This window comes from Silene latifolia, chromosome X, assembly GCF_048544455.1.
Source record: "Silene latifolia isolate original U9 population chromosome X, ASM4854445v1, whole genome shotgun sequence".
Taxonomy (NCBI): Eukaryota; Viridiplantae; Streptophyta; class Magnoliopsida; order Caryophyllales; family Caryophyllaceae; genus Silene; species Silene latifolia.
The window spans coordinates 7,470,058-7,542,146 of NC_133537.1; the positions used below are offsets into that span (position 1 = coordinate 7,470,058).

Consider the following 72,089-nt stretch of genomic DNA (forward strand, 5'->3'; position numbering starts at 1 on the left):
AGAGATACTGGAGAGGGGATACATCATATAGATGCTAATGTTGAGTATTGTTCTGTCATTAAAACACAACTTGGCGATCATCATCTGTTAGTGGGTGCTGAAATAGATTGTTGTGATTCAACTGATGATGGAAGGAGGTTTTATGTGGACTTGAAGACATCTCGAAAGGTATGTATTAAGGAATTTTGTAAATCTTCACATTATGTCTTCCAATTTCTTTGGCTGGGTAGGAAGGAATGAAACGGAAGTGGTTGGAAGCTTCATTAGTTAATTCTCATTATTATGAAAAAAACTTATCTTGGGACTGTTGATTGACAGTTGCAATATCACACTGAAAAAAGATATGAGAGGGAGAAGTTACTCAAATTTTGGGTAAGCTTAGTTTATTGTTTTATTATGCCAACAATCTTGAGTTTCTGTCTTTGAGATAAGCTGACAGCCATCTGATATCAAATATTGTTGAAATCACTTTTTCAGATCCAATCATATTTTGCTGGTGTTCCCTATATTGTCGTTGGTTTTCGGTAAATTACTCATCTGTTGCAAAGTATTATCTTTCAGTTTTTCTTTATCGTTTTTTTTTAATCTTCTTTTATGTATGGACCGTTTTTATGTACTTGTTGCTAGGGGTGAGCAAAAATATACGAAACGGTTTTAATATACGGATACGATACGGTATACGGTTTCAATTAAACGAATTTCCGTATATACGATACGGATTTCCGTATACACGATACGGTTTTCAAAAAACCGTATCGTATCCGGGTCGGGCAAAAACAAAACCGGGTATACGGTTTCTGATACGGTTTTTGAAAATAAATAAAAAAAACCAAAAATATCTTACAAAAACTAAATAATTTAACCAAAATCACTTTAACTTGTCCACTTTCTTTTTCCCTAATGCATTTGTATAATGAATATTGAAATTTTGATTATTTTAATATGTATCCTATTATTAAATTTAAGTTAGGGTGTACCGGTTTTATCGCGTATGAAATAAATTGAACAACAAACAAGTGAAATCCGTATCCGGATATACGAAAACCGGATATACGGGAAAACCGGGTATACGAAAACCGGGTATACGGTTAAACCGGGTCGGATCCGTATCGACAAAATTGTGAATTTAAAAACCGTATACCCGATACGGTTTTCAAAACCGTATCGGATATACGGTTTTGCTCAGCCCTACTTGTTGCATCTGCTGAGTGTTGGCTCAGTTGTGTACTTCATGTACTGCTCTTTCCTGTGCTTAGGGGATAGCATGTATAATTACTTTTTTTTTGTCTCGAAAAAAGACATTGCAACATGTAGTTACTTGTTTGTTGAAAAAAGAAAGAATGTACGGTGGCTGTCACCATCAATGTGATCCATGAAGAAAAAATTCTTAACACTAGCTTTGTGATAGAATTTGTTTTACCTATCAGCAATTTGTTTTTATGAACTGTTATCGGTCTGCCAATATCAGTCAAAATCGTTCGTTGTATACTTGTATCATATAAAGTACATTTTGTGTCGGACTCACATCCGTCATTGCCAGAAGACTTCAAATTTACATGTTCTCATACATGTTCTCAAACTAGACAGTCTCACACAATAGTTTTTGTGAGGCCACTCCATTATCCATTAGTACATCAATCCAACTCTATTCATTGTATGTCTTTTATTTGCGAGACAGTGCCATAGGAGATTGACTAGCTTTAGAATGTTGGATGCACATTCAAAGTCTGTTTACTTCTTGCCTTGCGCAGGGATGATTGAGGGCGGATTGTTCGGACAGAAAGAATGAGGACGAAAGACATTAATCACAGGGTGAAGATGGAGAATTCTTGGCAGGTGAAATATTTATGCTAAAAGTAGCAGCCATGATATTTCATGTAGTCTCGGTCCCTTAAGTTGCAGAAAAACGTACAAAGTTGACTATATGACACTTTGACTTATATAGTATAGCCTATCTTTAATGGTTGTAATAAGTATTGGTTTTAGCCTTGATCTTGGAACTGGTCGTCACGAGGTATTCTCGGTCTTGGCAGAGTTGTTCAGGTTTGTAAGTTTACCACAATCGTATTTTGAGTCTATATTGGCTGCATTTCTACAACCCTTATAAATGTCTGAAGTTGTGAAAATTAGTTGCTTGTGAACAGTAGGCCAGTAACTTTCATGCGGCTCACGTGAGAAACAGTCTATGCACTGTTGTTGCTCTTTAATCTTCTTTTATTATTGCTTCTCTCTTGCATCTCTCCATTGATTCTTCGTCTCTCATTCTCCTTTTTTCCTAGATCTGATTAGTTTCTACTCTTTCATTCTCCTTTTCTGCATCTCTAATCATCTCTCATTATTTCTTATTTTCTAATCATCTTATCATTATTTCTCCTTCTACAGGCTCCTAGAAAATGGTTTAGTTTGTTTATACTTTGATTTGTGATTGGCTTGGTTCTTTCTTCCTGATGCAAAAAGTTTTATTTTTGGAGTTTGTACACAATAGGTTGGAAGGGACTTTGCTTATGATGGTGGAGAGAGGTTGACAACATTGGCTTGTTGGTTGTGTAATGGAAGTGGGAAGCAAAGCAAGTTCATTTGCATCATCAATGGTTGTAATCGCCTCAATTTGAACTTGGACCATCACTGATCGATTGATTTGAAGGTTAGTTCACTTTCTTCTGGAAATATTATTGTCTCTATACTTTGAATGTTCGTTTACTAAATCAATTAATGGTTGTACGAAGTGGGGCAACAATTGATAATTCGAGGAGGAATATCGTTTTGCCATATTGGTTAATTTTCATATATTTATTTCTACAGGTTGAGACAAAGAATGATAAACTTTGATGAAGAGAGTGATATGTCCGAAAAATGAAAAAAAGGAGCGACTTAGGTATGTATCAGCTTGATCAGAGTAACTTAGCCTGTTATTACTCTTGCATTTGCTTACTAAATCAAAATTCATGTTGCATATTAAAGTTTTTGACTGGGTAGCTCATATAATATACAGCTACATTGGTATAGACAATTAGTTGGTACCAAATTACGTAGGCATTTCTTAAAATTATCATATGTGGTGCATTTTAAAGATTGTGGAATAAATCAAGTATGCTTGTCTAACTGTGTTTAAGATAGTTCGCTGTGTAGGGGTATAAAATCTAGGTCCTTTTGTCTTTATTTTCAAATGTAAAATTTAATGGATTGAGGATTTCAATTTGTAAGTGCCGGGTTATATACTACTCTACTCATTACTATGGAACACGAGCTGATATGAAATCTCACAAATATATTACAGTAGCTCACCCTTTTTGGTTTTAGTTGGGTCTTTCATTTGGTTCTTATATAGATGGTGTATAATTGAGTCACTATCGAATACTCGGAAATTATAAATAATGGCAGTGAGTACAACATGTCATTTATTCTGAATTGGTCCTCATCAAAAGCTATAAAACTGTTTGATTTTCATGGAACAAAAACTACACTTAGTTAAGGAGAATTGATGAACAATATTGTTTTTAAATCATGCTTAATCAAAGGCTATGTGTGTACTCCTTGTTACTGAAAGCTTTGAAACCCACTTTTATCTTTACGGTTTACATATATCTTTGCTATCTTTGTTCTCCTCTTTCCCTCATCCGCATTCTGTCGTGATAAAGGTCATTAGAGGCGTGGCTATTGGATCTGTCCTTTAACAAATGGTGTGGCAGGAACCATCAGTTTGTGTGAACATTTTCTTGCAATTTTTTTTAACGAATCCAAGCTTCTTGTTATCCTTACAAATGGGACGTCAATCTGTGACTTGGAATTGCTAATTGCATAAACAAGGAGATCCCTTCGCTGCTTAGAGTAATGAAAATGCCTAATATAGTACCCCATATATATGTTTCTTACGCCCACCATAAAATTTCCTTTCAATTATTTAATGCTTTCCACACACATCTAGAATACTTGTGCATATTTGGATGTACTTAATCCCTTTTGGTGTGAGTGTTTACTGTTTGGGACGGGAGTAGAAGAATAATTCATGATACGGAGATCAGAGTTGCGGATCGGAATTGAACTGGCTATGGGAGAGGAACAAATTTGTGTTTGTTAAGATTATCGTTTTTTGAGGTTTCTGAGATATACCTTGGCTGGAGGCGATAGCATCGAGATCACCTGTCCTCAGGAAAAAAACTGCTGAGTGGTAACTGATATCGACCCTTTGAGCCACTATTCTTTCTGGTTCAAAGTTTAAAAGCATAATAAACAACTTGCTTACAGTTTACCCATTGGGATGCAGATCCAATTTGTATTCCACTTGTTCATCACTAACTTTTTGCTTGGAATTAGTTTGACCTAGAGATGTCACTTGTCAGTCGGTTACTCGGGTTAAAGCGAGTCACATCATCTCGGGTTTGAGTTTGGAAATATTATTGTCTCTATACTTTGAATGTTCAGTACTATGCTTTTTCACATACTGATTTCGTCATCTATCTAATTTGAATTTCATTCTAATCATTGAATTTCATCCTCATTATTGTCTTCTTTTACTAAATTGTTCAACTTTTCTTTTTAGTGGAAATCGTTGGTTCTACCTGAGTGGTTCTCTTTTGGCTCCAATTCGGCAAACTCTACGCCTTCTCAGGTATTACCCTTCCTTTGCTTATTGTTTCAGGTGATCCCATCGTATTTCACTCATAGGATGAGGGTGAAATTGTTAGATTATTTAAATTGGGTAAAAAGGATTTTAATTTTGGTTAAAATTCCAATCAAGTTGCCGCAATGAGGAGGTATGAATGGTGGTGGTAAAGAGAAGGAAGGGGTGCTAGCAATGAAGGTTAATAGGACTAACCTGCTTGAGGCGGTTAGGCTTAGAGAGGTAGTATTGACGGCTAAGGGTTTGGAATAGAAGAAGATTGATTCCAAGATGAAAGCTAAGGTTAGTGCAGGCTGGGACTAAGCCTACCAGTTCGCAGAGGAGTTGCTGGTCATTTGTATTTCACTTCAAGCACCAACCAGTCCCCTCCGACTGGCTCTTGCAATTAGTGTCGGACTTACAACAAGGTTCTTCTATGCTTATCTTAACAATGCATTTCAGGGTTTTAACCGTGTGCTTAAAACTTAAAACTTAACATCCAGCAATCTTCGATAAGTTCTGGTCGGAATATAGGCTAGAGGTCTCATTTTTGCTTGTCTTGAAGTAGTCATTTACTTTGTGTGGGCAGATTTGTGCTGGTTTTTCAGTAAGTCTTTCTTAAGACAGTACTATCCGTCTTAAGCTTAAGACGGGTCAATACATACCACTTGGTAAGGCCAAATTTCATTTTTTTACTCAGATACGAGATATAATTAGTCATGTTCAAACAAGTTGACTTCCCATTCATAGGAAAGAAATATCATCAGTTTATCTTGTTAGAATAATTGATTCTGGTTCCAAGGGATTTAAATAAATTCTTCTTTGGCCAGGAAACAAAATTTTGTTCCAGTTTATTATAGGTATGTATTAGTATCTCTCTACAAGTTTCTAATTCTCTGTACTTTTAACATATGAATGTTTACTATAGTGAGACGTACTTTTTCTTTAGATTTTTTTTTCCTTCCTAGATTAATGCAGTACTAATTCATTTTTGGTTTGGTGTATGTATGGTAGGAGAGCCATCGGGTTCATCGAACAATTGGCAAACATGGCTTACAGAGGATAATTATAGGGTACCTAGAGACTACAAGAGTGCAAATAATGAAAGATCCAGAGAAGAACAAAACGCATACGGAATGAAGAGCTAGAGTTTTTTTTTTCTTTTTTAGTTGGGGGTAAAGCATTAGACTATGGGCGCCTTTAACGTGAATTGGTTACTCCAAGATGTCATTTATTTTCCGAAGCCTCTTTTCCTGCCTATATATATTGTAGGAAAGTCGCTCTAGATTTGCACACTTGTGATATTTTAATTATATTGCTCACTAATGTGTAAATCTATTTGATGGGGCATATTCTGCACCGCTGACCAAGTCAACACACTGAGCAAGGTCAAAGATATCCACAGCAAGTCAACGACTTAGATAGCCTAGCCGATGCATCCCATCGGCCTGCCACCGGGTCTCGGCGTGACAACCGCCGGTAGGGACACACATCCGCGTACTCATATCCAAGACCCCTCGGCGGCGAGTCAACATTGTCCGCCGGCCTGCCATAGGTCCCTCGGCCGAGGGGTAGATCAGTCTTTCCACCTGCTAGCCACTTGGCCACTTGGCCACTACGTGACAAAAGATGAAAGTCTATAAATACTCCTCAACCTTCATTGAGGAAAGGACCTCAGAATTATAACCTAAATACACTATTCATCTGGTAATATCTCCCTTATCTCTCTACAATACGCATCTAGCCAAGTAACACAGCTTAATCCTTTAAGTTTTCGACTTGAGCGTCGGAGTGAGTACGCTGGCACACAAGCCAAGCCCTCGGTTCGTTCATTCTTTGCGCAGAGAGGCCGAGTGGGACGATAGGGCAAGAAGGATTCAGCTCAAGGCATTATTCTACAAGCCACGGGTGGTAACTAATCACCGCTCCGGGAATTACACCAGGAACAATTGGCGCCAAATCGTGGGGAAAGACACTAGAAGCTAGTCACATTCATTCCCAAAACAAAACAAAAAAAAACACACAAAAACCCACCCAAAAAGCTAAGAAAATGTCGAAACAAAGAAGAGGTGTTCGTAACCGACGAGCCCCTCCACCCGGATGATACCTTCAACAATTCCTCGAGTCGAGCGACCCTCCACCGGCGGAGTAATCCAACCGGAGTTCGGGATGCCGATAATACAGAGATACGCCGCTGCCGACCCAACCAGTCACCATCATGGGACATGTGGTTGACATAAAGAAAGCGAAAATGGTCCGGACCTAATTAGCAATGCGTCTGCTCACACTTTGTCACACCGACAAGAGCGGCGGAAACCACCCGGAGACCAGGGCCCAAAACGTGACTCGAGAAATCGAACGGAGCACTAGGAGAAGTTGACCCGGTCAAGACGCCGGGGGAGCCCAAAGTGGGCGCGGTAGACCTAAGTCCTTCCCGCACTCGCGGAAGGACAGCGTCCCCGCCACACGAACGAGGCATACCCCAAAGGGGCGGAGGAGTCCGACTCGGCAGAGTTGGAGAAGGAGTCATAGTCGAAGAAGGAGCCCCTCCCGCTACGAGGGGAGAAGCCAGGATAGGGATGCGAGGAGCCGATCGCCACGTGTCATTCAACACGTGGTCAAGCAACCCCTCAACGCCTACGTCCTAGAAGTCCCGGTGCCAAACAAGCTAAAAGCGCCACCCCTATCATACAAGGGGGGATAGCGATCCACCGACCACGCCGAGGCTTTCGAGTCTTACATGTCGGTATGGGGAGCAGCCCGACGAGGTCCAGTGCCGAATTTTCCCAACAACCCCGCGTGGGATGGCTCGGAGCCGGTACAAAGGGCTTCCCGATGGCTCGGTGTACTACTACGCCGACCTGAAGGGCGCTTTCCTAACCCAAGACTCGCAATAAGAGAAGGGCCGTAGAGACCTCCGACCTCCTAACTATCGGACGGGGGGCGAGTCTCTCCGGCTACGTGAAGAGGTTTGATGGAAAGGTCCAGCAGATTCGAGAAATTAATCCCGAGCCGCGGCCTTGCGGCCCGATGAAGGGCCTCCCGAGGGGAGCCTTAAAAACGAGCTCATCAAGAGCGGAGGCTCAGGCGGGACGCCGCCGGGAAGCGGCCGACCAGGCCATCAAGGTAGAAGACTATCACAAGACGGGTAGATCCCAAGCAAGCCGAGCACTCGAAAGAGGAGTCACCGGCAGACGGCCAGGACGAAGAACGCCGCGACAACAACGGTTCGCGGTCCGACGGAAAACGCCGTGAGAATAACAGATCACGGTCGGACAGATCCGACCGGCAAGCAAGACTCGGGGCGCGGGTGGAATTCGGGAACGTACCACCGCAGGCGGTATAGTGAAAAAACCCCCTCGTCGTATCGCCCCCGAGGTCTTCGCCCGAGCAAAACGAGGGCCGAAGTGGGAGAGACCCCCAAGCCAAAAAGTGACGGTGACACGAGCCTGTGAGTACCACGGCCACACCGGCCATTTAACCAACGATCGCCGCCATCCGAAGAATGCCATAGAGGAACCGATCCGGAAGGAAGCCTCGGCAAGTACGTCGCAAAAGGCCAAAAGACCGACGCGGCGATTCAGATAAAAAGTCCGTTTCGAACGGATAGGAGTGATTCACGTTGTCATCGGGGCAACGAGAACGGGGTCCGCTCATGGGCACAAACGACACCTAAACGAGCATGATCGGGCCATCAACTTTGTGCCCAACTCGGGATCCCCTCCGCAAGCATCCCCGACATGACTATTGGTAGAAAGGACTACGAAGGGGTCATCGCCCCACGCGCCGACCGCTCGTAGTCAATTTAGACATATCCAACCACTGGTCAAGAGGTGTCCGATTGACACGGGCGCATACACGAACATCATGTTTAGAGAATGCTTCCTCGGCCTCTACCGAAGATCAAAGACTTAAGCCCCGCACCAACCCGCTATCTGACTTTTCGGGGCGCCTGGTACCACCGGGGTCAATTAGGCTCCGGTGAGATTCGGCGAGAAGACGTCGCCCAAGAACGTCTAGCCGAGTTTGTGGTCATCGACGGCTCGTCCGCATACAACGTCCTCATAGGCCGGGTCACCCTAAGCGAGGCCGACGCAGTGATGTCCATCCGGGCCCTAACACTGATGTACGTCTCGGACCGGGGGGAAGCGCATAAGCTCGTCTCCAAAGACGAGAAGGATGAGGTGATCAACGTCCAGATAGCTGCCCGAGGATGCAACATGCGGTCCTCAAAGAGGCGAGAAAGTCCGAAAAAGGGAAGAGTCCGTCCTTGCAGCGGGAGGGACGACCAAATGGATACAACTAGGGGGCCGACCGAGGAAGTGCGCTGTAATGAGCCGGTAGGGCATCGGTAATCTCGTAAGAATTTATGTAGCCGCGGAGGTGTCCAAAATATCTGTGGACACCCCAACGCATGTTTTCACCTAATGAGAAACCATCAAGCCTTCGATCAAAGCGAAATTTTCCCATCAGTTATCTATCAAGATACCGATGCCGGCTCACACTGTCATACCGACAAGAGCGGCAGTCGTTGCGAAGACATTAGCGCCGTCGCAGTCACCCCAAGTAGTAGACGCCACGGCAGTCACCCCAAGAGGTAGACTCCGTCGCGATCACCCAAGTGGTAGACGCCACGTAACACGCTATCAAGATACCGACGCCGGCTCACACTGTCATACCGACAAGAGCGGTAGTCGTTGCGAAGACATTAGCGCCGTCGCAGTCACCCCAAGTAGTAGACGCCACGGCAGTCACCCCAAGAGGTAGACTCCGTCGCAGTCACTCCAAGTGGTAGACGCCACGTAACACGCTATCAAGATACCGATGCCGGCTCACACTGTCATACCGACAAGAGCGGCAGTCGTGGCGAAGACATTAGCGCCGTCGCAGTCACCCCAAGTAGTAGACGCCACGGCAGTCACCCCAAGAGGTAGACTCCGTCGCAGTCACTCCAAGTGGTAGACGCCACGTAACACGCTATCAAGAAACAGACGCCGGCTCACACTGTCACACCGACAAGAGCGGTAGTCGCTATGAAGAAATACAGCGCCGTCGCAGTCACCCCAAGTAGTAGACGCCACGGCAGTCACCCCAAGAGGTAGACTCCGTCGCAGTCACTCCAAGTGGTAGACGCCACGTAACACGCTATCAAGATACCGATGCCGGCTCACACTGTCATACCGACAAGAGCGGCAGTCGTTGCGAAGACATTAGCGCCGTCGCAGTCACCCCAAGTAGTAGACGCCACGGCAGTCACCCCAAGAGGTAGACTCCGTCGCAGTCACTCCAAGTGGTAGACGCCACGTAACACGCTATCAAGATATCGATGCCGCTCACACCGTCATACCGACAAGAGCGGCAATGTTGCGAAGACATTAGCGCTCGTCGCAGCGCGATCACCCCAAGTAGTAGACGCCACGGCAGTCACCCCAAGAGGTAGACTCCGTCGCAGTCACTCCAAGTGGTAGACGCCACGTAACACGCTATCAAGATACCGATGCCGGCTCACACTGTCATACCGACAAGAGCGGCAGTCGTGGCGAAGACATTAGCGCCGTCGCAGTCACCCCAAGTAGTAGACGCCACTAGAATCACCCCAAGAGGTAGACTCGTCGCAGCTCACCCAAGTGGTAGACGCCACGTAACACGCTATCAAGATACCGATGCCGCTCACACCGTCATACCGACAAGAGCGGTCGTTGCGAAGACATTAGCGCCGCCGCAGTCACCCAAGTAGTAGACGCCACTAATCACCCCAAGAGGTAGACTCCGTCGCAGTCACTCCAAGTGGTAGACGCCACGTAACACGCTATCAAGATACCGATGCCGGCTCACACTGTCATACCGACAAGAGCGGCAGTCGTTGCGAAGAACTACGACGCCGTCGCAGTCACTCCAAGTGGTAGACGCCACGTAACACGCTATTAAGAACCAACGCCGGCTTCCCCGGTCAATCCAACAAGAGCCATCGCACATTACACTCGCAAAAACATTCAAAGTGTCGTGGAAGCGTTGAAACACAGTTGAGATACGTATTAAAACGGCCGCCAAGCCGAGGCGAAAACAAGAAGGGCGCTCAATTAAGAATACAGGAAGACACTTTGATGAGATAAAGACCACGGCCAGGCCGCAGGCGAAAGAAACGAATTATTATTAGAAGTTACAAGATTTACAAGTGAGAAGAATACAGACGACGGTCGTCCCCGCGGGGATAATCCGAGACACAACCTACTAAAAGTTGTACAAAAAGCAAAGGCTACAGTTATACCAAGAGATAGCGGGAAGGAAGAGCTGAGTAGTTGGCCCACGGACAAATTAAATCGATGTTGTAAACTTGTTCTCATCAAGCAAACATGTTAGTGAGGAGTGAAACAGTCTTTGTGAACTTGCTCTCTTTGGCTTTCTCTTCTTCGCCGCCATCGATATCGGCGGCCGCATCTTCCCCGGTAGGCAACCCAGCAGCTTCTCTAGCAGCCTCAGCCTTGGCCTCGGCATCCTCAGCTGCCCTCATCTTTTCGGCCTCCTCCTTAGCCGCTCTAGCCCTCTCAGCAAGAGCCGCTTTCTCCGCGGCCGCCTCCCCCTCCATCTTCGCCTTCGCCGCCTCTTTGGCCGCCTCCACCGCGGCTTCCTCCTTAGCCGCGACTCTGTCATCAAGCAGCACGTCGAACCTGTCCCACGGGAAGGAGCCATCAAGAGGGAAAAGCTCCCTGATAACTTCCCTGGCAGCATCTTCGGCCAAGTCCCGGAACTCGGCGCACAGTTTGGGGAGCATGACGGTTTGGAGCATATCGACGTCCGCCTCCTTTTGCTTGATGATGGCCTCTTTGCCACGAATCAGCTCAGCCTGGGCCTTAAACATGCCCCCGTATTGATCCTTCGCTGGAGACAGAGGTCGGCACGCTTCGAGCAAGGCTACATTCCTCCAAAGAGCCTTCGCAGCTTCGGTTGCCGCAGCCTCGGCCTTAGCTCTCTCAGCAAGGACCTCCTTTTCGGCGTCCTCCCGGAGCTTTCGCTCAGCCAAGAGCGCCTTCTCAGCATCTCCCCTGAGCTTCTGCTCATTATGGAGACTCCGCCCGCCGACGCAGCCACCACGCTTAGTGGCATTACACTCGAAACGGCTCGAGCAATGACCCTCTCCCGCTCCTCGAGGCGAGCCCCGGTGGCCACGTTCCACCCGCTTGACTCCTAATCGCCTTTGTGCCTTCCTCTATAAGCTGGGAGACGGAAGCCTTCTGGGGGGGAGGAACGGCAGTGGTACTTTGGCCACCAGCCTGCGGCTGGGAGAAGGAAACCTTCTGGGATGAAGAAGTGACGGCGGCGCCCTGATCGCGAGCCTGCGCAGAGAAGCCCACCGCCTGCCGCCCAACGTGAGCGATGGCCGACTGCGGCTGATCTGCAAAAATTCAATTAAAGCATCAGCATCAACTGACTTATCAGGAACACCTAATGGCACGGCTAAGTTTAAACCACAGGATAGACAGATACCATGTCTGGCCTTCTTGGCCGGAGAAGGCACTTCCTTGCCAGCAGCAGAAGCCGTCCTTTTCCTCCTACAGATAAGGGGAGATCCTCTCGCATCGAGTCCCCCTCATCAGGAATATCAACAATCTCCACCTTCTTAGGGGAGAGGACGGGAGTTGAAACCGGTTTCGACGCCGTCTTCCGCGTCCGACGCACTACGCCGCTAATCACCCGGGCCTGCGCCTCCTCCTTGCTCAAGCCCTTCGGCCCATTTGTTCCATTAGGTCATTCGGCGACGTCCTGCGATCATGGGCCAGAGCCTTGGGATGCAAGTTAGCAACGGTTTTGTCTTTATGCAGCCCCATTCTCCGAAGAAGATCCTCAGATAGGTCCGGTCCGAAGTGGTCTGCAAAAGAAACAAAGAATCAAGAAGAGGAAATAAATCGAAGTCCGAGAAAACAGGAGCATTGAGAGCGGTGACGGGCCTCACACCGACCCCACTCACCCTGCGCCAGGGCCGGTATGAGGCCGACGTAGCAAAGTGGCTCATCCTGGAGAATGATCTGCGTCGGGGGAATCCATCTTTTCGGCACCCCACTCTTGTCCACCTCGAAGAGCCTCATCGCCAACCTCTCATCCTCCTTCAGATGGACCTGTGGCATCCATTTTTGAGATGTTTCCGGGTGACCCATCGTCATGCTCCGCCCTAGTCTCACACCGCAAATTAACCTGGTCTTTGGAAGGAGCGGGGCAGCGGATAGTCGTCCGGTACCTTAACGTACACCCACCGACCACCGCCGGTCCTTGCAAGAAGAGAGCTTGTCAACAGAGACGTAACCTTGCTCCGTTTGCACGCTGTACCATCCGACACGGCCAGAGATTGATGGTTTCAGATAATGAAGTCGACGGAATAAATTCACCGTCGGAGCCTCTCCCTTGAAGAGACAAAGCCAGACGAAACCGATTATGGTTCTCATGGCCAACGGGTGCAGTTGGGCAACGGCAACGTTCATGGCCTTAATTATGGCCATAACATACCCATTCAGGGGAAACCGGAGACCATACTCCAAATGCCGCATGTACACACGGTGTGGCTCCAGCGGAGGACAACAGACGGACCGACCCTCCCCGGGGATGACAATTTCGTATCCACTACCGAAGAAAAAATGGCCCTCGAAAAGTTTCTCACCGAACAATCGGCAAGCTTATGGGACCAAACACGGTCAAGGCGAACCTTACAGGCATCACCGTGATCCATGACGATCGCCTCTCATTAGGACGAGGCCTTTCCTCCTCCTCACCAAAATCATCACCAAAATCACCACAAGAATCTTCATCCTCCCATTCCTCCGAACCGAGGATCAACCTCCGGAGAAAGAGACCTAGGACCCTCCGACACGGGCCCACTAGGTCCAAAGATCGGCAGAAGACATGTTCACAACAAATTACTAGCAAAGAAAAGAAAAATTCGTTTGTTTACCTTCAAAGGAAAAAGTGCTAGCCGGATCAAAAACTCTGAAGATTGGAAGAAAAAAGAAGCCCTTCACTTGAGCAAGATGAAATTTTGAAGAAAATTTGAGAAAATGAAATTAGTGACCAAAATCATTTTAAAAAGCGCCTATTTATAGGGAAAAAGCCCATAATAAAAGGCCAATCAGAGCACGACCCATGAAGCAACAGCCAATCAACGAGCAAACACGTGTCGAGCATGCAACCACGGAATGTCAATCGTCGCAACAGTTAAACGTCAATCAATGCAACAGTGACCAAGCGTCTTCAACACGCCCGTTCACATCCCTTCAACTATTCATTTTCCTCAACAAATTCCTAGGTATCTGGTCTCCGCCGGCCACCTGATCAACCAAGCTAGGAAGCACGGCGGGGCAATCAAAATCAACCAAGCACTCTCGGCCTTGGTCACGGCCGGCGTCATATTCTTTTCCACATCGAGTGCCCTTTACGCATCCATGTGGAGGGGGGATATGGTATACGGCACGGCCTAGGATATGGTATACGGCACGGCCTAGCAAGAGTCACGCCGATGCACAAGAAGAAGCCGATGCAGAAAATTTCTAGAAATTACTTGTGCAGAATACATGCTCAACGTACATCGGAGCCCATACCACGGCATAGACTACGCTGGGGGCAAATTGATGGGGCATATTCTCGCACCGACCAAGTCAACACACCGAGCAAAGTCAAAGATATCCACAAAGAAGTCAACGACTTAGATAGCCTAGCCGATGCATCCCATCGGCCGCACACCTGGGTCTCGGCGTGACAACCCGCAAACCGGGACACACATCCGCGTACTCATATCCAAGACCCCTCGACGGCGAGTCAACATTGTCCGCCGGCCTGCCATAGGTCCCTCGGCCGAGGGGTAGATCAGTCTTTCCACCTGCTAGCCACTTGGCCACTTGGCCACTACGTGACAAAAGGTGAAAGTCTATAAATACTCCTCAACCTTCATTGAGGAAAGGACCTTAATTATAACCTAAATACACTATTCATCGGTAATATCTCCTTATCTCTCTACAATACGCATCTAGCCAAGTAACACAGCTTAATCCTTTAAGTTTACTGACTTGAGCGTCGGAGTGAGTACGCTTGGCACACAGCCAAGCCCTCAGTTCGTTCATTGCTGCAGGAGAGGCCGAGTGGGACGATAGGGGCAAGAAGGATTCAGCTCAAGGCATTATTCTACAAGCCACGGGTGGTAACTAATCACTGCTCCGGAATTACACCCGGAACACTATTAAGTTTGTAGGTAATGTTTTTTTTTATGTGCAAATGGCAAGTAATTTAAGGTACGGCTCTTAAAGGCTTTGTTTATGCTAGCCAATTTTTTTATATGAATAAACGAAATTTATGAAATAGTTCCTTAAGTATATGAGTTAGAGGTAATAGAACATTGACGTCATTTTTTTTTGGGCGAAATGTGAATTTCTCATTAATATGCAATAGAAACCATTACAACATACATGTTACTTAGCTTACTTTCTCATTAGATCATATCTAGCCTAATCACATCAAATGTTTCAGTCTAAACCACTGCTTATCACATCTGCTCATACTACAAACATCTATGGCTTTTAACCGGCCCCTAATGCTCTCTTGAATCTTCTTAACAGCAACACAAGGGCGAGGAACACACATCTCCACCTTGCATTGATTCCTACTCTCCTAAAGGTAGTACATTAAGCCTGCCACAACAGTCATAGTGACCTGCTTTCATAATAAAGACCTGCATCTCCACCCAACATCCATGGTATAAGTTCTCCATGCCAGTGAAGCCCCAATCATCTAAAATAATGCTAGGTTAAAGAAGTTTTTTTTTTTTTTTTTTTTCAAATGAGCGTATCTTATGCCGCAGGTGAGATTCGAACCCCCAACTTCATGAGTGAAGTAAGAGAGTCCATACCACTTGAGCTAACTTAGGCTAAAGAATGATTGTACGATGGTTATTTTATGCATTTTACGGCGAGTCTTCGATGAAACTAGCAAAACAAATTCATGTTACATGTGGGAGAATTGTGAAGAAATGTTCCCTCGAGCCTCTATTTTTGAGCGACAATTCTCGCTATTAATTTCTCTTTCTTTTATTGCCTATTTATCTTTAAATAAGAAGACAATAATGTTTATTGCTCGAGGGAAAATAGAGACTTAATAAGTTGACTAAAGGATTTTTTCTACTTTTAGATTTTACGAAGGTTTTTCTATGAAGGGATGAGGAGGAGAATAAGGAGAAAGCAGCGACGAATAAGAATGAGAGAAAAGAGGATAACAAGAGATGAAGGTAAGCGTGAAATAGGGGAATAATGATGAGAAGGAGGTGGCAGCACCGAAGAGAGAGAGAGAAAGAGAGAGAGAGAGAGAGAGAGAGAGAGAGATGAGATAATGATTTATATTCAATTTCAACAAAAATGCTTGCTAAGACGTTTAGTATCTCCTCACGCCATTATTGCTTCAAGTAAGACGACTCTTTGCACAACAACGATTGTTGAATTACTTCTATGTATATTTTTAGAAATTGTGCAATCGTATTTGTTACTAAATGATTATGTCTGTAAATTGTAGGAAAATAGAAAATGGATGGGAAGAAGGATAAGGATGCGGAAATGAAGGGGAAAGAAAAGTAGAGGAGGAGAGCTAAAGCAAAGTGGGAGAGGGAGAAAAACGAGGATTAATTAGATGGATAGAACTAGATGAAAATAAGAAGTGGGAAGTCATTAAGGAGTGGGGGCAATGGAAAGAGAATAAGGAGGTTGAGCCAACGACTAAGGGGAAAAGGAAGAAGGAGGAGAACGGGAAAGTGATAACAATATATGGGAATGGAGACGATAATCAACCTGTTGGAAAGTTCGAGAATCCCAAATTCGAATAGTACCATCAGAAGAGTAAGAATGCAAGAGTGAAGAATCATGTGTTAATTTCCAGATTTTGAAGAACCATGGTCAATGTGAAACATCCTCTTAAATTTAAGAATTTGGAGACTAATGGTCAACTTGAAACATCCTACGTTAAATGCACCGAATTCAACACAAACTAATTTTTCAATTGTTTTAATTTCATATCTCTATTCAATGAACCAAGTTAAGTGCATCAAAGTTAACCTCCATGTATTATTAATGTTAATTCTCATACTCATTCGATCGATTATGAGAATTGCACGAGACTTCGTGTATTTTTAATTTTCAAGTAACATACTAACATAGAACAATGAACCGGGAGAAAAAGAGATGTTCTGTTCGACTAAAAATGATTACAAAACTTCACAACGAACATGACAACTATTTAATTACGACATATGCATCTGTTTGTAAAAGGTCATTACGGTGCCTTTGCTATGGATCATACAAAATTAATTCAGTATGTAGTTTCTTAGTGCAACAGATGCTTTGCTTTGGGATACATGTGGGTATGTATTACCAAATATGTCAAGACGAAATAAATAGAGTGTGTTTAAATCGCAAAGACTAAACAACAATACGGTACAATTATAACAACCGACCCACCACGGTCGTAACACAACCCAATAAGATGGGATATGTATCTTTGGGCTCATTACTTGTCCTCACTTAAGCCCAAAAGCACAAGGCCTTGTTACTAAGTGGTGGGTGGAATCCCTTATAAACATATACCCCGATGTGGGACAACCTTACTCTCTATATCTTGGGGTGTTAGAATCTCCCCCACTTAAAGAACACAACGTCCTCGTTGTGCCTCCAACTTGACCGCAGCCAAGCCCTTAATCCTCCCCACTAGATGTGTGACCGGGTACTCCAGGACCATGGGCTCACCACACACGGTCGCTCCGATACCATTTATAACAACCCGACCCACCACGGTCGTAACACAACCTAATAAGATGGGATATGTACCTTTGGGCCCATTACTTGTCCTCACTTAAGCCCAAAAGCACAAGGCCTTGTTACTAAGTGGTGGGTGGAATCCCTTATAAACATATCACAACCTCCTCAATTCCCCGATGTGGGACAACCTTACTCTCAATAACTTGGGGTGTTACAACAATAAGGAGGCCGCAGTTAACATTAGACGTAAACAGAATAGCTTCGACAACTAAACAAAACGCATCTTGGATCTCCGCGCGCAACGCGCGCGGAGAGACAACTAGTGAATTGAAAAAATAATGTTAGGGAGTTATATAAGGAAGATTGTAGCACAAATTAAAACATGTGAGCATAGAAAAAGGATATGATGCTTAAAACAAGAGAAATAAGGGAACATTGGACCGGCAATATAGGGTTAGTTTGGGTTGTATACTTGGATTTTGTTTGATCACAAGCACAAATTACTATAAGGTCTTGATGCCCTTTATTCACCTAACAAATGCAAGACATCACACTATGGTTAGTGGTTACACCACTAATCATGGTATTATAAGGTTGATTATTGAGGGGTTTATAATTTGTTGCCTAACAATGAATAGTTGTCACTTAGTGGGGTTTGGAATGGGCTGGTATGAGCGTTCTCCCTCGTTGAAGGAAGAAAATTTCAAAAAAAAAAAGATAGTTAATATTTTCGATTTTTTCAATTTTACCTTATATCATTACCTGTTCGCCCCTGCTGAAAAATTTCACCCCCAATATTCCGCTGAGTTAAAGCCTCCGACTCTGGAAGTACACAACTGTTGGAAAATTAACATCAATCATATTTAGTGTCAAACTCAGGGCAAAACCTTCCAAACCGGAAGTAAAATCCACTATTTTGGGAGACGGGAGATATGGTATGTGATCCGATCCATAAATCCTCAATTGGGAAAGTTAGATATTTACATATGTCTCGGTTAATCTCACCGTAAGACAGTCTCATACAATATGTAGATTCACGAACTGATTAACTACAACAATTCCATCCGCTCCGAACTCCTAATTAATAGGCAATAGCTAAGCTAATAATTAAGATTAAGAGCAAACAAAAACATTGCCCAAGATTGTAGGGATTAATTACTCTAGTCTATAGGATATGAAAAGCATCAAATAAAAGTAAATCTTCTACAATCTGAATCTTAAAGCATATAGAAACATTATCGAGTGTCTTAAGCTCTTAAACATGTGATTTAAAGATTTGGTATGTTAATTAGTCCTACTAATCACCTTAGTGATCATAGTATTTTTCCATAATAATCCATGATTTTGGGTGTCACATGGGAATAACAACCTATAATCTCTTTAGATTTTGTGTTTGATTTGCTAATCATAAGGTTAGTACATAGAATCATTGAACTAGTTCTTAGTTGTTGATAACATTAATTATTGCTCAAGGTTTGAGGAGAATCCAAATCACATAAAAATTTGACAATTTGACAACATTTATGGTTTGATCATGCTTTGAATCTACCTTATTCAAAAAATTTTAATATGGTTGATTTCTAACCGGTGCTTTAACGGGAGTTACGGGATGATTTTGATGTTGATGTGGTTCGAATTCAGGTCAAGAATATCACATGTCATCACTTTACAAACTAAACTGGTAAACATCTATAATTCTACATCATCAATAAAGTGAAGTCGATATAAACTAGTTTCATAAGTTCCTTTAATGAAGTACTTGATAAAAGTTTTTTAAGTAAAGTTTGAGGTTAAAACATCTCTAGTAAACGGCCTACATTCTAATAATTTCGATAATTTTACGAGTCATTAAATTAGTGATTACTACCAACAAGATTGGATTTAATATACATATATGTGTAGATGAAGTGATGCATGTAAGTGCCTTAATTAAGTATCAATTTCTGATCCGTTGGTCGAAGTGTCAAGTGATGAGGGTGCATCTCAATCTCAAATCTTAATTAATCTCATTTAGCAACTAGACAAATAAGATTAGTCAACATAGTTACCTGGTATAACCTTATTGATCATCAATTCATCATACGCCTCAAATCTGATTTTCAAATTATTTTTTTTATATCATATCAATATATTATGTGATCTAAAAACACCCTTGTGACTATAATTCAAATGAGCCAAAAAAACTAATTAACATAGTTACTCCGATCCGGTTAGTATTGTTGCAATGCCGGTATGTTTATTTTGAAGGAAAAACAAGTTTTGAGTTAAATTGAAGGTCAAAATGTCATGTATATTATCATATATCAAAATTATAGTGAATAATAATACGGAGGATAAGTGTTAAACTAGTAAAAAGACCGTGTCATAATGTAAGACTATTTTGTTCTAAAATTTGTGACGTTTCTTACGATTTCGAAGTTTAGACAAGGCATAGCTAATCATTTGCATGCCTAATTATCAATAAATTAAAACAATAATACATGCAATCAAATGACAAAAGATTATTAGTGTTCCAATCATAGGTATTAATTATTGATGGGAGTTGAATGACTAACATAGTGGATTATGTCATGTGTAAGCCCTAATATTTATATATTTGAAGGAATATATAATGTGGATGACATTAGGCATTAGCTCACTACTAAAGGGTTTACCAAGTGCACACTGAAAATAGCGGCTGCAGTTCCCTCGTCACAAAAAAAAAAAAAAAAAAAAAAAAAGATCGCTAGATTACCGACTGAAAAAAATCGACCGCGCAAAAATTGGACGATAAATGCAATCACCGATTAGATTTACCGGCCTATAGTTGTAATTGGTAAGTTTAAAAATCAGTCGGTAATCGACTGATTTTTAATCTTACCGACAATTAATATCAAATGAGATGCCATATGATGAATTTGTAGTAGCTCAATATAATTGCCAAGAAGTGGGAACCATCAGCAATACGTACAAATGAGATGCCATATGATGAATTTGGCAATTTCTGTTATGTGTTTATTATGCTTTATTGTAAAATACAAGCTCGGATTAATTGATTATGTTATTCTCTACCTAACCAATATACCGACTATCTTTGTTTAAATGTAAAGGGCAAAAAAACAAGAAAAATTTGCCAACAAAAGAGTTACGTAAAAGTAGATGATCATTGAATACTAATCCTACTAATTAATTAAAGAATTAGTTCCACTATTCATTTGTTTGAGTTTTGGCCAGTTTATAACTATACATCAATGTAGTAGATCTCAAATAGTGTACTTTCCGAGTTCTATTATAAAGTTTTTGAATTTTACTTTAAATATTATGAGTTTTACTATAAAAATTTTGAGCACGTTCATTTTAAACATACATTAAACTAAAATATACAACATTGCTCAAAAACTATACATATAAATTCAAGTATGCTCAGAAAAAAAAATGCATGTATGCTCAATAACTAAAAAGGTATGAAGTATTACACCAGATACGTAATCCTTTTTCTCAGTTTTGGCTATAAAAAGTTGGGAAATTCTACGTTGTATCACCATCCTATGTGAGAAACATCTCAAATTACTTTTAATAAACACAAACTATTATTAAAAACCTTTGTTATATATGATTCATGAATAATAATGGAGATTTGTTGAATTTTTAGGTATATCCATGTACTATTTGGTGGGTTATTAGGTAATTCGGCAAATTAATATGTAAATGAGTAGGTTATCGAGTAATTGAAATGGTAAATAGATGATTCAATAGATCAACTAAGAAATTAATTATAAGTTAGCAAATACAATAAATAAGGTCATGGTATAGACTAATACATACTGTAGAATTTCAAAAACGTAGGGGTACAATATAGAAAACCGAAAAATTCGAGGGTACACCGTATAATATCCCTAAAAAGTTTAGCCAATTAAATAATTATCGGTTGGTGTAATAGATCCTAAAATCAACGGTCTGATATAAAAAAGGTAGGTTTAAACATTTTAAGTGAAGTGTTAAGTACAGTAAAATGTTACATATATATAGTGAACCAAATAATTACGAACAGTAGGTCTTATGAGAGACCGTCTCTCACTAATTTAGTGAGAGACATAATAGGGAAAAAAAAAATTCAGTGGATCCCTCACCCCATCATGTGAGAGGTCTCTCAATAACGCTATTGAGAGACCGTTTCTTAAAGTTTTTGTGAATTACGAATTGTATTAATTGTACTTATGAAATAGGTTGAAACTCACTGGTGTTGTTTGTAGATCACGAAAACAAAGAAGATTGAGTAACTACTTATAGAACGGACAAACTTTTAATTTTCAGCTCATATCATCGAAAGTAGTTTAAATTTAAACTAAAGCCATAAAAATAATGCCATCAACTTTGCAATCAATGTTAATATATGAGTAACTACTTATACAACGAACAAACTTTTAATTTTTAGCCCATATCATCGAAAGTTATCTTATATATATATATATATATATATATATATATATATAGAGAGAGAGAGAAAAGATCATTTGAGTCCTCCTCTTACCTTTGAGTCCATAAGTTCCCTTTAGAGCCATTGGATGAGGAAGATGGAGGGGTGAGATTGAAAGCAAAAAAGGAGGGATTAAAGCTCATTAAACCCACTCTCTCACTACCTATACTAATTAATCACTAACTCTTCCTAATTAACTACTAATTTAATATATATACTTTTCCAAACACCACTTCTCTCTCATATCTCATAATTTCACTCATTTTTTATCTCTCAAAAACCTCTCATCTCTAAAAAACCAAACAAATTCAAAAACAAAAAAATCCAAAAATTTCCCCCCATTTTCTCCCCAACCCCTCACCGGGGCACCACTCACCCCACCGCCACCACCACGACCCACCCTCACCCTCACACGACCACCCCACGACCCCAAAAAAATCACCCTCTCCCACTCACCACCACCCACCCCAACCCGTCACCCACCACCCCCACCACCCCGCCACCCACCCACCAACCGCACCCGCATCCCCACACGACCACCTCTCCTCTCCTCTCCACCCGACACGCCGCCGACCCACCAAAGATCACCCTCTCCCACTCGCACCACGACCACCTCCACCTCTCCTCTCCTCTCCTCTCCTCTTCACGCCGCACCACCACAACCCCGCATGCTCCTCCTTCCCCTTCCCCTTCCCCTTCCCCGTTTTCCAGATCTGGGCTTTTTTTTTTTTTTTTTTTTTTTTTTTTTTTTTATTCTTCTTTTAATGTATATGTTGACAGTGTATACGGAGTATTAGTCAAGGGTTGTGTAAATATCAATTATGCAAGTGTGAACTTTCCTTCTGATTTTCGATTTTTTTTTTGTTTTTATTTGTGGTTTGTTTTTACAAATTTTAGATCTACATAAATATGTAGTAGATTTTTTTAGATCTCGTTTTTTTTTTTTATTTGTTCTCGTTTTTTTTTTCTCGGATCTTATTTGTATTTGTCGTTTTTTTTTTTTTTTTTTATTACCTTGCTGATTTCGATTTCTTGTTGTCTAGAATTTAAAATTTTAGATCTCGTTTAGTTTTGTTTTAGTAAAAGTCGATTTTTTAGATCGTAAAAGTCGATTTTTTAAGTTTTAGATAGAAAAAAAAAAAGATCTCATGTTTAATTATGTGAGATCTTTTAATTTTAATCTTAGATATATTTAAAATGTCGTCTCCTCATTTTTCTTCAATTATTACACTTTTTGTCATCTTAAATTTACACTTTTTTTCTACTAGAATTACAATTACACTTTTTTTTTTGCTATAATTACACTTTTCGGCTGTAATAACACTTTTTTCGGCTAGAATAGCACTTTTTTCGGCTGGAATAACACTTTTTTTCGTTAAAATTACACTTTTTTCTAATGAAAAAAAGTGTAATTCTAGCAGAAAAAAGTGTAATTCTAACGAAAAAAAGTGTAATTTTAACGAAAAAAAGTGTAATTCTAAAGAATTACACTTTTTTCTGCTAGAATTACACTTTTTTTCATTAGAATTACACTTTTTTCTGCTAGAATTACACTTTTTTTCGTTAGAATTACACTTTTTTTCGTTAGAATTACACTTTTTCTGCTAGAATTACCCTTACTTCTATTGGACTAATGTTACACTCTCAATGGACTTGGTTATATTCTCATTGGACTTATGGACTAATGTTACACTCTCAATGGACTAAAATTACATTCTCAATGGACTGAAATTATACTTTTCTTGACTAAAATTACACTTTTCTGGACTAAAATTACATTCTCCTGGACTAAAATAACAAATTCATTGGACTGAAATTACACTTATATGGACTAAAATAACACTTTTTGTTGTTAAAATAACACTCTTAAAATGCTAAAATTACAATAACTTGTGATAAAATGACAAAAATTCAAAATATTATTCGTTAAAATCACTCGGAAAAGATTGAAGTTAAACTTGTAAAACGCTAAATTCTCGAAAATATTTCTTAAAATTACACTTTTTGCCGTTAGAATTACACTGGTAAAATCCTAAAATGTCGAAAACTTGTCTCGGAAAAAAAACGAAAAAGTCAAAAACTTGTCTCGAAAAAAAAAACGAAAAAAATCGAAACTGGAAAAATGTTAACAAAATTTTCATAAACTTTGAAGTATAAGACAAAATATGGTGTTAATTGTGTATGATAATGAATTAGTGAATGTATTATTAAAACTAGAGAGAGAAGTGAATTCATTAGTGTTAAGTGTGTTTTTTGTTTTCAATCTCAACCTTCCACCATGCATGATCTAAGGGTTGTGGGAAGGACTTATGGACTAAAAAAAAAAGGGACTTAGAAGAACTTTGCTCTATATATATATATATATATATATATATATATATATAATTGGGTTGAAGCGCTGAAGATGCGCCATGTGTCAACCCAGCCATAAATACAAGTATTAATTACAACAGAACATTAAATACAAACATAATAAATGTTGTATAAATCTTAACTAAATATTAATTATAGCTTAATAAATTTTATTATAAAATTACATTAAATAATTACGGTGATTTGATTCTAAATTTATTAAAAAAATATTTTGATAAAAATTCTAAAATGTAAATTATTATGTTCATTGCGAAAAATGCTTCAAATAGAGTATAATTTTCATTGTATTTATTGAAATATTTTTTATTTGCAGAGATGATTAAATTGAGTATCTCATAATGTTTTATGTTTACGTACAAAGATATTTTGAAAAAGTTATAAAACTTAGACCATTAAATATTAAAAAAAAAAAATTGAAGAGTCGTTGTATTTCTTAAAAACATAACTTAAAGAAAACTGCTAAGAGATAAGATTTTATATGAGAATGAAAAAAAATATATTGCGAGAAATTGAATACATATGTGATTTTGATAGGTTTAAATAGTGTGATAACGAGTATGTGTACGAGTATGTATGTACACAGTGATCGCGAGTGCATTTGAATAATTAAAACAAAAGTAATGATTATTATATATACTGTACTATAAACGACATGAAAAAAATAGAAAAAACGTTACATTTTACTTTAATATCTTCAATTAAAATATATATACGTTAAGTATAAATATTAACTATGACTAGCTAAATATTACTATTAGTTAAATATTTTATATGTTATCTTTTAAATACTTTCAAGTTAAATGTCAAAAAATATTATTTGAGAAAATTTAACCTATTTTATTTGCAGGTAAACTCCAAAACATCATTTATATATAGTTGTTTTAAAATACAAAAGATGCAATTCTGATAGAATAGATATGTTTGACACATAATACATTAATACATACAAGACATGCACACTCAAAATATTTGAATAAGTTGAGTTTGAACTCTATATGTTTGATAGATAAATATCACACGTTATACATAAAATATTAAAAATTACATAAAGTTATATTCACATCATTTTGAACAAATATTAATTGATTTGGAACATAACGAATCGTGAAATGATATAAGTTGAGAACTTAATGTTGATTGTTGCATTATTTGAATAAATTTTATTTTAATTAATATGATATTTGATCAGTCACAAAATAATTTATAAAACGTTGATCATCCACTCTTTTCTTTCTCTTTGGAGTGGACACGCAGATTAAGGGTGTGGAGTATAATATTGATAGATTAAGGGTGTGGAGTATAATATTGATAAAGATATGAGTGGGGTTTGGTAATTGGAGAGAGGTATGAATAATTAGGATTAAATATTAATAAAGGAGATAAGTGGAGTTTGGTTATTGGAGAGAGGTATGAATAATTAGAATTAAATATTAATAAATGATATGGTGGGGTTTGATGAGTGAAGAGAGGTAGAAGTATAATATTAATAAAAACTTTCTCAAAAAGGAAAGGGGAAGAAAACCTTAATAATTCGTTTTAGAAAATAGGGAAGAAAAGAGTGGATGAGAGGGAGTATGTATTTTATTTAAAACATTGAAGTTAAACCTAAAAAATTAAATTTGAGAAAAATTAATTTATTTTTATTTATAATTAAAAATATTAAAGGTCATATATAAATTATGTTATTTTTCTTCAATTATAATAACAAAATTTTAAAACAGGCCGCGCGAAGCGCGGGATACTACCTAGTTTAAATTTAAACTAAAGCCATAAAAATGATATCATCAACTTTGCGATCAATATTAATATTCCATTTAAATCATTAAGCTAAAACTTTCCTAATTCTAAGACCCCAACTTATAAATTTCTCGAGCTTTAAAACTCTTAAATTTAAGCCATATTGTTGTTACTTAGATTATGTTAGAAACATTTAAAATACGATATCGCCATCACAATTCACATAAGATGTATAAGACAACTTTCATTAATTTTGCCAAAAAACAAAGACTGATAGACCATACAAGATATTTTTGTATATTCCACATGCTCGTTTCATTTTACATTTTTCATTATATAATTGAATTTATGAGAAGGTTTTTCTCGAAAACAACCATCATGAAAAGCATCTATAAACCAAACGCATATGTATATTTCCCTCTCATTCTCTAGATTAAAACTAATTTTCAAAATTTTGCATCATACTTATATTTTAAACCCGCACGTTTAGGAAAATAAAAAGTTGGAAATGAACAATCAATTCAATTAGTCTTCCCTTCCACTAAAAATAAAAATAAAATTCAATTAATTTTCCCATTTGAGCATTAAAATGAATCAAATATAATCTTATTTGAGTATTTAAGATAAATATTTTACTTTTCATAATGCATTATATTTTTAACCCGAGTTAAGCTAACCAGAAGAAATAAAGTTGAAAAAAATTGTAATTAATCTTCTAATAAACTTATCGAGAGACCGTTTATCGACTACGGGGACCATACCAACCTCTAATTAGAAAGGGAGAATTCTTTGATGATTAGTGTAAGCTTTATTACTACATTTTAGTCTTTTGCCATGACGGCTAATCCCGTCATGGCGAACAGTTGCGACCTCTCACAAAAAGGAGAGGACAAGGCAGAGACTTATGTGTCTTCCCACTCATCTCTCAATGGGCATTTTGTGAGAGAAAGCAGATCCACATGCTCTCGACATGACGGATATCAGCCGTCTTCAATGAGATTTTGTGTTATTACTATGTGGCCTAAGATTCTTAAACAGATACAGTGGAACCTGCCACACACTTTCTACTTTCTACTACAGTACAATCCTTTTGGTCAGAAAATTCTTGCAAAACTTTTTAAACAGTTTCTTCAAATTTAATTAAACTACTTTACCTAATTTAATTAACATCACTAAACAGAAGAGATTAATGTCTAATCACTCCATCACTGTCTGCTTAAATGCTTATGTACTTTTCACGGGAAGAAATTAAACACACTGTACTTCTTAAATTATAAACAGATAAACAGTAGTTATTGGGTGAGACGGTCTTACACTGTACTGTGAGAGATCAAAAGGGAGATCATGGAGCTATGCGAGCTCCTATTAATCTGCATCTTAATATTGTTTAGTGTATTAAGCTCCATTAATGGTGATACAGATCAAAATGATGGTTAGTCGGCAATTCCTTTTTTGTTGGTTGATGCTATTTTTATTGGTTTTTGATATCTGGGTTGTTCTTGTTTTTGCATTTTGATTCATATGTTTTCTGGGTTTTTTTTGGGTTAATTAGTACCAAAGAGAGTAATAATGTTTGCTGTCTAAGCAGATTCGGATGATGATTCTTGTTAGCCGACTCCAATTCATTTCAATTGTTGTTGTTGTTGTTGTTGTTGTTGTTGACTGTAGGTCTGTTGTTGTTGGTGTAGAGTAATAATGTTTGCCGACAGTGTATCTTTTAGCTTTTGTTTATGTGGGTTTTATAAAGATGAAAAAATTGGGTCTTTGATTCATGGTTTTCATGGATTTTGTGCTTGCTAATGATTGCTATAATTGTATGCATCCAACTGTTTGTTGTGGGTGTTTATATTATTTACGGAAAATTCACGTGGTACCCTGAGGTTTGTAATGCTAATCGTAGCTAACATTCACTAGAATTGGGACTTTGGTTTTTAGATAAACTTCTTGTGGTCTTCTGGGTTCTTGTGCTACTAATCACAATGTTGCATGTTATCTGTCATACTCATGATTGTCAAATTATCTATTTTTTTTTGGTTTCCCTTTTTATTTCATGCTTGATGATAGTTCTTGGTTGTTCTTATTGATGACACCTTAGAGTTTTGGCTTGCTTCTCCAAAAAATGAAGTTGTTTTTTAGTGTAACCTTAGTTTTCCATACTTTTTGTTGGGCTGCATATTGATTTTGCCATTGCCTGATTGGCGGTGCTGTTGAATGCATTGAGTGCTGTCAGTGTTGGTCAAAGGGGAATCAGATTGTTATGATCATGGATGGTTGATCATAATCTTCTTCAGCTTCAATGGTTGTTCAAAGGTGTAGCTATAAAATTTTCGGCTTTCTAGGCAACATGTACGTGTAGATATCGTTATGAACGGATAACCACTTGATTATTGAGGCTCTCAAATCCTCAAATGAGACCAGACTCATGATAGTCTTATGGTGAGACTGGTCCATATGCACTAATCAAAACTATCAAACGTAGTGAACACCTGGTAACTAAAGTTAGGTATAGTTAGAACATGACTAAGGTTGTGATATAATAGGTTGTGATAGATGAACCAACTTAACCAAAACCTTAAGGTGATGGTTGAAGCCCAACTATTATAAATATTCCTATTACGCTCCCTCACTCAAATGCCCATTGGGCTTGAAGAGTGGTTGGTTGTGCACCGGCTCCCCCGTACCGTGTGCTGGGTTTCCACTTCGAGTTTTTGAGGAGTTTTGAGGTTGAGATGAACCAACTCAACCAAAACCTTAAGGTGATGGTTGAAGCCCAACTATTATAAATATTCCTATTAGGTATTACACTATATTAACTTAAAACTGTCTTTGGAGAAAAATCGATAGAAGCTGGCTTGTTTGTACTTTATGCCAGCTTGTTTTTGTGACGGCTGTTATAGTTTCTAGGCTGCCTTCAAGAATGAAGATTATGGAATTAAGACTACTTCATAGTCATGTCATAGGGGGGATACATGTTAGTTGGATTGGTGTTACTGTGAGCATTCAGTATAAGCAACCTTATGATCCTTCCAAGATTTGGATCAGGGTTCAGATTCCCCAAATAAAACTCATGCTATCTTTTAACAAGCTGATGTTGGACGAGCTGTACAAAGTTATATTTGAACACCGTGTTTGTCAAATAGTTAAATTTTTAATCTTTTTATTTTGGAGATTTTTAGAAATCCTGAGTTTTTGTTTGACATTCCTAGACTTGAGCTGCACATTGTGCCGATGTGGCTCCATTGTAAATTATATAAGCAGTTTCTTACTTTGAAAGATAGCACACCTTTAGTTTTCTTTGAGGTAGAATGTTCTTTTGTTGCTCCATCAAATCAACTAACTGTTCCGAAAACACTGACAGGATGAAGTCCTCGTGTATCTTTCTATAGTTATTCGTATCTGACTGAGAAACTCTAAGGCCTTGTTTGAATACCAAAAATGGACAGAAAGGAAGGGGTGAGGAAAGAGGGAAGGTAAAGGGAGGGAACGGAAGAGGAGGGGGAATGGTGGGTGGTAGTTTTCGCTCCAAATCTTTCCTATGTTGGAGGGGCAATAATTTTCCTAGGAGGACAGAAATGGAGGGATCCATTTCCCCTTCCCTCCAAATCCCTTCACTTCCTTTCCCTCCAAATTCCCCTATCCAAACAAGGCCTAAATGTCCAGATTAGTGTTTAGGAAATAGTACTTCCTCCGTCCATGACTAAGATTCCTATTTTCTTCTGCACTTGAATTAAGGAGTACACAAACATTTCGATAAAGACTTTATGTGGGAATTCCAAAATGGAAACAAGGATTGTTCGGAAGTTTATACATGAACACATGGAATAGATAATTAATCTGGGGACCTGTGACCAGGATTTTGTTAATACGACATAATAGCCTTACTTCAATCTGCAGCGTCTGTTCTCTACGCCATGTACAGTAGCATGAATTCACCTACACAACTAACTGGATGGACTTCTTCTGGTGGTGATCCGTGTGGTCAGTCATGGAAAGGTGTTACTTGTTCAGGCTCAAAAGTAACTCAAATGTAAGCCTACATTTTTTTATTGTTATGTACTTACTCTCTTTGTACAATAATCATCTTTCTAGTTTTCACTTTTCACTTTGGCAATGTCCTCATGTCCATGCATAAACTTCTGATGTACAATCTTTCCACTTTTGTATGTTGTTTATGATCATTATGCACCCAACGTATTTCATCAACTTGTATTTCCATCTACTTATCACGCTCCTTAACTTTTGTGCACAATACACCACGAGTTTTTTTCATGGACGAACGTAGTACAGTAGTTCTAACTATGCAGTTTTTGGTCACATCTATACTGTTTAAGTCTAATCTTGTTCTTTTGTAATCTCGTTGCAGAAAAATATCGAACCTTGGACTTACCGGGTCAATTGGATATTCACTTCAAAATTTGCAGTCGCTGACCGATTTGTAATACTCTTGAGCTGTCCACACTTTGGTTTATTGAGCTTCTTGTGGTTTGTTCTGTTTCCGTAACTTTGTGTGAATGTTTGCAGTGACATAAGCCACAATAATTTTGGGGGCACGGTGCCATATAATCTTCCAACAAATGTGCTACGACTGTATGTCCTCTTGCTTTGGCTTGTACCCATTGTTTTAACTTTATAAGAATAGGAATTCTTTGACAGGAACGGCAGTTGTTTTTGTCTTTCTTGTTCATGTTTACTGTTTAGTATCAGCTGATATAACTATATAATCTTTGTCCTTGAGCAGAAACCTTGCCAGTTGTAATTTCAATGGAGCAGTACCCTATTCAATTTCTACAATGAAATTGTTAGAGCAGCTGTAAGTTCTTGTTCTTAATTCAATCTTCTTCTCAACAACCTAGAAGAGATGTAATTAAAGCGGTTTTTTTCCTGCTTGAGAATAGAGACCTCAGCCACAATCAATTCAACGGACAACTGAATGTTGATTTTTCTCAGCTTTCTTCACTATCTGCAATGTGAGATGTCTCCTCTTTATATATTTTGTGATCTATAGTTTATTCTTTTCAGTTGACTTCCCTGTTTTCTCGTCGTTAGCCGAAAATAAAACGGAGATCTACTATTTTGCCAAAAAAAACTTCTAAGCATTTCCTATCCACGTAAACATCGAATGAATTCACTCTCTTTTCGTTGAGAGTGCACTTGATGGTTTTATGATAACATACTGATTGCTGGTTTTCAGGGATGTTTCTGGTAATTCTCTTTCAGGCAATCTCTCAACAACGATGAGCTCGTTAACCAGCTTGACCTCTTTGTCAGTATTCTTTCCATAAAAATTTCCCTCTAAAAACCGTGTTCTGTAATAAATTATTCTTCTTATGGTTGAATCGCTATTGTGCAGACATTTGGAAAACAACCAGTTCACAGGCACAATAGATGTCCTAGCTAACCTGCCTCTTCAGACTTTGTTGGCATTCTTTTCTCTATGATAATTAAGCATAATCTCATTGTTCTATCAGCAATAATTCCATAGTAACGTACTGTTATGTCTCTCTCGTAGGAATGTCGCGAATAACCAGTTCATTGGGTGGATTCCGAAGCAATTACAAAATATAAATCTGCAGTATGCATTGCTCATTTTATCTCTTAGGGTGTTATCCTCTTTTGATGCAATAGAAATTTTTTTAAGTCTATTCTCGTTATGCTGCATTATTAATCATTTAATCCTTCACAGGAAGGGTGGCAACTCTTGGAGTTCAGGCCCTGCGCCGCCGTCCCCGCCAGCTCCACCTGGTGCACCCAGTCATAAAAAACCTGGGAGCCACCAAAAGTCATCTCAAAGTTCAGACTCTGGTAAATCCGGTATTAGTGCCGGTGCCATTGTCGGAATCATTTTGGCCATTCTTGTGGTTGTAGCAGTAGTGGGTTTTGTTGTGTTTAAGAGAAGATCACGGAAGCCAATCCGTGACGTAGAGAAGACGGATGTAAATAAGCCGTTTGTTCCTGTTCCTTCAAATGATGTGCCTGGTAATTCTGCCTTCTTGTGCTTTTTTGTTGTTGCCCTTTGTGGACATATCCTATTGCTTGAAGTGCAAAATTTGCTGTTGAACTTGTTCACTTTTGGTAAACTGTTAAAGAGTATCTGTATGTTACTTTTGTGTGACGAGAAAAAATTAAGCACCTCTAGGAAAATTAAGCCTCTTGTTAAGAGTATCTGTATGTTACTTTTGTCTTCATCACATTAGTCTTGTGGGAGGTGGTCTCGTGTTAATATAGTGGGAGACTTACCCAATTCAATTAAAGTCCCTACGCATATACTCCTATCAATTAACTTGGTGAAAATGGAAAACCAAGATATAACAACCTCATAGTATGGGTCACTCTCGTAAAAATCTGATCATGAGAGTGTAATATGAGAATTTGTGTCCCACGACTACATGCTCGCGTTAGAAGGTAAACTGGAAATTCACATTTTCAGATGCTTGATTTGAAGTATTTTGAATGATAAAAGTTAATGTAAAAGCCGGTTTTGCAGAACTGAAGTCTGTGCATTCGTCATCCTCGATCAACACAACTACACTTGATCCAGTTGCCACGATAAATCTTAAACCACCACCACTAGATCGTCACAAGTCATTTGATGACGAGGACTTCTCGAACAAGCCTCTTGTGATCAAAGTGGCTAGACCAGTGCCAGATAATGTCAAATCATATTCCATAGCAGATTTGCAGATGGCTACTGACAGCTTCAGTACTGAGAATCTTATTGGAGAAGGATCTATTGGACGTGTTTATCGTGCTCATTTTGATGATGGGAAGGTATACTTCACTACTACATTTTCTTTTTACCGTGTCGATCATTTAAGTCCATATTTGCTGTGATTTTCAATGCCCCTACCCGTGTTCTTCCGTATTTTAACACGCCCCGTGATTTTTTTGTTACTAATGTATCCTGAACTCAATGAAAAAAGTTCTTATAAATAAACCCAAGTATTTTATCTGCTTCTTTTAAATGTAGTATATAGTCACTTTTAAACAATTATTTGTCAATCCATTAACATAATAATCGTGTTTATTCACTTATTCTTGACATTTGCGATTCTGAAACATCTGTAAGTATTCAGTGCTATGCCTGAAATCTAGACGTCAAATCCAATTCTCATTTTCTGAAATTATGTCATATTGACAGATACTGGCTGTAAAAAAGATCAACTCGTCAGTCATCGCCAACCACAGTGAAGATTTTACAGAGGTAGTTGCCAGTATCTCCCAATTACATCATCCAAATGTGACGGAGCTGGTTGGTTACTGCTCTGAACATGGGCAGCACTTGCTTATTTACGAGTTCCACAAGAATGGCTCGTTGTATGACTTCTTACATATCGAAGATGAATACAGCAAACCATTGACCTGGAATAACCGTGTCAAGATCGCTTTGGGAAGTGCACGTGCTCTTGAGTAAGTCAAGATTATGATATTTTACTGCCATCATGAAATTGCTAGAAGAACCCCTAGTTTGTCAAGTGCTAAAAATTTGCACTTAGACAATTGAACATCCTCACAATCTCTGGTCAATAGACCAAGAATGCTCTGGTCATCGACTTCAGAAAATATTTTTATCAAAATCAATTTTTAGTCCTACCCCCTTCCTAAGTTATTCAGTTTTTGATAATCTTCACACCAACAGTTGGGTAAAAAGTATAATGCTCCCTTTGCCTCATCCTTTTGTTTACGTTTGCTTTTGGATTGTTTTTTTATGCAAAAACATTCACCTAAGGAAAGGGTATGTGTAATAGGTAGATTGAAGTGTATTAACATTGGTGGACACAAACCACATCAGTTGAACTCGGAAGGGGTAAATTAGTTTTTACAAGACAAAAAACAGTCGTAACATGGCTGAGGCAGACCTAAGAAGAACGTAAACAAATGGGTTAGACATAGGGAGTATATGTGGTTCTGTGTTTAGCTTTTAGACCGTACTTGTTATGTTCTTAACTGACTATCCTTACAGGTATCTGCATGAAGTTTGCTCTCCGTCTGTAGTTCATCAAAATTTTAAGTCAGAGAACATATTGCTTGATGGAGAGCTGAACCCTCATATTTCCGATTGTGGGCTAGCCACCGTCCTTCCAGATGTAAATATGGTACTTCTCAACCCTGATGAAGCACACCGCAGGCTAATCTTAAGTATAAATGTTTCCTGTCAAAAATTTAACATTTTATACGAACACGACTTTCAAGCCTCCTCTACTAAATTTTGAAAGCTTTGGATATCGATAAAATGCATACATGATAATTGTTGCGTAGTTCACAACTTCACAGTATATAAATAGACAAGAAAGTAAGAAACTGAATATGTTACTTTTTCCTTGAGCCATAGGAACATAAGTTATTACGAGTAACACTTTTGTTGAGCTATGGAAGGTTACCCGTCTTGCATTGTAAATATTGACCTTTGATAATGGTGGGAAATCCGCAGCCCTTAACTTAGCTGTGAACTGAGCAAAGCCCGGAGTATGCATGATAGCCTGCCAATCACGTACACCAAGTTAACCACCCTTTTTTAACATGTTCCAACTCTGGAAGGCATAATTTCATGCGAATTGCTCCTGCAAGAATTTGAACTCACACCAATGAGTTATTATTCTACGTCTTAACCAATTGAGCCAACTCAAATTAGCCAGTTGCCGTCCTTATATGCTCTTTGTTCAATCTCGATTATTTGCCTGTGTTTTATGCAGGAAATGAACCACACCGCAAGTGCCCCTGAAGTTGCTGATTCTGGTCAGTACACTCTAAAAAGCGATGTTTACAGTTTCGGGGTAGTCATGTTAGAGCTTCTCACAGGACGAAAATCTTTTGATAGGTAAATTCATGGTCTTAGCTTGAAACCCGAGATCTCTGTAGTAATTGAGTAATCATTATCCTGAGATTTTTAAAATGTATATAGCTCAAGAATGTGGGAGGAACAATCTTTAGTTCGATGGGCAACACCTCAGCTTCACGACATTGACACTTTGACTAAGATGGTAGATCCTGCATTGGAAGGCCTCTACCCTGTCAAGTCTTTGTCTCGTTTTGCCGATGTCATTGCTCTCTGCGTCCAGGTATTTCTTCTTGCATAATATTTTATTTTCTCTTGACAGTAAAAAATTCTAGAGTATAGTTTTCTTATCCCGTTGCCTATCAAGCGTGCAACTTCAACCGTTGTTTTACCGGGAACGTATATCAGTTTCATCTGCAGTCGTGGTGAATTTAACTAGGTCACGATTACATTGGATCTCAGTTTCTCAACTCATGTGATCATACCTAAAACGATAAATGGTCAATTTTGTGATGGGACTTGTTTCCCTTGGATAGCACATTGAATTGTTTGTTGTTATTTATGTATGAACAGCCGGAACCAGAATTTCGACCACCAATGTCAGAGGTGGTGCAAGCCCTAGTTCGCTTGGTTCAACGAGCAAACATGAGCAAGAGAACTGTTGGAAATGCTGCTCGAGAGAATTCCGATACTACTGACAGTGTCAATTAAATGGCTGTACAGAATTTTGGAACACTGATCAAATGCTTGAGCAATCAAAGTTACTGTATTTATATTGTTTATTTGCTCATTATTTTCCATTTTCCCTACCTTCTCCATCACAGATTTAAGTTTACCTCTACTGTATACTATTTAACATACTGACGATGTTATCGTTGAATACCTTGAAAATCAGGAAGGAAACTATTACCGTCGAGGAACTAACCTGCTTGTATACGAAATAAATCGAATAGCACCCTTTATTACTGCATATATTTGGCAAAATGAATCCATCTTAACTTCATACTGTATTACTGTATTACATATAAATGGGTTTATATCGGATTGGTATTTAGATGGAAAAAGGCGAGCAATGTCATTTTGGATGGCAATTCGGACTCGATTCATTCAGCAGCAATATTATAACTTGACGACTAAAACATATAAAAGCTTGGCAAGCTATTATAACCACTTCGAATAGAGATGGTACTTTCTCGATTTCTCCACAGATTTGTTTACATATCTGAGAAAAGACTAACCGTTCAAATGTTACGCCTTGAATTAAGAACACATGATTGATGATAAAAGATAAAAGATCACCAAAGCCCTTTATTTGTCGAAACTGAGATTGTAAATAAATTCTTCCTTGACAAAACTGCGATCTGGCTTCACTGACGAGAGATTTCAGGTCTACTGTTAATTCTACATAGCAAACTTTCATGCTACAACTTCTGATACTTGAGAATCTGCTGTGGGTTCAAGTTAAAGGTCTTGCATATATCAGCTAGGATGCTTTTGCCGAGACCAGTATCAATATTCCCACGACGTATGAGTTCTTCGAGTTCTTTCGATGGTCGCAAGATCTATCAACAATTAAACAAAATACGTCACTCAACATGAATAAAGATGACACTACTTGCAGGACGGTTCACACAAAAGTATTGTAAAATTGCTTGCTATTGACCCGAATACCTTACATTGTATAAGATTTTAGCAACTAGCTTTTGACGGGTATTTAGGTGATTATATGCGATTTGAATGAACTGACATAAGGAAGAACTTCATAGAACATGGTCCGTTTATTTTGAGATCTCAAATTCTCGTACCAGTCTCAAAGTTGCCTATCAAAGTAATATAGACAATGTATACTTGAACATAAATGACTTTTATGTGGGCAACATGACAGTCTATCAGTAGAATAGATCCCTAAAGATTTAGGTTCCTCACCCATGGCAGTGCTGTCAATTCATGATATCCATGCTGAGGTTTATTCTCGTCTTTTGGAGTATCTTTTGTGCTATCAGCCCCACGATCCGAGCCATCTGAGACAAGGTGAAGAAGCTTTTCGCTTCCCTGGTAGAATATGAATAATAGATTTCTTGTTTAGCAGACGGGAATATGAAGACAAAAAAAAGAAACCAAGCTATTTTTAATATGCCTCCTAAGATTTCTTAACGTTGATAGTAATATATGTATCAATCAGGCCAGATTTAACGTTGATAGCATCCCCATGGGAGGTAATAAAGTAACGAAACAAATTAATTATGTAAATGGATAGATGTGTGCAAATGGTTAGAAGACACCTCAAGAAAAAAAGGGTCAAGTGATACTAGTACAGAAAATAATTATGTATATACCTGCAGAGCACGCCAATGCGAATATGTACGATAAAGCAGCCAGAAGAACGGGATATTAGGCAGAGGTAGAACCTAACCATCAAACAAGTGAGATTAAGATCATGAAACGGTATAAGTTTTCACGTGAACATTATTTTATTGGTGTAAATACATGCTTCGTACCATGAAGACAGTTGAAACAGGAAGTAATGCTGCAGAGCCATACAAGTACTTCTTGTGAATGATCGAACCACTGTGAAATGAATTATCAAAGTCTATTAGTAGAGAAAATAATTGCACCGAAATTATACACTTTTCCTGAAAGGAAAAGTCTGTGTCAACTGTCAAGTCATCATTTCCATGGTTGAATAAAAGAGGAGAAGAAGAAGCCAACGCATAAAGCGAAAAAGACAAGGAAGAATCAAACAGAAACAAATACCTCATAGCAATGTGCCTCAATCTACGGCGTACAAGTCTTGCATTCAAACTGCAGCATTAAAAACATTGGAAATCCTTAATATTAAAAATGCACATCCCATAATTTTTTTTAAAGAAAGTCAATCCCTATACATTTTTGTAACTCAAGAAATCACACCAAGGGGCGAGGAAGAATTCCAGGTCTTTCGGAACCTCAGTTGACTCCACTTTGTTCATATTGGCAATATTTATTTCATAAAGGATCACACTCATATGTGTATACTTCGTACATGTTACCCTCCTCGGAGCAATCAATAGATTTTGGAGACCCGGTGTTCTTAAATTTCACACGAACAGTGCTGGTATACAAACATACTCCCTCCGTCCCGGTCAATTGTTGTCCTTTGATTTTGGCACAAAGACCAAGGAAAGGGCCAATTACTAAATGACATTGTGGACCAAATTGAGTGTGAATGATCAAATTGTTCGTCAAATGCATTCCTTGAAAGGACAACAATTGATTGAGACACCCAAAAATGGAATAGGAGAGGAAATGACCGGGACAGAGAGAGTATGATATTAGTGGTTTTCTATAGGAGATGAATTCAGGAGTATGTGAAATCAGTCGATACCGGCACATAGCCGTATCCTGGTCTAAGATCGTCAATATATCCAATTAGAGTACTCTAGCGTTCTCTTAACCGAAAGGACGATAAAAACACACTGTGCAAGAACATCAAAATTATTGTTTGAAACATCAGAGCAAACAGGGCACCTCGTAGGATACGTGACTTCAACTTCAGTAACTTCCTTAGTTATAGACTTCAAGAAGATCTCCGAAGGCTGGACTCGAGCAAGCAACCACAAACCCACACTGCAAAGAAATGTTGACTTGGATTAGGGAGGTATTTACGGTAGTCTTACGCATCACCACAGGTAAGAGAAAAATTTACATCTAAAGTACCCATGAATCTTGTTCTTGAGAGATCCTTGTGGCGCTTTCTCAAGACCCGTCCAAGAATTATTCATCTATCAATTAGAAAGATAAATTCTGCACAAATCAGGAGTAGCTCATATCTGGGAAGCAATTCTACAATAAGCATATCTTCTACTCATGTGAAAAGGATTAAAAAAACACGAACTGTTGGTAAACATTTACAACTAGTGCAAAACTATATAAGTAAAACTCCCCACATGCATACAGCATCACACATTATACTTCTGAATAGCTCTCGACTAAAACAGGGAACATCAACTCTAGTTACTCATCTAATTCCTCTTGACTGGTTTGCCTGGTTAGACTTGAGTTCAGATTTCAGAACTACAATTGTATCATCAACGAAATTCTACATGAAGTACCATTTGCAATCGTAAACCCACAACGTATATATTCCAGCATTCCTCCACATACAGTTAAGAACCCATCACGGAACAACTTGCCAACAAGATTTCAGAACTACAAGCGTGGTTTCCAAACAATTATCCTAATAAACAACCAAGTCTGGAACAACTTGCCAACAAGATCCTAGCACAACCATTATGACCGAGCTACTAGGTACATTAGTTATACGGTTGACACCAACTACTACTCTATCACAATAGCAATTCTTATACTATACACAATATGCATGATACTATAAACACCAATGTACCATATTCATCACAATGAACTAGCATATTCATCGAAACCCGTGTTAGTATTCATAAAAAACGAACACCGTATTCATCAAGCAAAACGAGTTAAAAAAGAGTAAACATGGGAATTTATCCTGTTGACCAGTAATTCATGTATAATGAATACGTTAAAAAAAATCGAAACTTTTAATTAAATTTCCGAACTTTTTTCTACTTATCTTATTATTGCATTGTATTAAAAGTCTTCCCCCCTAATTTTCCGCCCCCTAACTACAAATCATGGTTCCGCAACTAAATGCAAGTACGGAGTTCCATACTCCAAATGCATGATATAATTCACAAGGTATAAATCATACAACTACAAGCAGTACTGGAAAAAAGAGAGAGAGAGAGAGAGAGAGAGATTAAAAAGAGAGACTTTAGAGGAGACGAAATCGACGACGAGTTCGGCATTGGCGGAAATCGGCTTCGAATCGGAAGATAGAGATTTGTATAAATCGCGAAAAGTTGATGGAGTTGTTGACGATGATGATTGAGATTGAGCTGAATTAGATCGAAATTGATCAATGCATCTGCTAAAACACCATGTTCTTCCTTTCACTGGAAACGCAATTAATCTAGCTTTCATGATTCAACGATGAAATTTCAATGTGGATTGAGAGAGAAGGAACCCTAGAAATTTGGGGATTTTGAGAGCTGGCCGGGGTTTTAGGAGCGATTAATTAAAGTATAAACCCTATATTTTTTGTTTTGTTTTGGAAAAGAGGGGTTTTGTTGTGTTGACCGTCTTAGTTGGATCATTAAAGTGGTGACGGAAATGGATTATTTTTGTGATAAAAAAGAATTAGGATTAGCGATTTTTATCACGGGTTTATTTGAACTATTATTGTTGGATCATTTAAGTGAAGACGGAAATGGATGATTTTTGTGAAACAATGGTTATGATTAGCGGTTTCCATCACACGTTTATTGAAATATTTGAACATAATTGGATTATTTAATGGATTATTTTTGTGAAACAATGAGTAGGACTAACAGTTTTCATAACACATTCAAACTTCAAAGATGTAAAAATGATTTCACACGTCTTCATAAAAGAATCTTAATGTGAATGAATGAGCATTTTTTAATAATATTTGGAGGTTACAAAAAAAATCACTTTCTATGAATCGACATAAACTATTTACTTGAATAAATAGAATAATATTTTTCATAAATTTTCACTTAGATGGGACATTATCAACTTTCTAATTCAACTTTCAGCAAAAAAATCGAGCCCACCCGTAGCCAATGGCAAAGCTAGAATTTTTCGAGGGTGGGGCCAATTTAACATAATTATCATTAATTTTCTTTTATTATGGGGTCGTAAAGGTACAAACTTTTCAAATCTAACCAATTTATCGCGTAAAGCGTCAAACTATGACTGACACAGCAAGTTTCTTCATATCATCATATACATAAGCTATCCTGAGCATGAAACAGAACTAATTACATAGCCAAGTAGACATTACATTTATAATCATGATCTTGCAATGAACAATATTCTGCTAGCTATCAAATACAGAGTATTAATTAATCAAAATTTTCGTAAACCGTATTTAAGACCCGATACAGGTTGCAGAGCTACATAACTCTAAGCAAGCATGGCAGTTAAGCTCCTTTGTTTACACTAATTTTTGCATCTCTTGAAGCTAATCAGAAACACCATCATTGTTTATGAAACCTTCCCCGACTTCAACAAGCCTCCCGCGAACCCATTTTTTGGTCGCTGATTTCGCAGTTGGGTGTGCATGTTCTTCATGATTTTGCAACTTAACTCCATTGACAGAGGAAACTCCATTCTTTCCGAGAGGATACTGCTTTTCCGTGCGTTCCTTTATGTCTTGCTTTTCTGCAAAGCTCTCTAGGCTGAGCCCAAGCATATAACCCCCGAGGCTTGTAGGAAGGGTATGCTTGTGATGGAGGTTGGTATCTAGATTTCGGTCTTCACCTGGTTTCATCGATTGGAAACCATTCACCATTTTCTGGTATTCTTGATTTACTTTTGGTGTTGTGGTTTTTTTGCCATTCACTGCTATATTGTATCTCTGATCAGCATCTTCAGTGAGGGTTTCTCCGCCTTTTCCAGCATACTCCTGATGCCCGGATTGGACGTTATCTTGTGGAGGAAATTCCCCGTTTTCAATTGACTTGATTGATTGAGTTGCTTCAGCGATGAGCTTGTGCGCCTCAATGAGGGAAGCTCTAGCAACGGGGCTTCTTGTAGCAGCAACCTCAAGCGCTTTCGCTGCCTTTTGAGCTTCTGCAATAAGCAACCTGCATATATGCAGACTTTCATGACCAAATAGTTTTCTCAAGGAAAAGAACATAGCTTACGTAAGTCTTAGACAGAATATTCAGAATTAGCAGCGCAACACAAGAATGAATCATCAATAGTGTCTACCATTTACCCATGTACAGAAAACAGAAACGACGAGTAATATACTAATATCAGTAATATGTTCAAACCTTGTGCACTTTACATTTTATCATTTAAGATGTGCACTTATCATTGGAGCTACAGGCCGCACGTGCATACACAAGTACAAAACAAATAAATGAACAAAAAGAAGGAAAAGGATGGCTAAAACAAGAAGACACCCATAGAAACACCGTTTTGGGGATAAAAGACTTACTTGGCTCGCTCTAAGGCCTCGATCTTCATTGTGTCTGATGTCCCTCTTTGAGCTCTAATACTCTTCAGCATTTCTAGTTTGGATGTAGAAAGTGGATCTTTGTATTTTGGGATGTTCCTTTTCTTCAGTTTGGGTAGTTGAGTACTTCCGCTTGCAGTGGATTTTTCTTTCTCACTTTTCTTTCTAGAAGTATTAGTTGAGTCCTCACCACTTTGCTTCTTTCTTACCTTTCTTTCAGCACCCTCTGGTATTCCATGATATTTAGCCAAGCCAGTACAGACCCTTGTGCGGTATGCCTAGCGTAAAAGTAGAAAAAATTCCGAGTAAAACTACATATGGCTCTCTCTAGTGAGCATGTCTCATACAAGACTCACTCAAGCAGACAAGCTATATGATTTTTGAGACACACGGTCTCTAAATAGGAAAAAGGCTAGCTATAGCGTGAAAAACTTACCGGATCAGCCCATTTAGCGGAGATGGCTTCAGCAATCTTTCTTCGTTGTTCAAGAGATTTAGGTGCTCGCTTGCTACCCTTGGGTCTAGGTAAGGATTTCCTATGCTCTATACTTTCCAACCATTCCTGTTGCAACTGCTTGCTCAAGATATCATAGGAATCCCACTGTAGCTCTTCTTCGTCCTGAAAGCCTCCTCTAGCAGCTTCAGCAATTAGATTTTGCCAATCAAAGAGGCAGGTTTCTTGAAGCATGAGCATTTCACGACGTTTCTGCCAGCCCATTCTCACTCCGGCTGCAATTTTCACCCTGGTTTCTGGGCTTCATACAGAAACAATATGCAGGTGAAGTCTCATAGAAGATTAACCACGACTGCACACATAAAATGCTAGAGCAGGGCAATCTAAGAGTCTAAGACGCACTTGACAAAAAAAGATGAGATTTGAACTAACGAAAGGTTAAAGTTGTACGTCACATGCAAAAACAACAAAAAGAGAGCCTAAATCCGAAAATAATTTGGAGTCGACTAACATCTATCATCAATTGAAACCGTTAATATGGCCAGCAAAATAAGGGAAAAGAGGGAAAGAAAAAAAAGGATACAGAAAACATTTTAGAATAAATTAGTGAATATACTAGCAAGATAAGAAAGTCACGCGTATCGTCATGTCATATTTAGGGAGTTGACACTAAAAAAAAGTGTAGGATTTATGCCTTATCCACCTTTGCGCATGGCCCATAGTTGACAACTTCATCTTCACCTGAATCAGGAAGGGTCATTAGACAGAAGGAAAGCTCAAAGTAATCACATAAATAACCTCATTCAGTTGTAGATAATTGGGATTAGTTCAATCTAAATTTTAGCAAGTTGCTTATGTATTTGTATTCACCAAAAACGGAATTGGTTAATGTAATTGTTCTTTCAAACTTATAAAAGACTATAACTAGTCAATTCCAGAACAAAATGCCCTTAATTTGGAACAGCCATGGAATACCTAGTGAAGGTAAATAAAACCCAGTGCTATTCATTAGTACGGATTGCGATTCAAGATTCAATTTCATACTAGAATGACTAGGCTCTAAGAAAAAATGTCAGCGCTCCAGCAGAATCACAAAATTTGAAATTTGTTTAGCCGCACTACCAGTGGCACAATGAACTACGTAAGGATTTATAGTGAATATGACCATATTATTCTTTCTTTCCAATTTGAGAACTCGGAGAACAGTAAAGCCTGAGGGTCTGAGGCTAGATGGTCAATTTTATCAAATACGGAAAAAAAACCATGGAACAGTATTTTTTTTTATATTTTAATGAGGTTACTCCTAACATTACTGCATGCTGCTCCTAAAGACGTATAAGCTGTAGCAAACTTGCAACTAATCTTACATGCCTTAGGGCTTTGCATGGCAAGTCTGGTCTTCTCCTTGATACGTCGAAGAGTTTCTGCACATTTTTGCATAGTTATCACCAACGTGCTTGATTAGTACAAGCTAGCTAATTGTAGCAAGTCGAATGACTTACCAGGGCTGTGCTTTCTGCCTTTATTCCAAGGTGTATTTCCTTTATTTGCTTTAGAAATCCTCAAGCGCCTCAATTTTTCTCGCTCATCAACTTCCTCTGAACCCCCACTTGAAGACTCATTTTGAACTGTTATAGATTCTAATTCGGCTGTAGATGATAATGCATGGTTATCCTTCTCTATGTCTTTATTCAGGACTAAACACTGTGGCTCAAGAGTAGCCACGGCACTAACTAGGAATCCAGGACACGACTTCTTAAAATAAACCAAGCCAAAGTTCAAGTTTCCAGTATTTTGCAAAGATTTACGAGATGATGCCCATCTATCCTCATGTTGCAACAGAGGATAATTTGGTATATTACCATTAATAAACAACCGCACCCTCGTGTAACCTAAATGAGTCTGGATGGAGGATTGTGCAATAGCAATATCTGCCAAAATGATTAGAACATTAAATTAGTATTAATCACTTATAAGAAGAAAAATAAACAACTATGCACACGTAACTGGCAAATGGTCATTTGGGTGGGAAAGGGACCGGTCATTCGGGCATTTCACGTGCTTTTGGGTTTTTATTGGGTCAGGGCGGGTCTCTTCGCTTTATGTGATTTGTATTCGAGCCGGGTCATTTTCGTTGTGTTTATTGAGTTTTTTGTCATTACTATCACTAAAACCTTATGTATACTTTCCAACTCGTCTTTTTGGGTCAATAGCGGGACCCATAATCTGATCCTATAAGCTAGATACTCAAAAGATCAACTGCATTGGACAGTGCATGAGATCTTAGATATCAATCCTTTACTACTTCATGCATAACCAAAAAAGCAAAAAGACCTACAATGTATTAGAGAAGCAATGTTCTATTTTACTTCAACTGCTTACTATGGCCATGCCCGTGTTCAACATGACACTAAAGATGTGTACATTGGTATGGAATCCGTACCCAGCATCTACCAATCCATCACTTTATCAGTGGAGGCAAAAATGGAAGCTCCCACAAAAAATGTAGAGGAAGAGAATGTCAAATGAAGCAAATAGTAGTTAGTACTCTTATGATTTTTCACAATTTGAGCTTTAGGTCTCAAACATGAAACATCTTAACTAAAACCATCCTAATATTTCATACTTTAAAACTACATTCATGTGCAGAGGACATGCCGCCACACTCTCTTTTCAGGACAGAGTAGTACCCCTTTTTCGACACAACTAGCCGAGTCCAAGTACATAGGCTCTGGTATACTATGCTGTAGCCGAGTCCAAGTACATAGGCTTTGGTATATTATGCTGTATAGTGTATACCCAACAAACACCCGGACGGTTCTATTACTTCTATATGACATAGTAGCCAAGACCTGAATACCTAATTCCACAAATAATGGTTAACATATTGGCAGTTTGGCACAAGTGCACAACCGTTTTACACAAGACTAATGTCAAACCCTTTTACAAAATGAGATCTAACAGGTTCTCCAAAATACTACTCCACTATCAAACCCTTTTACAATTTCCACATTTCTGCTTAAAGGAACACAGAATGAACAATTCTGCCATAAAATCAATATTTCGAAGAAATAACAATTTCTCCTCTAAACCTTGCCCACTCAAGCAGAGGTGGAGCTAGTGGACTGGCACAGATAGGGGTGTAACCGAGCCGATTGAGCTCGAGCTCTAGTGGGCTCAGAATCCACTCGGAAACTTGAGTTTGAGCTCGGAATCGGCTCGATATTTTCCGAGCAAAACATCAAAGCTGAAATCAGCTCGGATTAGGCTCGAGCTCAACTCGAGCCCAACTCGAGCTCTGTTCAATCATTATTTTCTTTACATTCTTGAACTTTTAAGTCAAATTAAAAACAAAAATATTTTTAAAAATAAAAATATTTTTAAAAAAATACAAATATAAAATACTTATCAAATATAACAAAAATATAATTATTTTTGCTAAAATAACATTTTATTAAGAATAAAAACAATTGTAAAATGCCAAAATCAATATATATACTTAAAAGAGGAACTTTTGAAGCGATTTCATTGGCTACTACATTTGTTCAATAAATTATGGGTATAAATAAAAAAGAAATTATTAGATATTAAATTAAGGGATAAAGTTTGATGTATTTTTAATCGCCACCTAATTTGTTGAATACTCTAACAATAATATATTGTGTATAAAAAATATACATTAAAACTGTTCTTAATTAAGATAAATTTGATGCATTTTTAATCGCACTAAACGTAAAAGACCCAATTGAGAGTTTTACTCATAAACAACTACTACTATTGTATATATAGCTATAATGATCATTGATCAACTCATATTTTTTCCAAGCATTGTTTTCATTATCAATGCAGTAGTCATACTGAAATGATGAATTTGAGTTCTTTTGTTTCTTATTTATTTATTTATTTGCGTGACTTTTAATTAGTTGTTCCATACTTCCATCTATATAAATCTTTAGACTAATCCTAACTATTTTGTAATTTTATACGTATATCATTATATTTTTTTCACTTATTCGTTTGCTTCTTGATTTTAATTTTTAATTTTTGTCATCCTTTTGTCCCATGTCAAATTATCATGCATGATTATACTATTGGAGAAAGATCTCGACAGACATGTGCAACTCATATAATAAGGTAACTAATACTAGCATACATAATATTTTACAATTGAGTTTAATCGAGACTTTTGTACTACATATAACATAGTACGATGGATGCAGTGGTGGAGCTAGGGGGGCTAGCAGAGGCGGTCGCCTCCCCTAGCGGATGAAAATTTCAAAGTTTTTAATTAAATTTTCGATTTTTTTTCGAATGTACCTTATGAAATTAGTTGTTCGCCCCCCCTAAAATTTTTCGCCCCGCTAAGTTCAAATCCTGGCTCCGCCACTGGATGGATAGCAATGATTTAAAAAGTATTTCTTACGAGTAATTAACTAGAATTTGAACATGATGCAATAAAATAAATTAAAACTAGAGGCTCCGAGTGAGCTACGTGCATTGTTAAAATCTTTAATACAAAACTTAAATCCTACTCCAAAGGGAGTATAGGTTTGTCGTATAAAATTGTAACTAAGAATCCAATTGACTGACGCTCTTTTATATAGCAACAAATTATGTTGCAATACTATTCCTATTTGGTTTATAGCTTCTTCATGACGTCATATAATATTTGTTTAATTAATGATTAATATTTGTTTTTGTAATAAAATCCTCCTATATGAAATATGATTACTAGATCTGAAGTGTCATAATATTATAAATGTAAGTGAAGGCTTCTAAATAAATAAGTAATTTTGTGTGTACCAAAAAAAAAAGTGATTTTACGAATACTACTCTTTATCAGTCAAATTAGTATTACTAATTAAATCACTGTAACCAACAATTCGGAAATGACCCAAGTAACCCCAAATTAAAGTGACCCACGCCTTCATCCAACCTGATTCGAAATGACTCAAACTCAGAAAGGACTTGACAATGGCACATGCGAAATCAAACCAAAATCCAAATTTAACTACCACAACTCGCAACTTTCTCTTTCAATTATAGATAGTAAATGTGTCGGAGCTTATATATAGATCGGTTACTCAAGTTTGATAAAAAAAAATCTATATTGGGTGCTTAATTCATATTCATGTTGTCACGGGTCATTATATGCTAGGCCCAATCCTATCTTAATTTATGCTTAAGATATTAATGATTGATTAATTAACACTTGGTTAATGAATGAAAGTTTACAAGACAACTCTAATTGGATGTGAATTATGACTATTGGTATCATATGAAACTTATTCTTTCAATTAGAGATGAAGCTCATTCCACTCGCAAACATTAAGCAAAATATTTTTAATAAATAAAAGAAGTATAGGGTATTCTTCCTTTAAAACTAAAAGAGTAATCCGTTGATTTTAGGATTATATTAATTCCTTTATCGCTTTAAGATTGAAACACAATTTAGGCGTAATTATGTAAGGTCATAAATCAGTTTTTCCCTATGATCAATTTAAATGATAAATTCAGATACAAAGTTCTACCACAATTTGATGAGAAAAATGAACATACATCGGATGTACTACCTTAAACTTTTTTGTTTTTGAGCATATATATGCAATGATGAAGTTAGGATTTTAAGGCAGTGGGGGCGAAAATTTTCAGCGAGAACAAAAGGAAAATATTATAAGGGGGTCTCGAAAAAATTCGAAAATTTTAACTAAAAATTTCGAAATTTTCAAACTTCGTGGGGGCGATCGCCACTGCACTTTAAATGACTATGACTCTATGAGAAGCTCGACTATTTTTTACTTAAGACATTACTCCGTATTTTCTAACTCTTGAATACTGTGGTGGCTAACTCTAACATTATTTATGTCAATTGTTAAGCATAAGGCTTTTCATATAAGTCATAGTATAATATATTTATAATAAAATAAATCTCTAACACCCAGAGCGCAGATAAGATGTCGTTCCGCAAAAAGAAGTATTTTATAAAGCCAACCTCATGTAAATATATAAGGCCATGCTGTGATATGACCCGGGCAACGCCCGGGCTTGAAATCTAGTAAATACTAGTTAAAAAAAAAAAAAGAGCCTAAACGAACTTCCGATTCCAAGCTCTACTAAGCTCAGAATCACGGCTCAAATATGGTTCACCTCGGCTCGAAATCGGCTCGGAATAAGTTTTGACTGATTTCGAGCCGGTCAACCGAGCTGAGTCCGAGGGCTCTCCGAGTCAGCTCAGATCGTTTACAGCCCTAGGCACGGAAGGTCGTCTGGAACAATGAACAATTTCTCCTCTAAACCTAGGTTCGAACCTCGTCAACATCAAAATCGCCCCCTATGACGACAAATCATGGTTCTGCCACTACACTCAAATACCCACCTGCCCATATCATATCTACTGCATTTGGGTCACAATATATCCTCGGTTCGAACCTCGTCACATCAAACTCGCACTTGTTATACCTAAACAAAAGAAACCGCCCCCTCCCATAGCGACAAATCATGGCTCCGCCACTACACTCAAATACCCAGATGACCATATCACTTCTACTGCATTTGGGTCACAATAAATCCTATTAAAGACTAAATTTTTAGCATCCTAGACTACAATTACAGCATAAACACAAAAAACCAACAATCCTATTAACAAAAAAAAGACATGTAATTTACAGAGAAATCAAACCTAATAAAGGCATGAGGAGGTCATTCAGTCAAAATCACAGAAAATCCCAGAAACAGCAGAAATGTTCATCAACATTCCCCAATTGAATTAGGTTTAATTGATTAAACAGATTATACTACTGAAGTGAAAAAGAAGAAAATTGAGGAGAAATTGTAAAGAAGATTAGGAGTGAAATGGGAGGATAAAAGAGAGTTGGTGTTTGTATAATTGTATGGTGGTTAACACAACCATGTCATGTGGTATTATGGTATCTTACTATCTTTTGTTGGTTTCTTCAACAAGTTAATACATTTTCTTTTTTTTTTTTTTTTTTTTGAGAAAAACAATTTTCATGAGTGGATTTGAGTTGTTTTTTTTTTTTTTTTCTTAAGGTCATGTTCGGTAATGAGCGGATTAATTCAGTATAACTGAATTGTAAAATTAGATTATAAATGACAAATTTTATTTGTAACACCCTCATACTCCAAGTGACTTATCAGGACCACTCAGGTATAGGAACGTCACCATCTCGGTTACCCGAGGCAATGAATATCATAAGACAATAAAGAAACGTACTTTAAAAGTAAATATAGTTTAAATGATTACATGTTCAAAATCAAAACTGATAAATCCAATACATCCAAATCCAAAAGTGTCTACTATCAAAACTGAACAACTAAGACACCGTCTGACACAGCGGAAGACTCTTCTAATGCCAAGTGATGATTCATCCCAACTAGCCCAAATGCATCGTATCAAATTTGCTCAACAACTGCTCACCATCCCCGAATGGATCACCACAGTTTTATAAAACAAACAACGGGGTCAGTACTAATTACACAATACAAACCAATATGAAATAAATGCCAAACAACTCAATCAACACATCAAAACCCCAGTCTCCATCACCAAGCTCCACACAACTGATTACACACTAAAGTGTGTAGCCCTGCCAGAGTACCCATCGCAACTGATACTTCACACCGCCAGTGGGGGACCGCAGCCGTTCCCATCTAAGGCCCGCTCATCTCCATCGAGCGATAAACCCATGTTCATTAATGTCACAGACATCCCTTCGTGGCGGGTTCCACGAGTAAGGCGAATCGGGGCGTGAAGTCACTCCCGCAAGTGACTCCACTCAGCCAGGGACTGTAACAGCCCTAAATTTTCACGACCAAAACGGTAAAGAAGATATGGAAAATTCACGGCTGTCACTCCACACTTAGCTAAAAAAATGCCAAGTGCAAGGTAAATACAGAGTAACCTTTAAATCAAAGTACATGTCTCAAAATTTTATCAAAACAATTAAACGTTGCAGCGGAAGACTTAAGTCTTACAAAATCTAAAACAGTAAATAAAATTCAAATCCAATGATATTATAAAATTATAAATAGTGTAAGACGGAGTCTTTATTCAAAATCCTTCCACGCTCGTACTAATCCCCGGATCCAAAGATGCACCCATGCAAAGATCTCAAGCATCTCAATTGTACCTATCAACTGTACCCAAAACATAAATAGGTACAGGTTCCAGTGGGGGAACGACCAAAAACATAAGGACGTCAGCAAAGCTGAGTTTTAGGGAAATAATAAACAATGTTAAGTTTACAAGATAAATTAATCAAACTTAAAACCAGAATAAAAATAAGAATGAAATAATATTCCAAAACCAGCATTTCCAATAATGATTATCAAAATATTCAAAAACCAAAACTTCCACCACCTGTGTGCCAAGGTCCTACCCTTGACACGGTCTAGAGGCACCACCTGTGCTTTGTTAGACTCATAAAAGTGCGCACCTCTCACATTTGGGCAGTCAGTAGGATGGAACCGCCAAAGGAGAAAGTCTAACTACCTAGCGAGTGGGGGCCGGACAATCCCCACCCAAATGAACTCGGGCCAAGAGTTTAGTTTCGGGACGTAATCCCAGGAGCGTCAGAGACGACCTTAAACCATCTAGACCAGAAGAAACCAATTTTCCAAAGCGGCCTGAGCCGAAACCATTCCAATGTGCAATATTCAAAATTTAGAAATACAAGGAAAATCTCATCGATGCCAAAATATTATAAAAACAGCTTAATGATTAAACCGAACATGCTCTTTACTTAAATTTAAAAAGGGTAAAAGTCCTTACCTCTCGAGACGGTCAGCCAAGCTAAGCCTAGTCCAAAAACTCCTTTACTTTGAAACCACATGCTACATACACATAAAGAATATTCGATTATTACGTCACTTAGTACACATTGCTCACACCATAATTAACTAGCCCATCTCATAATTGTATATCTATATCTCCATTTAAACACTCCCTTAAAACCACCTTCCTATATCAGAAGAGTAAACCCTTAGATTAACACCCGACAAGCCAGACACAACCATTAAACACAGCTCATTCACGGTTTATGTTATAGCTACTTACAAACAAATCATGTTTTACAACTCAGTAGCATTTCTTTACCTCACGTACACTCTAAGTCACAAAGGTTCCAACTTAATTAAATACTCAAATTATCATCACTTCCCATTTGCTACCATAGCCCACGTTAAACAAAAGCTCAAAAAGCTATGGAACGCATAAAACGAGCAACTAGGGAAAACCAACACAACCTGCAACGTACCCTATCGACAAGAAAACACGCACTAATGCTTCTGTTCTTACAGACCCGAATCCAACATTAACACACTCAAAACATCATATAATCGTCCTTATATACAATCAGAATAAGGACATCGGCGCTCGTCCTCAAGGCGCCCTTAAACGGACATCGAAACAACTGCAAACATCCTACCTTAGTCACACAACACAAAGCCCCAAATCCATAATCAGCCTTAGCCAATAAAATAGGGACGATTTGTAAATCCGCATACCACCCCAAACATAACTTTAACAAAGGAATATATTTAAGAAGCAGATTTATAAAGCTACACATAACAAAATTGAGCAGAAAACATACCGCTTAAATACTACAAGTGAGAAAAGATCGAGACGACTAAACTTCCGTCAGAGTTTCGAAATCAATGGTGTGCAGAGATGGAAAATAAAAAAAAAACAAAGGGAAAGGAATTTGTTGTGATAGAGGTTGGGACTTTTTAATTAAAAACGTAGTATATTGAGGCAAATAGCTAGGAAATCGGTAATTAGGGTTTAATAAATAAATATATATATATATATATATATATATATATTTATCTTTTTCTTTGGTCACCAGCTTGGTCTTATTAAGTCAAGTTGAATTTGGCTTTTAAAAACGATTACCGATCCCAATTAGTTCAAAACAGAGTTATTTCCAAAAGTTCAAAACACCTTTATTTCCCATAATAAAATGTAGTTATAAAAGTTAATATTCTAAAATTCAAAACCAATCTAAAATAAGAGAGAAACGCCCTAAAAATAACTCGGGAAAAATAGCGGGGTGTTACAGGGATGCATCCCGAAGATCACAGACAAATACAACAACAATCAACGATATTAATCAACAACCGTCACAAACACCGGCAGTATGATAAATCAACGATAACAATACAACCACCACACACATCATGTAATTAATACCGAGTAGGGAAACCCTACCTGGAACAGCAATCACCAAGATCGTCAAAATCAGCTAATCAACATCGTTTTTCACTGAAATTACTTCCTATCAAACATACAATCATACAATCACAATATAACGTCAACAATACTCCCCAATACCCCCAAATTACCCAATTAGGGTTTCAACCAACTTTAACAAAACGTTATAAAAATTATATAAAAAGCTTACCCTCGACACAAAGATCACAACAGCGTAAAGAACAAGATGATCCGACACTCCTAGCCTTGGGGATTTATTAACAACGCGAAGAAGGGGAACAACGTAACTCTTTTTCTCTCTTGAAAGGTTTTAGAAAAGTGAAAAATGATTAAGAAAGGTGACGGAATCCTTTTATACTAATCACGAGTTATCAACAAAACCCGGCTAAAATAACCCGCAGGACTCACTTACCCGGTCGACTAAGTAACTTACTCGATCGAGTGCCACACATACTTGCGAGTACCCATCAGACAGACTACTGTTTCGTATAAAAACATACTTACTCGACAGAGTAAGCCCCACTCGATAAAGTACCCATAGACATAGAAAACCGTAGTATTACATTATTAGAAGGTTTGAATAACATATTTAATTAGTAGAATTAATTTAAGTGTTTGGTAATTATCAGATTATTAGTTTTATTTGTAAAATAGTGTAAAATTTCTCATTTTAAAATATGTTGGGGTAAGCAGCATATTGAAGTGAATTCACTTCAATTTGAGCTTTTCGGTTGATCATACTAGACCACGTTTTTTTCTCCCGAGTTGTTACCTTGTGTACGGTGTCTGTTCAGAAGATACCTTATTCGATTTCATAGCCAAAAAACAAGCATATATCGCTATTACGGGACTATTCGATTTTCGACTCATAATGGTTTATCTGTAACACCCCCATATTCAGAGGAGCCTTAACTAGGCCTTCCTTAGCATATAAGGGCGTTACCATCTCGGTTGCCCGAGTATAGTAATAATCAAACGTCGATAAATGAACTATTATATTGTATTACAAGCGGTTTAAACCAACAAACGATATGAAAGATACAACTCAAAGACTACTAGCTACGACTATCGAATTTCGTGAAGACTCATCCATGCCCGGACTCCAGCTATCAACAACATCAACACCTGCTAAGACCGACTGCTCACCATAAGGGATCACGGCAGACACATAACAAACAAACAACCACACAAGGTCAGTACTGAGACAAGATACGACAACGACAACTACAATTATCAATACAAACAATGCTATCAGTCCCAAACGCAATCACGATAACCCAACCAACTCTGTCACTGACTGTCCACTGGACCAGCCCTGCCAGTGGGGGACCGCAGCCGTTACCACCAAATCCCCGCTCCTCATAATGAGCGATAACCCTGTCCATTAATGTGCACATCCCCTCCCGTGGCGGGTTCCACGGAGGGCGAAACTAGAGCGTGAAGTCACTCCCGCAAGTGACCCCACTCAGCCGAGACGCATCTCGAGAACCAGAGACAACAACCGCAATCACAACCACAGCCGTCACAATACAATTACGATACTAAGCAATCACAATATAACCACAAAGACCGACATACTAGACCATCTACAGAAACTGAGTAGGCGAACCTACCTTTAAGCAACTGCAACCAATCCATGCCAATCATATGACATATCCAGCAATCAAGCAAAGCCTATAAGCACAACACAATCATCTATTACTACCAAGCAAACCCTAATTCCAAAGAACAAGGACACGGATGATGATTATGACATACCTATAGGGAGAAAACTCAGCAAAAGACCGCTACCCGACACAAGTGACGCTCTCCTAAGGCACAAGGATCTTCAAAAGGCTTCCATGGAGGTTTTGAGGTGAAGGGAAGGGAAAGAGGCGACTGAAGGATAGGAGGAAAGTGGCGGAAGTGATTTGCGGATTTAACAAAACGCGATATAAAACCCTCGCTGAAAACTCGGTACTCGATCGAGTACCCAACATACTCGATCGAGTGACCCCCTACTCGATCGAGTAACCTAGCTACTCGATCGAGTAGCCTCTACTCTATCGAGTACCACTCATGACACGCAACCCAAGATGGTTTTGGCACGCAATTCTAAGACTAATCCCGCTCCCAAGGTCAGTCAACGCTGGTCAAAGGGTCTCTAAAAAAGGCGGGTATTACAGTCTTCTCCCCTTAAAAAGAACTTCGTCCCCGAAGTTCAACTCACCTATCTCCCGCTCAAGACACGGAAACAACACGACCTCACCAATCTTCCCGCTCAAACCATTACTCCTTGGAAATACCATCCCCCCCCCCCATGTCATCATCATCACCGTCTACGCTTTATACCTATCGACTCTTACCACTATCATGCAAGCATTATCACCATTGATTGTCACTCTACATGTATGCATCAATTCTTACTAATGATTATGTATCAAACATCGACTTTGCCATATGAGCCAACACAAACAACCATCGCTCATCATGTGACAACAATTTATCAACCCGAAACGTATCTCATATCAACCTCATACTGCACAATTAACACCACTGTGCTACTAAATTCATTCTATTACGACGCATCGCGCCGAGATAAGACTCTTTATGACGGTCCTTTACAATTCATTCTATCATTTTCACTTCAACGCATGAATTACTCCACAAACCGAGGTAACCAATTACACTTCATACAAGTAAAGTAACCAAGGTACGTACTAGAAAATTTTGCAATTAAACAACAAAACCTTATAGGCAAACGAAATATAATTTCGAAATTAGCCTTTTATTTCGCGATAATTTTCGCGACATTACTCTTCCCCTCTAAAAAGGAACTTCGTCCCCGAAGTTCACCATCAAAATTACAACACATATTACCTATTATTTGCATCATAACATTAAATAAGACCATATTACTCCCTCCTATTCCTGATAACCGTCCCATTCTCCATTTCCGTCTATTCACAATAATGTCCCATTGTCCATTTTTGGTAAGTGTTATGTGGTCCAAATTCAATTCCATTTCCATCTATTCACATAACTGTCCCATTGTCCGTTTTGTGTGGTCTAAACTCATTTTCTTAATTCTTGTGCCATCTTCACAATGGGACGGTTATCTGGAATAGGAGGGAGTATTTGTTATGGACATTACTCACTAACTATATACTCGTTAAATTAGAATTCATACACCAACCTCCGGAATATACAGTCACCGTCGACAACACATGTTAATATGGTATGCACAAGTGTACAAGAAGTTATAACTCCGATAAATAGCTCGTAATAGGTCGTATGCAACATTAAAGTAACAAGAAACTATTACCGCTTCACTAGTTGTGACAAATACGCTTATAAAACTTCAATCACGACTTCCAACATATGAAATTAACGGTTCAAAGGTGTTACTATGCAGTAATAACTACATTAAACATCAAACTTGCAATTATAAAACAATTGAACATTTTTAATTTTTTGAAAACCTCCTGTAACAGTGCTACTCGATCGAGTATGTAGCGATACTCGATCGAGTGCCATGCTACTCGATCGAGTGTCTTGGCTACTCGATCGAGTAGCCTACAGGTCAGAATGGTTTTTATCCCACCTTCCTGCAGCTACTCGATAGAGTACGGGGTACTCTGTCGAGTACCTACAGGCCAAGTTCCCCTATACAACCTGTCATAAGCCAACATACATGCACATATTTGTCATATAAAATCGAGTCGGGACGACTCCCCTACTTCTAACATCCTGCAACAAGTCAAAATATCAAATCCGGCCTTATGGCCAACAACACAAGTTCATAACTAAGGTTTTCATGAAAACAACTACCAAAGTCTAACCATACTACCAACGCCTACCACCAACGACTATAAACAAGGATAAATCAAGGAGTATCACTCCTGCTGCTGCTGCTGCTCAAACATCACCTCATCATCACCACCACCGCCAGAAGTACCTGCTCCCGATGACCCAATCCCCGCATCCACTCCTGCTCCTGCTCCTGCTCCTGGGCCCACGTACCATGGAGTCAAGCCACCGTAGGCAAAGGACTGAGGTGTCCCCCACGTCGACTGATCCACCCCGTAGGAATGGAAAACCCCTGTGTAGTCCCCAACTCCACTCCACCACACCGGATGCGGTCCCTCGGTCCCTATCCCCTGAGCGTACGCCATCTCGTGCATGTTCCGGAGGGTCAAGGTAGATGACACTCTCTCTGCCATGTAGCTGGATCGCGTCTCCGGGGTGTCAAGGTAAGGGTAGCATGGAAAAGGATGCTGCTGCTGTGGTGCCACCGGCCGTGGCCTAGTCTCTGAGGTCCTCTCCCTCACTCGACGGGGTCCTCTCCCCAACCTAGGTCTCTCCACCGCCACGACCGACGCATTCTCTCCCTTCTTCGGCTCTGGCATCACCTCGAGAATGGTGTTGTCAATGAGGTAGGTCTGCAGATGGCGGGGTCTATCATCCTCCTCCTCCTCCTCCTCATCATCCGAGTCCACCGTCACTACCGCCGGCTCCAAGGGCTCCGTGGGTGGGAGGTGCTCAGGAGCTGGAATCTTCATCCAACTCACGCCCCACACCCTCAAAGCTAAGCTACCGTCAGCCAAAGTCCTCAACCATTTCAGTTCGAGATAGTAGTCATGATCCATAGTGGGCACAGGGGTAGCTAGAGGCACGTACTCCGAAGAAGCCTTGAAAGAGGTTAGCTTTTCAGCTAACTGAGTGGCGATGGCGCCACAACTCAAGTACCGGGAAGAGGCAGTGGACATCAAGGCAAGGGCAGCACAAACCATAGAAGGAGCATTAAAGACCCCTTTCCTGGTCCGTTCTGGGTTGAGGTACGACATCAAAAGCAACACCTCATGATTGTTTAGCTTACTGATATCCGGTCGGTCATAAAGGAGGTTCGAGAGAGAACGGAGAAAGATCTTCAATGTGACATGCTGAATGTCATTAATCAGCATGTTACTCGAGGTAGGAGCTGGTTTCCCGGTCAGACAAGGCATTAGGCGGCATACACCGCACTCAGCAGGGATGTCGGTGATGGAGTCCTTGGGAGGCTTGGCCAACCCAAGGTGAGAAGCAAATTGGTCCATAGAAAGCAAGAAACTAGTGTTCATCAACCGAAACTCAACGGTCTGACCAACGGGGTCATAGATAAAGGAGCTCATAAACTCCAAGGTGAGAAAAAGATAAGTGTGTTTCCTCAGCCTATACAACCCAAGAAGACCCAAAGTCTCAAATATGTGACGGACATCCGTCTCTATCTCCAACTCCTCCAACAAAGTAGTGTCTATACACCACGTAGGTCTCATTTTGCGTTTTTGTAAGGCTACAAAACGCTCTCTCTGCTTGAAATCAACAAAAACAATCAAGGGTACTGAACTGAACGGGTACCACAGTCCACTCCCTTCCCCCATCTCGTGGATTACCCTCCCCGTTTACTTTGGCGAGCTCCTATGTTCAGTCTCGGCATCTGTTTCAGCATATGACTTAAGCAACTTGCACAAACACGTAAAGCATATACTTCATGTAACTTGAACTTAACTTATTCAGTTAGGTACACCAATTTACCAACAAATTTCAACATGTGAAGCACATAAGTCATGCCATTAACCTTGAATATTAAGCTATGTACACATATTCACCATCAGTTTCCAAAATATGACATACAAGCTCAGTTTACTACTACTCATAGGCCATAGTTGTGAAAGAAATTATCATGGTGATTACATATGCTCAACAAATTCGAGTATCCTAGCATGATTCTAAAGGTTATTCCAAACACACTTCTAATCACATGTGAGGCATTCTTACTAGTTCATGGAAAAGAATAACTTGGAACATATCATTATCACCCTTCAATATTATGAACAACAATTCACTTAGAATTTTCAGACGGTCTTTACAGCTGTGATAATTTTGGCATATTTTCATCAATTATCGTTTCTATTATCATATTGAAGTTCAATCTTCACTTAAACAGTCATATACCACACCAAATTCCAATTATAAATCACGAATTTCCACTTGAGGCACTTTTAAGACGGAGTTTTAAGGCAACTTTCTAAGGTAAAATCATCAAAATCTATCTTTCTACATGATATAAACCATACATAGAGCTCAATTCTACCATCTAACCATTGTAAAACAACCAAAAATCAATTTCAATTTTGGAAACCCTAGAAATTTCGGGTTCAATCTTTGCAATTTCTAGCCTAATTTACAGCAATTAATCACAAGCAAACATGGAAAGGAGGCATGTGCATCATATTTCAACTATTAAAAGCATTAATCTACACATGTGAATCGAAAATTTCAGATTGTCTCCTTACTCTAACACATCCAAATCAATAAACCATGTAAATTAGGAAGAAAAGCATACCTTGATTGAGTAGCAAAGTAAAGAAACGAAAATAAACAAAGAAATCAACCCCAAGAATCACCACTAACCAAAGAGTATGAGAGATTTGAGAGGATTTTGAGAGGAAACAAGCTTTAGGGCTCGAAATATAGAGGATGAATGGGGAGAAATAGAAAGAATAGGGGTTTTATGAAACCCGTAGGATTCACTGCACAGTAACCTACTCGATCGAGTGCCTAGGGTACTCGATCGAGTACCACCCTACACGATCGAGTAGGAGCTAATTCATCGAGTATCTGCAGGAATTTTTCCCACATCCCGACATCATAGCTTCCTAACTAGATCGAGTGAGGTCTATCGGTCTAGTAAGCACTCGCACTCGGTCAAGTATAATTAAGTACTCGGTCAGAAATACTAAGTAACTTGAAAATTCCTGCAAAACAACATTGCGTGTCGATTCCAAACTAAGGTCGGAATTCGGCACGAATTATCACACTCCATCACGGATTACAACCATTACTCACGCAAAACGTAATTCTTCAACAAATAAGGTGTACGTCACATTACGCTATACAAGTTACCCAACTCGGTTTACCTGCTACCGAATCTTCTATAAATATAATCACGCCATCACATTACACTTAAACTTACTTTACTTGTTACTACTAAACTCGTGTTCACTTCAGTTTGAAGCCTATAATTAACATCAATTCTTTCTTTCCCTTATCACATAAATACATACTTTTCAAACAAATTATTCAATCATGTCTTACATTCTATCATAAGCAATTCATTTTGCAAGAATCAAATATTACGCAGCGGAAAAATTTCAACCAACAAATAAGGCATAAACGCATTACTATATGCTATGTCTCGAATTATAACTCAACTATACTATAACTATCACTACTACAGATACAGGCTATAACAACGGTAAAAAACCGTTGTTATATAAAAAAGCGGACGTTGTTAAAGCGTCCGTTGTAAAAGGTTTTAACAACGGTTGATTTTCTTAAGGAAACCGTTGTTAAAAATATTAACAACGGTTTTAAGTATAAAAACCCGTTGTGGAAAGTGTGACTCAATTTTGGAGGGAAAGTTATAACAATGGTTGTAATATACAAAACCGTTGTTATAACTAAAGACAACGGTTTTTTAATAAATAACCGTTGTTGTTTGATCTTAAAAAATAAAAAAAAAAATTAAATTAAATATTACTAGATGCATGCATAATTACGGCCCGTTATAATTCCGATGCATGCAGAATATCCCTTAAATTAATTACCAACGGTTTTGAAAAAACTTATAAATGTGACTATAAATATTAAAGCATCATTTACTAACATTCATTAATTGAAACAACATGGCAATGAACCCTAATTTTATCAACAATGAAGAATGGCTTACACAAACGATTGAAGATGATGGGAAGGTTCTCGCCGGGCTTCCCGCCGATCAACACCCATTAATTAAAGCATCCCTTGAACATCAACGGAATTATTGGATTAAGAGGCGTGAAGCAGTCCGGCTTGTCAACAAAGCCTCATCATCATCATCATCTTCATACCCTCGTCACTGTTATTTCGCAACTTGGCTGCAACCAGAGATATGTTGAGTTGTACTCTTCCAACCTTATCTCCACATGCAAGTCGTGTCCTTGCATATATTCAATCTGTTATTGCAAAATATGAAGCCAATGACCCGGAAGTTAGCGGTATACCAGAGTGGCGTGATTGGTGGCAGGTTGAGAAGCGCTTTTTACGCTTAACCGGGGTTGTTCCGGTTTATTATACATCTTTTGATTTCTGATAATTGTTGTAATGTATTTGGTTTAAAATTAAATGAAATGATCATTTTGAAAGTGTTGAGTTATGCTTATTTGATTTGCTTCCATTTTTTGAACTACATAGATCAGTCATCATCAAGATCCAGATTATTACTGCCATCACTGTGCATATGAACGGACAATATGGAATGAGAAGGGTTAGTAATAAGATTTGAAGCAGCATTGAGAGATATGATGATAATTATGGCACAACTTCTTAACATATATATTAATTAAAAAACAACTCAACCCACACATTGCTTAGTATAAATACATTGCAATATCTCAACTAACATGCATTTCCATTATCTCAATATATTCTCCAAACCCTAACTGCTAAAACAAACTCCAAATAAATTAACCCTCTCCTTAATCTTTCAAAACAAACTCCAAACTCCAACAAAATGAATGATATCATCCTTAAGACTCTTACTATGCTCGATCCGTACTGAAGGACGCCAAAGAAGATGGCTTGACGGAGCAGCAGCAGCTGCCACTACAAGAAAACAAGACAAAGGCGACAGACATGCTACAGTCGCCAATTTGGCGACAGAAAAAAAAACTCGGGCGACCACTACCTGTCGCCAATTTGGCGACTATACCTTTTTATCCAAAAATCCGTATGAAATCCAAGGGCGACCGAATATTATCCAATTTGGCGACCGAAAACAGTCGCCAAATTTGGCGACCATTACCCTTCGCCAATTTGGCGACCAAAAACGGTCGCTAATCTTCTACATTTTTTTTTTTTTTTGCCGTTTCTTCACCCGTCCCCTTCATTCATTCTATCATCAACTTAAAAAAAAAAAATCGCCAAGAAACCCGACGACCCGACGCCACCACCAACTACAACGACCACCGGACGCCACCACTCGCCGCCGCCATCCGCACACTACATCACCACATCACTACCGACCCTTTGTTTTTAATAAAGGTTTGTTTTCGACTCAAATCGATTTAATTACTTCAATCCTTCATATTTTGTTTAAGTTGTGATGCTTATTTAGTATCTAGTTGTAATTTATACATTAGTGATGCTTATTAATGTATGTAGTTGTAATTTAATTAGCATTTTTGTTAATTAATTTGAGTTAGGGTTAGAAATTGGGGTTTTTGTTAAATTAGTAAATGTGATTTGATTAGGGGATGTAATTGAAGGTTATCTTGATAATATTAATATTATTGAAGGTAGTAACTTAGTTTTAGTAATATTGAAGTAGTATTGTTGAAGGTAGTATAGTTTTATGAAGGTAGTATAATGTTAGTATTGTATAAATTTGCCTTATAATTAACCAAATTAAGTTAGAATGAGCATGATGTATAAATTTGTTAAATTAGTAATGTCATTTGATTAGGGGATTGTATAAATTTGCCTTATAATTTTGTTAAATTAGTAATGTCATTTGATTAGGGGATTGTATAAATTTGCCTTATAATTTTGACAACTTGTTTAATATATAATGACCTAGTACCCGTTCAAGAATTACTCATTAGGAGCAATTCTTGAATAGTCCCCATTTTGGGACTGTCTTTGTACGTTTCAAGTCACTTAGGTAGTAAACACATAGTTGTGATTTTATTAATGAGAAAAGAATTTGGTTGCAATTTTCTCCAATGTTCTCTGAATACATATGTGGAATATGTATCTTTTCCACATTGTGTATTTGGAGAACTAAGGGAAATTGCTGCCGAATTTTTTTCTCATTAATAATTCACAAATGTGTGTTTGCTAGTGACTTGAAACGTACATTGATGGGTTTAGGTTGGAGTGATAAGGACCCAATTGAAATCTTGAAATTAGCATAAAATGGAGGATGAGATAACCATTGCTTTTTTTGTTGAAATTAAATATTATTATTTAAAATGGTTAGTTTGCTATATATTGCTTATAGATTAAAATGAAGAGATCCGAACGAAATGGATGTACGAAGAAAGAGTAGATAAGAAGAAACGTCCAATCGCTAGATTTGTAAAGGGAGTTCGTGGATTTATTGAATTTGATAGATGTCAAGATTCATATGATTTGGAACAACATAAACTTAGGTGTCCTTGTACTAAATGTAAAAACTTAAAATATTTATTTGGCATTGAAGTAGAAGAGCATCTTGTTACAAATGGTTTTTTTCCAAACTACTACAATTGGATCTACCATGGAGAAAAATATTATCCCGAAGAGCCTCAAATCCAACAAAATGAGAACCCATATAGAGAAATGGTACTTGATGCCTTTCAGTCTAATGATTTCATTAATGACGACCGTGTACCAATGATTGATGAAGAACAACCAAACCCAAGAGCAAAAGCCTTTTTTGACATGCTAAGTGCTTCCGAAAAAAACCTTATATGAGGGGAGTAGAATGACATTGTTACAAGTTGCATCCAGGATAGTTTCTTTAAAATGTGAGTATAATATGCCATTTAAAGCCGTTGATAGTATTGCTACGTTGGTTGAGGATGTTATACCCGATAATAATGTTATGACCCGAAATTTCTATAATACCAAGAAAGTGGTCAAAGGTCTTCAACTTCCACATGAAAAGATTGATGCATGTCCTAAAGGATGTATGCTTTTTGGAAAGATGATGCTTTGCTTGACAAATGTAAGAAATGTCAAAGGGATAGATATGAGACAAGTGAAGGAAATATTGTTTTGAAGGGGAAGAAGGGTAATAAAAGGAGTGGAAAGAGAAAGAAACCAATATCAGAAAACACATTAATTTATTTTCCATTAACTCCTAGACTTCAAAGAATGTATGCCACGAAAAATCTTGCCAACCAAATGAGATGGCACAAAGAAAATCCTCGTACACCAGGAAAGATGTGTCATCCGAGTGACGGGGAGGAGTGGAAGCGTTTTGATAGGTTATATCCCGATTTTGCCGAGGAACCTCGCAATGTGAGACTTGGCTTGTGTACGGATGGGTTTGACCCTTTTGGTCGATTTGGTAGAAACTACTCGTGTTGGCCCGTAATGACCACGCCCGCACAACTTACCTCCTTGGCTTTGTCTCGAAAAGACAATTTATTTTCCTCTCTTTACTTATTCCCGGTCCTGATAACCCAAAAAACCATCTGGATGTTTATTTACAACCGTTGGTGGAGGAACTGAAGTATTTGTGGGAAGTTGGTGTAGAAACATTTGATGTGTCGAAGAAGCAAAATTTCCAACTAAGAGCTTCATTGTTATGGACTATAAATGATTTTCCCGCATATGGTATGCTATCGGGATGGGCAAACCGGGCGAAAGGCATGTCCTTATTGCATGGATAGGAGTAAAGCATTTTATCTTCTTAATTCCAAAAAAATTAGTTGGTTTGATTGTCATAGATGCTTCTTACCGGATGGACATATTCATAGAGAGAACAAGAAATCTTTCTTAAAAGGTAAGGAGGTGCGTGACAATGCTCCGGTTCGACTCTAAGGGGATGAGATATGGGAGGTTGTACGTGTTGCCAACAAACCGTCGATGGGACCGAAGAAGAGTTTAAAGAGTTGAAAAAGAAAAAAATGGTTGGTTTAAAAGAAGTATTTTTTGGGAGCTTCCCTACTGGAAAACAATGTTGATCGGACACAATTTGGATGTGATGCACATAGAGAAGAACTTCTTTGAGTTACTTATTCATACGATTATGGATGTAAAAGGAAAGACACGTGATGATATTAATTCAAGAATAGAATTGAAGAAATTTTGTGATCGTCCTAAACTTCATATTCGTAAGGATGGGGCTAAACCAAAAGCCATATTTACTCTTGACAAAGCTCAAAGAAAGGTATTGTGCGATTGGATAGGAAACTTGAAGTTTCCCGATGGATATGCATCCGATTTGAGCCGTTGTGTTGATTTGAAGGAACTGAAGTTGAAAGGGTTGAAAAGTCATGATTGTCATGTTTTCATGGAGCGCTTATTACCCGTGGCTTTTAAAAATTTACTCCCGACTACGTTTGGAATGCGATTCTGAGAAATAAGTCAATTTTTAGAGATTTATGTTCCTCCACGATATCAGTTGAGGACATGAGTCGTTTAGAAGACCAAATACCAGAAGTTTTGTGTAAACTTGAGATGATATTTCCGCCTTCTTTTTTCAATTCGATGGAGCATCTACCTATCCATTTGCCATATGAAGCTAAAGTTGGTGGACCCGTCCAATATAGGTGGATGTATCCTTTCGAAAGGTTTCTTAATCATGTGAAGAAAAAAATTGGTGATAAAGCTCGTGTGGAAGGTTCTATATGCAATGCCTACCTAACGGAAGAGATTGCCAATTTTTGCTCTCTTTATTTTGAAAAACATATTGAGACCAAAGCAAAATACTTGAATATTGATGAAGCGGATGAACTAGACACAAGTATACCCAAGTGTTTCCAAATGCAGGATGAAATGGGGTGTTCATCAGCTGGGGGAACAAGATTTCTGGATGACAAGGAGTATAACCGTGCCCACCTTTATGTGCTATCTAATTGTGAGGTTTTGGAGCCATATGAAGCTCAATTTGTGACAGATTTCATTAAAGAACACCCTAATGTGAACAGAGAGGATGTTTGGCATACGCTTGAGGATCAATTTCCAGCCTGGTTTCGGAAGCATGTATGTAAGCTAAATATTCAAGATGATGTGATAAGAAGCTTGGCTTTGGGTCCTTCTCGAAAGGTTGTGACGTGGAATCGATATTCAATTAATGGGTTTAAGTTTCAAACATTTGACTATGGCAAAAGTAAGGCTAAATGCAACTACGGCGTTACTATTTCTTCTCTTGATGGCAATGAATATTATGGCATATTAGAGGATATCTTTGAGTTGTGCTACAATGGCCGGGATCGGAGTTATAAAACCGTCTTATTCAAGATTCAATGGAGGGATAATTCCGTAGCTGGAACGAGAGTCCATGATCGTTACAAACTCGTGGAAGTGAATCATACTCGAACCTACTCTCAATATGACCCATTTATACTTGCACAACAAGCTCATCAAGTTTATTTTGCATCTCTTCCGAGCACAAGTAATGATAGACAACAAAAGCAATGGTGGGCCGTTTTTAAAACAAAGGCATGATCAGAAGTTGATACATCTTTTTTCCAAGAAGAGGTTGTATCAGAAACAGTTTTGTCCCCAGTTGATCATGATGAAATTATTTATGCAAATGAGATAGAAGCGGAGGAGGAGTTAGAAGAGGAAGAAGAAGAGAATGATAAGGAGAGGGATGTGATAGAAGAGAGGGAAGAAGAAGAAGAAGAAGAAGAAGAAGAAGAAGAAGAAGAAGAAGAAGAAGAAGAAGAAGAAGAAGAAGAAGATGAGGATGATGATGATGATGAGTAAGAGAAGGTATTGAAAGTATACATATCAAAATTTGGAAACAATTATTAGCGTTTTATTTTTTCTTTTATACCTGTTTATTAGGTTTTATTTTTTTGTATCTTATAATAATTATCCTATAATATTTGCTAACACTTTTTAATCAATTGTAGTACACATGGCTCGTGGAGGAGGTAGGCAGCGCGGAGGCTATAGTGAGGGAGGTAGTAGCTCCCGAGAGTAGGAGGAGGACGTTGACCGTTCTACTACGGAGGTAAGTGAGGAGGAGGAGGAGGAGGTTGGTGTACCCCGACATACTGACGGCAGGATGATCCTTGATCCGAATGGTCTTTGGTAATTTTTTATTCATTGTATTTTGTAATTTTTTTATTTAGTAATAAATGACTTTTTTTAGACATATGTTAATTATACATTATTTTTTATTCCTATATAATTATGTTTTTAACATGTTTGATTTCAGGTTTAGAAGTCAAACAGTTGTTCGTGGTGTGACTAATAGCACCCAAGAGAACATGACACACGGCGTTACTTGTTGGAGTAACGCTAGTGATGAAGATAAGGAGATGTGGTTCAACAACTTAGGGTATCTATTTATAAAATATATATTATTAAATATAATTTATTTATTCTTTTTACCTTATTATTAATTTGTTTCTCATCTATGTGTTTACTTTTTGTAGCGTGTGTTCTATTGGCCAACCGACCTTGAGCGCCTAGTTTGGCAAAGGTATAATGACATTGGCAAGAAGAGGCTAAGGGACAACATGTATAAGGTGTCTAAGAGGAAGAAGGCGCCATCTTTCATGAAAGGTATTTAGTTTCTTTTAATACCCGTAATTAGTTAAAATTCATTACATATTTTGAAAATATATTAATTAATAATTGTTATTTTATTGATTACAGGTTTGTCATATGAGGAATATACCAAGTACCGGAACAGTCCTGAGTTCAAGGAAACATCGGCCCGGAACAAGATCAACAGGAAAGGAGGAGATAAGGACGCGGAAGTTGAGCCTACTCATTATGGAGGGTCTCAATCTTTTCATGATCGTGTGGTGTTAGATGTAAGTTATTTGTCTTAGCTTTTAATTTAATAGTCTTCTAATTTAATTAGTCTCATTAATTATCATGTTTGAGTGACAACTAGTTTTGTGGCCCGTGAAATTCACGAGATGTTTTGTTTTGAGTGTGATGTTTCTAGTGTTTTTATTAATTGAAATTTTATAAAATATCAAAACATATAGTAAGTTCACCTTATGAATAATTCATCATTGATTGCGTACTAAGATTACGGGCATTTACATGTTAACATAAAGATCAAAATCGATAAATTAAATAAGCCAAAGTAGGTGAATATTGTTATTTTTTCGAAGGTAAAATGATGGGAAAAAAAAAACAAATACCAAAATAAAAATATCCATTTGAAAAAAAAAAAGAAAAAAAAAATTATTAGTCATTCACGTTGATGTCATCAATCTTGTAGAGTTGTAGTTAGTCTCCAATATGTAGTTATTTAAGCTATCTTAGTATTTTACTTCTTCATATAGTCTTCTTTTTCCAACGAATCGACCCTATAATAAAAAAAGTAACTCAATAATTAGTCTGAATTAACCAACAAAATTGTGAAATTTGTTTTATGCAATATTATCGTTGTTAACTTAAGTTTCCTCTTAAATAGTGAAAGAAAAAGGGAATGAGAATGAAGTCGTAGAGAATGAGTATTACCTTTTAATAACTCAACACCACAAATCTTAATATCCCCTAAATGAGAACAAAACAAACACAAACGATGAAATTGAAAATGTTATGAACATTTCATAACCCAATGGAACTTACATAAAAAGTAAATAAATTAGTTAATAATTTTAAAACCTTAATACACTTGGCTTGATGTTAATAAAATAATAGGAAAGTTTAATGATACATTTAGTTCTACTGACGATAGAGATAAGAAAAATTTTGGCTTATAAATTTGTCTTCCATAAAAAATATATAAAGAATTGAGGATGCGTTTTATGACTTTTGAGCATCCTTTTTTCATTATTATCAAAATTAATATAGGCATAAATATCAATCAAGGTTCACGACTTTTGAGCATCATTTTTCATTATTATGAAATTTAATATAAACATTAATAAGGAATAAAGAGAAATGAAATGTATAAGTTTTGCTTGATTATTATTATTATTATAATTTTTTTTTACAAGATCCACTTTACAGGAGAATTATTTAAGATGTTGTCTTATTATGTAATTAAAATATGACATGTAAATGATGATAGTTAGTTTTGCTTGCCTTTTAATTAGATTTATATATTTTATATTTAGATTATTGAGTTATAGAATTGTCTCATTATTATGAAATTTAATATAGACATAAATATGGAGGAAAGGAGAAATGGAATGTAAAAGATTTGCTTTATTCATATTCTTATTTATTTTTTTTACAAAATCTACTTTGCATAAGAGTGGTTTAGAAATTATCTTATGAAATTTAAAATATGACATTCAGATGATGGTAAATAGTTTGGCTTACTTTTTAATTATAGATTATAGTTTTATAAATTCAAATATTATTCCATGCATGTTATATTGTCAATATAATTAAATAATCAATAAAAATGAAAAAGAATTAATGGGGTGTGAAAATGTCATGTGAAATGAAATTGAATGTTCTAAGCTACCCTTTTAATTAGATAATATAAATTTCATTGCAATGTTATTGATAATTGAGTATCTCATCTTCCTGAAATTTCAATACAAACACAAAAACAATAACTAAATAACATTCTTACTATTAATAAATTTAAAACATAATAAGGATAAAAAGCGAAAGAATTCATTTAATTATCTATGTATGTATACTTTACCTTCCAACTTTTTGAATAAAAATGAAAATTAGGATTGTTATAATAGTTATATAGGAAACTTTTTGTTATTAATTATTGATTAAATTCAACAATTTATTCAATTTATTCGAGGAAGAGGAACGATTTTGTGAATTAAAAGGGAGATAAAAAAAATTATGATAACTACAAATTATAATGATGGTGAGAGAAAACCAGAAAACCATCCTATTAAATAAAAGAAATTAAAGGTTAAATAAATAAGTAGATTAATAACCAAATTTATGAGAGGAAAATAAAGAGTTTGTATTAATTTATTTTTTGTGTTTGCAATTAATATTTTTTAAATTTTTTTTTACTTATAAGCATGTGACAGTTTTAAAGATAACTTTTTAATACATAATATAGCCTTTTATAATATTGTATAAATAAATAATCAAGTAATCAATATAGATGAATTAGTATTTACCAATAAAAAATCGGCATGTGAATTAAAATTAAATGTTTTTAGTAGCCTTTTAACTATATTGTATAGGTACAATTTTTTTTTTGTTTTCAATTTCATTTATTCTTCTTTGTTTATAATTTCATGTATTCGTTTTTATTTCAAATACATATAATACTACTCCATATGAAATATCTTGAAATTATTAACTTATAATTAATGCGTATTTTTTATTGTAGTTTTTTTTAGTTAATTAAGTTTAAAGCTAATGGAATATGGATGGATTTGTAAAAGAAATAAGTGAATTAAATTAATGTAATATAATAATAAATTGATAATCCATGTCATATTAGTTTGCCAAGTCACATTGTTATTGCATACATGGCTTTTTTTCATCCCATGTGGCATTGTCTACGTGGCTTTTTTTAGACTAGCCTTTTAATAATGTTATATAGATTTCCTTGTTTTTTTTCCGGAAGACCAAGAAGAATAAAGGCAAGGTACCCACGATTGTTGATCTCTTTGTTGACACTCACGCAAAGAAGACAAGCAAGGGCAAGTTGATCTTCGCGAAGGAAAAAGATCAACAGTTATATGTAAGTGTCAAAAAATAAAAATTTCTTAGCTTTTTAAAGTATATGTTTTATCAATTTTTAGATAAGTAACCTCTAACCATTAATGTTTTATCAATTTTTTAGGAACAATTCCTTGTCCGTAGGAAGAACAACCCGGAAATTGATGACAATGAGCTATGGTTTGATCTTGTTGAGGGGTTCCAAAGAGGAGATGTGTATGGAGCCGGGTCGGCAAAGGAGATTTTCTACCCTCCTACAAGAAGAAGAGGGTCAATTTCCTCCCAACAACAACCTTATACCCCAAGTGTCGTAAGTGTGCTCCAAGCTCAATTAGCCGCCAGGGAGAGGCAGGATGCCGAGAGGGAGAGGCGGGATGCCGAGAGAGATGATGAAATTCGGAGGATGAAGGAGGAAATGGAACGGATGAACTCCTTCTTCGCCAATTGCAACACGGGTGGCGCCGCAACCAAAGGATCCAAGAGATCCTAATTATGGAGGTGGTAGTGGAGCGGGAGCAAGTTTTCCTGTTATGTAGTTTTTTAGAGAACATGTTATTCCCGGATAATGTTAGATGACCAAAACTCGTAGAACTCGTAGTTGTGTGTATGGAACATGATTTTCTTTATCAAGTTTGGTTGTGTTGGTTTCCCATGTGTTCTCTGCTGGAAGTGTTGGTTTATTTGCAGGTTTTTACGTATTTGGCTAGGTCAAAAACGATTTTTAGGCTAAAAAAAATGTAAATTTGGCGACGGATACTGGGCAATTGGCGACGGGAAACCGTCGCTAAGTTTCTGATCATGAATTAATTTTAGGGTCATTGGCGACGGGGAACAGTGCATTTGGCGACCAAAAACAGTCGCCAAAATGGCGACCAAAATCAGTCGCCAAAATGGCGACCAAAATCAGTCGTCAATTCTGAAGATATGGAGATGACGTGGATTGTAAAAAGGCGACTAATGACAGTCGCTAAAAAGGCGACTAATGACAGTCGCCAATTTTGGCGATTTAATTTGGTCGCCCGCTTTAAAAATTCGTCGCGCAAAATTGGCGATTTAAGGCTGTCGCCAAAAGCGACTAAACCTAGCTACGAAGTGCGGGCGACGGGCCTTAGTCGCTTTATTCTTAATGGCGACTGTTCTCAGTCGCCTTATATGGTCGCCAATTACCTTATTTGTTGTAGTGTGCAGCTATATGATGATATAGCAGATGCTGAACGGAACCTAATGGTCGATTAAAACACATACATGGAAATGAAATAATTAGAAAAATAAAATAATGACGATGAAACAAACCTGATAATTACAGAACGTACGTAAAGAGACGATGAAATCAACAGTGACGGCGAGAAGTTAAAGCGACGATGAGAAAGAGAGAAAGAGATGATGAGAAAGTGTGTGTTTTGTGTTTGTGTTTGGCTGGTGGGTTTGTGTTTGTGTATTAAGGTTTGTGTTTTGTGGCTGCATCAGACTTGTATTTGTGTGGTTTATAGTATGGAAGGTATTGACAACGGTTATTAAACAACAACCGTTGTCAAATAAGTTTTAACAACGGTTGTAAATTAACAACCGTTGTCAAAGAAGTTTTAACAACGGGTTCCAAGATCAACCATTGTGATTACTTTTCACTAACTTTGCGTCAATTTTGCGTCACATTAGTAACAACGGTTGTGTATGTGTAACCCGTTGTTAAAACTAATAACAACGGTTTTTATAACCATACCCGTTGTAATTCATTTTAGTAAAATTCGCGCCATACATTCTACAACGTCTATTGTGATTTTCGTGAATACTCGTTGTTAATGGGGCGTTGTAGTTGCCTGGATTTGTAGTAGTGTATCATCATAGTAATTACGGTAGGTTTTATAAACTCGTATATGACTTCCGTCATCATTAACTTATAACAAACACCGACATGTTCATTCTTCATGTCGCGACATTCAATTCCACATTTTCACGCATCTCTATTACAAAAACTTTCGTCACATATCTCATAACCATCGTATAAACTCACTAATCATTCCAAAAATTCCACTAATTTCACCAACGATTACTATACGCGGCCCAAATACCACTATCACACCCCTATTAACTTCTAACAAAGACTTAACTGGAGATAGCTCCGGCACAATTAACATACATATTACACATAGACACACGGACTCCACATTCCCATACCATGTGACTGGCTTAAGTGTCATGGGGCCAAGATTTTGAAATGAGGGCGCCTACTCACCCAAAACCTAGCATCAGCTGGGGCTCCCATTATACATACACCAGGTTCATTTT

At 38.0% G+C, this 72,089-nt stretch overlaps 3 protein-coding genes and 2 long non-coding RNA genes across 7 annotated transcripts in view; 3 read left to right on the forward strand and 2 right to left on the reverse strand.

The window, feature by feature from the left end:
* LOC141621173 (uncharacterized) overlaps positions 1 to 2,089 on the forward strand; it is a 2,791-nt gene extending 702 nt beyond the window's left edge. For both annotated transcript variants that reach the window (XR_012532127.1, XR_012532128.1), the window contains exons 2-5: positions 1 to 168; positions 319 to 372; positions 478 to 524; positions 1,752 to 2,089. The exon at positions 1 to 168 is cut by the window's left edge. This is a non-coding gene — a long non-coding RNA (uncharacterized LOC141621173). The remainder of the gene's footprint in view (positions 169 to 318; positions 373 to 477; positions 525 to 1,751) is intronic.
* A 24,889-nt stretch (positions 2,090 to 26,978) lies between these two features.
* LOC141622667 (protein STRUBBELIG-RECEPTOR FAMILY 6-like) lies at positions 26,979 to 35,699 on the forward strand. Its single transcript, XM_074438674.1, has 16 exons — positions 26,979 to 27,374; positions 29,837 to 29,969; positions 30,306 to 30,377; positions 30,464 to 30,529; positions 30,681 to 30,752; positions 30,838 to 30,909; positions 31,134 to 31,205; positions 31,293 to 31,358; positions 31,452 to 31,514; positions 31,626 to 31,918; positions 32,427 to 32,710; positions 33,081 to 33,349; positions 33,903 to 34,035; positions 34,633 to 34,757; positions 34,842 to 34,998; positions 35,289 to 35,699. Exons 1-16 carry the CDS (start codon positions 27,287 to 27,289, stop codon positions 35,424 to 35,426), a joined length of 2,103 nt encoding a protein of 700 aa, XP_074294775.1. The 5' UTR covers positions 26,979 to 27,286; the 3' UTR covers positions 35,427 to 35,699.
* A 180-nt stretch (positions 35,700 to 35,879) lies between these two features.
* Positions 35,880 to 39,872, reverse strand: LOC141622668 (uncharacterized). The gene is made up of 8 exons (XM_074438675.1): positions 39,501 to 39,872; positions 38,412 to 38,476; positions 38,223 to 38,321; positions 37,470 to 37,517; positions 37,214 to 37,283; positions 37,052 to 37,123; positions 36,642 to 36,767; positions 35,880 to 36,277 (listed from the first exon to the last, which is right to left on the reverse strand). The coding sequence occupies exons 1-8, from the start codon at positions 39,708 to 39,710 to the stop codon at positions 36,137 to 36,139; spliced, it is 831 nt and encodes a 276-aa protein (XP_074294776.1). The 5' UTR covers positions 39,711 to 39,872; the 3' UTR covers positions 35,880 to 36,136.
* Positions 39,873 to 40,570: 698 nt separating this feature from the next.
* On the reverse strand, positions 40,571 to 49,165 carry LOC141622669 (uncharacterized). Of its 2 annotated transcripts, none has more exons than XM_074438677.1 (7): positions 48,909 to 49,165; positions 43,732 to 44,160; positions 43,601 to 43,653; positions 42,933 to 42,970; positions 42,212 to 42,530; positions 41,758 to 42,053; positions 40,571 to 41,398 (listed from the first exon to the last, which is right to left on the reverse strand). In XM_074438677.1, exons 1-7 carry the CDS (start codon positions 48,919 to 48,921, stop codon positions 40,774 to 40,776), a joined length of 1,773 nt encoding a protein of 590 aa, XP_074294778.1. In that variant the 5' UTR covers positions 48,922 to 49,165; the 3' UTR covers positions 40,571 to 40,773. The 2 variants fall into 2 exon arrangements, with proteins under 2 accessions (XP_074294778.1, XP_074294777.1); XM_074438676.1 differs by having other exon boundaries at positions 42,924 to 42,970.
* Positions 49,166 to 61,416: 12,251 nt separating this feature from the next.
* LOC141621174 (uncharacterized) lies at positions 61,417 to 66,509 on the forward strand. The gene is made up of 3 exons (XR_012532130.1): positions 61,417 to 61,562; positions 66,092 to 66,272; positions 66,400 to 66,509. It is a non-coding gene; the product is annotated as an uncharacterized LOC141621174 (long non-coding RNA).
* The last annotated feature ends 5,580 nt before the right edge of the window (positions 66,510 to 72,089 follow it).

What these genes read in the sequence shown, in the direction of transcription:
- LOC141622667 (XM_074438674.1), top strand. Translation starts at nt 27,287, where the DNA reads ATGGAGCTATGCGAGCTCCTATTAATCTGCATCTTAATATTGTTTAGT. An exon ending in TGATACAGATCAAAATGATG is followed by an intron (nt 27,375 to 29,836) that starts GTTAGTCGGCAA and finishes TTCAATCTGCAG; the next exon opens with CGTCTGTTCTCTACGCCATG. An exon ending in CTTTCTTCACTATCTGCAAT is followed by an intron (nt 30,910 to 31,133) that starts GTGAGATGTCTC and finishes GCTGGTTTTCAG; the next exon opens with GGATGTTTCTGGTAATTCTC.
- LOC141622668 (XM_074438675.1), bottom strand. Translation starts at nt 39,710, where the DNA reads ATGAAAGCTAGATTAATTGCGTTTCCAGTGAAAGGAAGAACATGGTGT. An exon ending in TCGATTTCGTCTCCTCTAAA is followed by an intron (nt 38,477 to 39,500) that starts GTCTCTCTTTTT and finishes TCTAATTGATAG; the next exon opens with ATGAATAATTCTTGGACGGG. An exon ending in GAAGTCACGTATCCTACGAG is followed by an intron (nt 37,518 to 38,222) that starts GTGCCCTGTTTG and finishes TTAATGCTGCAG; the next exon opens with TTTGAATGCAAGACTTGTAC.
- LOC141622669 (XM_074438676.1), bottom strand. An exon ending in CATGCGCAAAGGTGGATAAG is followed by an intron (nt 42,531 to 42,923) that starts GCATAAATCCTA and finishes TTCTGTATGAAG; the next exon opens with CCCAGAAACCAGGGTGAAAA. An exon ending in CCGCTAAATGGGCTGATCCG is followed by an intron (nt 42,054 to 42,211) that starts GTAAGTTTTTCA and finishes CTTTTACGCTAG; the next exon opens with GCATACCGCACAAGGGTCTG.